At 38.3% G+C, this 53,018-nt stretch overlaps 3 protein-coding genes across 10 annotated transcripts; all 3 read left to right on the top strand.

The window, feature by feature from the left end:
• The first annotated feature begins 2,114 nt into the window (after nt 1-2,114).
• On the top strand, nt 2,115-12,155 carry LOC125280337 (gastrula zinc finger protein XlCGF57.1-like). Its single transcript, XM_048210823.1, has 2 exons — nt 2,115-2,481; nt 9,619-12,155. Exons 1-2 carry the CDS (start codon nt 2,418-2,420, stop codon nt 10,896-10,898), a joined length of 1,344 nt encoding a protein of 447 aa, XP_048066780.1. The 5' UTR covers nt 2,115-2,417; the 3' UTR covers nt 10,899-12,155.
• A 1,481-nt stretch (nt 12,156-13,636) lies between these two features.
• LOC125280355 lies at nt 13,637-42,917 on the top strand. Of its 8 annotated transcripts, XM_048210893.1 has the most exons (10): nt 37,337-37,459; nt 37,801-38,034; nt 38,317-38,379; nt 38,473-38,643; nt 38,750-39,052; nt 39,174-39,296; nt 42,026-42,076; nt 42,225-42,305; nt 42,409-42,471; nt 42,553-42,917. In XM_048210893.1, exons 2-9 carry the CDS (start codon nt 37,974-37,976, stop codon nt 42,462-42,464), a joined length of 909 nt encoding a protein of 302 aa, XP_048066850.1. In that variant the 5' UTR covers nt 37,337-37,459; nt 37,801-37,973; the 3' UTR covers nt 42,465-42,471; nt 42,553-42,917. The 8 variants fall into 8 exon arrangements, with proteins under 8 accessions (XP_048066826.1, XP_048066860.1, XP_048066806.1 ...); XM_048210903.1 differs by lacking the exons at nt 37,337-37,459; nt 37,801-38,034 and adding an exon at nt 13,640-14,020; XM_048210861.1 differs by having other exon boundaries at nt 37,320-37,459; nt 37,838-38,034; nt 38,317-38,643.
• LOC125280404 lies at nt 22,162-25,108 on the top strand. The gene is made up of 6 exons (XM_048210918.1): nt 22,162-22,764; nt 23,061-23,384; nt 23,483-23,851; nt 24,126-24,164; nt 24,264-24,344; nt 24,455-25,108. Exons 1-6 carry the CDS (start codon nt 22,704-22,706, stop codon nt 24,508-24,510), a joined length of 930 nt encoding a protein of 309 aa, XP_048066875.1. The 5' UTR covers nt 22,162-22,703; the 3' UTR covers nt 24,511-25,108.
• Nucleotides 42,918-53,018: the final 10,101 nt, after the last annotated feature.

The following is a 53,018-nucleotide window of genomic DNA, read 5'->3' as shown; positions in this document are numbered from 1 at the left end:
CGGAAGCGGCGCCGGCGATTGTGTCGTAATAAAAGTCCCGCTGCTTGTGAGGCGTGTGTTGCTCAATCACTCCAGCTCCTCGTTCAGCTCCCACAACACTCGCTCCTGCTCTGCTTCATGCTACAGTAACGTTAATAATCGCATCCATGAACATGATTTGTTCCCGAGTCCTATCCCTATTCTTTTGCACCATCCGTTGAGATGGAGACCACATGTCCCAAGATTCCTCTCTCAAACTTGGTGTCGTCAAGCTACGCCTTTGTTTTGAATAGGCTTCTAGTGACCTCTAGCGGCCAAAATTATTACATATTGTACCTTTAACTGTGGTTTATCACACCTGAGTTCAGTTTGTCTAGTCACACCCAGGCCTGATTACTGCCACACCGGTTCGCAATCAAGAAATCACTTAAATAGGACCTGCCTGACAAAGTGAAGTAGACCAAAAGATCCTCAAAAGCTACACATCATGTTGAGATCCAAAGACATTCAGGAACAAATGAGAAAGAAAGTAATTCAGAGATCTATCAGTCTGGAAAAGGTTATAAAGCCATTTCTAAAGCTTTGGGACTCCAGCAAACCACAGTGAGAGCCATTATCCACAAATGGTGAAAAAAATGGTGATGTTCTTTATTTTGAATTAAAGTGTGTTTAACGTTCCCAGGTTCCCGCCTCCTTCTTCCCGTACATACAAACTGTGTTACAGTTGGTTATTACGGAGCCCTGGACATGACATGTAGGGAAAAAAATAGTAGGCTATATCGTGCGCATGATTTACTAATTAATTCCCTCAATTTACTAAAACTTGCACATGACTTACTATTTCATTCCCTTGGTTTACTAAAACGTGCGCACAATTTACTATTCCGTTCCCTCGATTTATAAATCATGCGTGTGATTTATAAATCGAGGGAATGAAACAGTAAATTGTGCACACTATTTAGTAAATCAAGGGAACGAATTAGTAAATTGAGGGAACGAATTAGTAAATCGTGCTCACGATTTAGTAAATTGAGGGAACAAATTAGTAAATCGTGCACACTATTTATTTATTTTTCTTGCATGTCATGTGCGGGGCTCCGTAGGTTATGTACTTGCTCAAATTGATTTTGGATAATTTTAACCAAAAACGTTACAGACTGCAGCTTTAATGGAAAAAATGCAATGTGCACCCACTGCATTCCCATCCAGTAGGTGGCGGTAAGTCACATAATGTTTGTTTGCCAACCACCATTAAACCTCAGAGGAAGAAGAGTCTTCAGAGATTTGCCTTGTCCAAATACCCACACTTGCGGTCTTTGTACTTGACCATTTGTCTACTTACATGACATATTTCCTGTATTTGAATTTGTACACTTACAAAAAAAATGCAAGCGTTTACAGTTTTTTAAAAATTATTATTTTCAGTACTTTGCTTTTTAAAATACAGTTCTAAATGTCTGTTCAGTAGTCGCTAACAGAAGAGAGTTTTAAAATTGTGGTGCTTCTTTAAGTGATAAGCAGTTGCAAATGTTATACAAAATACACATAGCTACTCATCTTTATGAATAAAATGTGCAACATTTTATATTTTACTACCAAATTATATGTAATATACAATATATTTAACTTACAGTCATATGTTTTCCCTGACATTGCGCGATTTCAGGGCATGTGAGTTCCCAAACATAATGCATGACGGGATACGCTTAGCCTAGAATACCGCTCAGAAGTAGTATAGTGTGGGTGCATAAAGGGCACTGCACTTGGGCATTTTTAAGACATGGGACAGTCTTGCTCTCAAGTGGCCAAGACCGCTATTGTATATAATAGGGAGATGAGAGGGTCTGTATCTCTTAACATTGGAGAAAACGTAACGGCTAACTTAATCACGTGTGTCACCTTTCAGCCTATCGTGTAATGGCAGTGACATCAGTCGCAACATTCCCTAGTCTGCCTTCTCTTGAAAAAAATATAATTTTTATCAAGCTAAAATCTACATATAGTTCCCAAAGAAAGTATTGTTTAGTGTAAAACATGCTGAAGATTAGCAAACAGGCTGTTGATTAATTAAATGATTAGCTAATTCCCCACAAAAGCTGTTTAATCAGCATAGTGAAGCCTTTCATCCATTGACATCCATTCAAAAAACAGCCTCTGGTCTCCTTCCCCCGTGTACTGCGGGGGGCGGAGAGTTAGCTTTAGCCTTTACGCTTTTTTGGGGTTGCAGGCTTGCTTTCCAGTGGCTTTGGCTTCTCTGTGTTATGTCGTGCCACTAGCTCGAAACAGACAGTCATTATTGTACGATTAGTCTAGAAAAATACCAATTGTAAATCGGGACAGTGAATTTCTGCAATATTCTCATTCTCGTGGACGTGACTAACCTTAGAAGTTTTCAGACGAGCAGGAATATTTGGAGTTGCAGCAACTGAATCGTGAAGATGGTGTTTGTTAAAGAGGAGAGTGAGGAGGACACTGAACCAATAAAATACGAGAAACAAGCAGGTTGGTGTCTATTCTAGACTAATTTTTAATGACTGGTACATGAAGCTAACAAAGCTTTAGACACAGGTTGTCCGCGGATCCGTCATGTAAACATAACTGTCATTAAAATTTATAAGTTACACGTTTCTAATACTGCTGTTGAGGGAGCGGTGATCTGATTTTTTTTCCTCTCATGGAATGCATAGTGGATTTTTTTTTTTTTTTTTTTTCTTGCACAGTTGAAGCAAATGGTAGGCTAAAGCAAAAATTATATTTGCTATGATCTCCCAAATATGTCTATAGCCATTTATGGGTGTAAAACGGTTCAAATTGCTCACGTTTTGGTTTGTATTTTTAGGGTTACATTTCTGTATGGTTCGGTATGTTCTATGTTCAGGGAAAAAAGGACTACTGTCACATAAAAATAAAGAAACATTAGAGCAAATAACTACAATCAACAGCACAAATAAATAAAATAGAGAAAATTTTATAAACAGTGCTTTTCAGGTAGGTCTAACATTAGTTTTCAGGTACAGCAATTGAATAAATTGATGTTGGAATATAACTTAATGATTGATCCTTATAAATGTAACAAAAGCTATTCACTTAAGAGTGAGTGATTTTTTTTCTTTTTCTTTTTTCTTTTGTTGAGTAATAAACATTTATAACAGACAGCAAGAATATTGGGCTGCTGTTAATTTTAGACATAAGTTTATTACACTGATACTGAGTCTGAGTTTTGAAGAAGAGATCGCCTCAAAATTCACTGATTAAATCCTTTTTGACCATTGCCGAGCACCGTATGGCTGTGCTTTGCTGTCATTTGAATGCATTTTAAAGATCTAGCCTACACTTTTATTACTGAAATGCTGTAAAAAAAGAGCAATGTTTAATCACTACTCAAATGAGAAAGAGAAGAAAAGTACGTAAATATTTGAAATGAGACATTATGGCAGCAGAATAATGGGGGATCACACACAGTTTCTGGCAATGTCATATTAATGTCGATGACATCTAGAGTAACAATGCATCCTTCAAATCTCCGAAAAGTTTTTAGTTTTATCATATTTATATAAGATAGATATGCTAAACCGAGTCTTTCCGGAAAAAGCCGAGCTCCTGGAGGCGTGTCTGCCATCAGTGCCGTGGGCGGAGCTAAAGAGTAATGCGCGCACGCAGCTTTTGCGTAGAGATCGCATGCTAGCTGTCGTTATAAATAAAAAGGGAACAAAAACATTTGTGTTGTTTACATTATATGCACTTGCGCACCGATTGCCAACAAAACACAGACATCGGATGGAGTTTTACTCACCACCCGCGATCTGCAAGTCCAGCGACGAACTGAAATACCGGGGAACAAAAAAAACATACGTGCACAACTCCGTTGCTGCCCTAGAAAAGCAAACTTCATCCACTGTTCCCTTAACGCTTGGTTCTTTGTGAAGCTGAAAAAGGTAATCTTTCCCTCACAACCAAAAACACACTCTTTTGGTGACAGGAGCTGCGTCTCATTTCGGAGATTGCATCCACCGGAGGTCGCATTTGAAGGCTGCATACGTCATCAAGGATGTCTTATTGAAGAAAAGTAGCCGTAATAAAATTGACTGATATTCATTGTGAGGTGTAAAATACTGTAATTTCTTTCTTACGTTGTAATCTAATGGTTATTTTTCTTAAATGAGTTTGTTTCGATGATGTAAGCAGCCTTTAAAGGGTGCAGCCCCTGAATTGGGACACAGGCATTGTTGAAAAATCTCTCGGCTTCCGTATCCCGAACGAAGCGCGTTGATGGCCTTGCTCTTGCTCTGGGTGATGTGTGTGTGCAGCTTATTAGGGAGAAGTGCCTCTCTTTTGACGTCATACAGGATACACTCAAAAAAAAAAAAAAAAACTCTCCGAAACTGGAAGTAGTGTATTTGGCATAGAAATACTCTGTCATACGTCCAACCCGTGTTTTGAAACTTTAGCCATATTTAGCATGAGAATGCAATTCTAACAGTGTAAATAAGTCAGAATGCATGAAATAGCATTACACCCCCCGCTGTATTCATTTATTTATTATCGCATTTTTAAAATGACATCCATCACTTTGATATAACATAAAAGACAGAAAAACATTTTAAATATGTCTATATCTTCCTATTTTTTTTCTTATTTTTAAACAGGAGATTTAAATTAATAAATAATAATTAGGATATTATTTTTACTGTGATTAAATTAAATATAATTTTTTTTTTAATTTACAGCAGACAATCATGCAACAGACCACATGATCAGCCCATTTCCGGGTTCATAGGTTCACAAAACTCGATTGTAAATAAATCAGGTGCTATGCAAAGTGATTTTTACGTACGTCCACATGAGAAACAATTACCATCCACATGAGAAACAATTACCATCCGCATGGGGCTTAAGTCTGCTAGGATACTCAAGACGGGCATGTTGACATAATTTTGTTTGACTGAAGTGACATGCAGGTCTTGCTTTTTAAATCAATTTCATTTTTTACTACCTTTCCAAAAAAAGGTTTTAAAATTTTAGTGCTGACACCTGCAGATTTCCTGTAGACAGCCCATCAGATTGAGTGGCTATAGTTATTCATAAGAGCTATGAAATAATGTAGATGTAGACAAATATTTTCCACAAAACAATTAAAGTTGCCATGAAATCAAAATTGACAATTCTTCTTCTTTTTTTTATGGAATATTGTAGTATTTATTATAAAAAATTATCCATGCACTTCATTAGTTTTTTAAAATTCACATGCCCTCGTAATCTTTAATCAAAACCATTAATCCCCCCTCCCCCTCAAAACGACTCGTCTCTTCCTGTCACATGCTATGACTCGAGAGCAGAGCTGTCTGGAACTGCCAGCAGATCCTGTGATATAAGGGGTAAATGCTGCCTCTGGGGTAAGCTGATGCTTCACTTTATAGAGATCAATGCATTAACCACCGCTGATGTCAGTCATTGGGGTGTACAGTACCCTCAAACATGGAAAGGATGTTGTGAAAACATTACTTTTTGGATTTGGCAAAGAAATGTTTTTCATGAATGACTTGATAGAGTAAGACTGTGTGTCCACTTGAGCGGAGCAGAGCAAGCGACCAGAGCGTTTTTAAATTCATTCCTATGAAAATGAAAATTCAGATCTGCCTCCATTTTGTTAGCAATGCCCAACTTCCAGCGATTCTCGAAGGACAAAATCAAGTCATTTAAAATGCAGTTTCATTTGGATAGACTTCACAGTAGAGAAGAAAAGACAATCGCAACTTCTGTTTCATGCTGACATTAAGGGTACATTTACACAACAAGGATATTCTGTAAATGGAAAAAAAAAATGTATTTATGAAAAGTTTCACATACAGACGACAATGTCATCAAAATGATTCAATTTTGCTTAGCTAGCTACACTGTAAACTAGTGATGGGGACTCCTACTGGTCAGAATAGTGTAAATGCAGCAAAACTCAGGCCAAACATGAATTAAAAAAACAAACACTTTTTACAAACCCATTGTAAATGTTTTATTGAAAGTAAAATCTATAAAATGCAATTAACTAATCATCTAATAAGATTAAATATAGAGTGTCTGCATAATGTGTGTTCTTTTATCAATTTTCAGGGCTTATTTTCTTTATCCCATGGATAGCTCAGCTAAACAGGCCAATAATAGATAACAACTATTATACATTTTAATTATATAATGTCTAATTAAAATGTCTACAAATGTATAAAGCTGATCAGAGCTCAGGTAAAACCCATAGACATTTAGTTCACATAGTTCTCAGTGAATCATGCATGATTCATGGGTTCAGTGATCATCGCCCACCAGTGGTAAACCACTGAAGTTTCGAAACAGTTATGACGTAATGAAGCCTCATTTACTGAAATCACGTGACTTTGGACATTTGATGCACACTTGAAACCACTGATTTGAAACAAAAGACTTTCGAAACAAAAGGTTTTGAAGCTTCATGAAGCAGTAATTTGAAAGCGCTCATCACTACTGTAAAACCGAATAAGTTGGCAAAACTCAAAACATTTTAGGTGATCAGTTGCATCTAAATGTTTAAGTTAAGAAATTCAAAGTTTAAGTAAGCAGAACTGGCTGATTTTAATTTTGTACCCATACATTTTAATTGCTCCTAACCTGAAATATTTGAGTAAGATAATTCATACATTTAACTTAATTTATTTAATCTAATGTTTATAGTAGTGGAAACTTGGCTAGCTTTAAATTGGTAATTGGTAACATTATAGCAATATCCGTTCTCAAACCAAGCTCATGCTCCACTCGTCACCATGATTGTAACACCCTGTAAAAAGAAAAAAAAAACATAACAGAAACTCTTAAATTAGCTTAGCAAAACATTAAACACTACTAAATCTCCCACTTAACAATCATGCAAACAAACAAACATTATATAACACTTAATTTTAGCATTTACTTAGAAATAGAAATCCCAGCCCAGTTTGTTAAATTTAAGTTTTGTCTAAATTAAAAGAAAAAAGCTCATGAAACTTAAAACAATGAAACAATTCAGATTTCTTAAAATGTGTCAGTTTTGTGAACTCAAAAGGAGATTAAAGTTCTAAATGCTTATAAAAGTTCTTTTGGTTGAACTAATTTGTTTAATTTAAGTTCAGCCCTCTCAAACCAATTAATTTGAGCATTAATGTTGATCCTGGAGGGCCATTGTCCTGCAGAGTTTAGCTCCAACCCTGAAAAAAAAAAAAAAAAAACACTCTCCTGCCTGTAACTTTAGTAATCCTGCCAGAGATTGTATATTATAGGGAGATGAGAGGGTCTGTATCTCTTAAAATTGGACAAAGGGTAAAGGCTAACTCAATCACGTGCGGCACCTCTCAGGCTATTGACCCTTCGGCAGGAGTTTGATTGACAGGCGATCTCACCAATCATAACACAGAATCTGCCATTTTGTCCAACAAAGCAGTCAGGGGAGTTAGCAGATTTGAAAAATGGTGTGTACTGACGTCTTTCTGCGATTTAAACAACATTCTTTATGATGTTCATTCGTGTTTATTTGATGCTAAATGAACTAGTAGAAAGAGATGATCGGTTCACGAGCCGCTTGAACTGGGGCTACAGTGATCTGTCACGACACATTAAAGAGCCACAATTTTTTTTTTTATTTGTTGAAATGTCTTTAAAAATGACAAAATTAGAAATTTAAGACTTTGTTTCATATCAAAAGTAACCTGCTTTGTCTTGTCTGTCGACGCGTTGTCAGTGTCCTCTTTGCTCCGCGATGTATTTTTCACTGCGTGAGAATGATGGAGTATTTTATCCATCCTATAGAAAACAATTGTAGAATTTGTTTGCTTAAAAGCTAGAAGTGTTGTGAGGCCTTTTGGCCTATGTAACTGTAAGGGTCAAACAAGTTTACTTGGCCACTGAGCATATTTTGTTGGTAATTTTCCACCAGACAACAGGTGGCTGTGAAATTAACAAGACCATCAATAAAGGGTGTCACGTGAAGGCCTCTTGCCTCCGGGGAGTATGGACTGTTTTGATACAATGTTTCATTTGGCCAATGGGAAAAGAGTTGACCATCAATTGGCAGAAGGCCATGAGAGATTAAGGTAAAAAATGTACAGTAGTTGGCAGTTGGTCATCCTTACTAAGAAAATTCTCTTACATAAGAAACACCTGCAATTACTATGGCAGAAAGGTCGGGGAGTACATGGGAAGGAGGTGTGGAAGAAGAGCCCCCGTAGATGATATCATGGAAAATAACTGTAAGAGCAAATATTACCAGCCGATGACATTACTTTGGTGTGTTTTTTAAGAGATAAGAAAAATGTATAAAACTGTGCCCCAGCTAAGGGAGCCTCAGATGCGGAGCTGGCATCTCACTTTGTTGCTTGACAATAAAGTTAAATACTTCGACTCTGTGAGTTTTTCTGAGACCTGAAACTTCGACTCTGTGAGTTTTTCTTCAAGACCAGATCTGAAGGGACAAAGAAACATCAAATCTGCCACAACAAGAACATGATGTGTGGCAAGAGATCGGCATGGCTTGTCGGACATAGCAACAGTAACTAAAGGGGGTGGGTCTTTGCGAATGGTCAATTGTGTAATGGCAGTGACATCAGTGCCCGCCGTTTAAAACTCCTTCCCTGTGTACCGCCAGAGCCGGAGTGTTAGCATTAGCCATTACACTTTTTTGGCTAAAGGTTGCAGACTTGCCTTCCAGTGGCTTTGATCCTGCTAAACTTAGATTAGCTTCAGGTGTGTTTGATTAGGGTTGGAGCTAAACTCCGCAGGACTATGGCCCTCCAGGATCAACGTTCCCCACCCCTGCATTAGGATTTACAGTATAACCTGATCCGTGTGAATGGGGATTTTTTTCAAGATTGTTGTCTACACAAAACCTTTCAAAATTACTAAGGAAATATTTTAATAAATATAGAGGGAAATATATTTAAAGACAGCCTGAAGAAGCACGTTAATCTGTTTTTAGTGCGTCTTTGTTGTTTAAACATAAACCCTAATTAGGGTCAGAGAACCCTATTGTAATTGCTACATCTGTTATTCTTCTCCAAAATAATCAAATTTTTGAGTGCCTTAACATGCTTGAAAACTCATGAAACTTTGCACACACATCAGAAGTGGTGAACATTTATGTCTGATATGGGTTTCAGATTTAGATGTGGCAAAATGGCTCAATAGCAGCACCTAAAAAAAATCAATTATGCCCCCTACGCACTACATTTCACGTACAAGTATGATATTTGGTACACGCATGTAACAGACCAATACCTACAAAAAATTCTCTGGTACAAAATCTGAAAACCAACAGCAAGTCAGATATTTAGAATTTTCTCTGCAAAATCACACAATCATGTACTAAACATGCTACAAACATTCTAAATCATGCTGATAAAGCATGTTATTATCATAATGAAATAAGTTGTTTTAACTCAAGCATACAATGTGTTTGATAAGTGCCCTGACCTGAAGACAACTACATGCCAAAATGTATTTATAGTCATGGCGCCACCAGCTGGTATCAGAAAGTGTGGCAAATACCAATGACTGACATTGTCGTCCTATATATACTTAAATGCATATTGCCTGTTTGGTGCTCTGTCAATTGGTTTTCTTTTTTTAATGATTTTGATTTTATTTTAGGTCTGATGAAAGTCAAAGAAGAAAGACGAGATCTGAATGAAGTGGAGGAGGAACATCAGATTCAGAAAGCTCATAATGTCACCGCTGGAGAGAAATTAGTTTGTTGCTACAAAACTGAAAACAGTTACTCACAAAGCAGCGTTCAAAACACAGAAGTCAAAAAGCCTTTCACCTGTTCTCAATGTGAAAAAACTTTCAAACATAAAGGAAACCTTAAGAAACACATGTTAATTCATGCTGGAATAACGCCGTTCACCTGCTCTCAGTGTGGAAAGAGTTTTAGACAGAAATCACATCTTAATGAGCATGAGCGTATTCACTCATCAGAAAAGCCTTTCGCCTGCTCTCAGTGTGGAAAGAGTTTCAGACACAAAAGACGCCTTAAGAATCACATGATTATTCACACAGGAGTAAAGCCTTTCACCTGCTCTCAGTGTGGAAACACTTACACACACACAAGAGGCCTTAAGTATCACATGATAATTCACACAGGAGTAAAGCCTTTTACCTGCTCCCAGTGCGGAAAGTGTTTTATATATAAAGCACAACTTAATGAGCATGAGCTTGTTCACACTTCAGAAAAGCCTTTCGCCTGCTCTCAGTGTGGAAACACTTTCAGACGTAAAAGAAACCTTAACAGTCACATGCTAATTCATGCTGGAATAAAGCCTTTTGTCTGCTCCCAGTGTGGAAAGAGTTTTAGACAGAAACAACAACTTAAGCAACATTTGGTAATTCATGCTTCAGAAAAGCCTTTCAGCTGCCCTCAGTGTGGAAACACTTTCACACGTAAAGCATCCTTTAAGGATCACATGTTAAGTCATGGTAAGAAAAAGCCTTTCACTTGCTCTCAGTGTGGAAACTCTTACGCATTTAAAGAAAGCCTGAAGAAGCACATGTTAAGTCATGCTGGAATAAAGCCTTTCAGCTGCTCTCAGTGTGGAAAGAGTTTCACCCGTAAACCAGGATTTATTCATCACATGAGAATTCACACTAAAGAGATGCCTTACGCATGTCATCCGTGTGGGAAGAGTTTTAAATGGAAAACGAGTCTCAAAGCTCATCTGGACTCTCACTCTCACTCTGAACCAAAGGAATTTAACTGTGATCACTGCAGTAAGACATTTGCTTTGCCATCATTACTGAAGAGTCACCAGAAAGTTCATAAAAAAGAGGAGCCTCACATCTGTCCTGTTTGTGGAAGGAGATTTCAAAGGGTTGACTTTTTTAAAAGGCACCAGAAAACACATGAGAGTGTGAAAAACTCCAGTGCTGTGTAGGGATGGACTTTAAAGCCCCGGGTATACTTCGGCTGTCCGCGTTCATGCACCGTCCGCATGACGTCATTTTTGTCATGCGGAGGGCTCACGGCCCGGCCGCACACCCCGTCCACGTGCAGCCCAAATTTCGAGACCGCGCGGACAGTCCGTGTGCAACGGCGCATGCGCAAGCAGTATAGAAGAGTCCAGTAGGTGGCAATACGCACAGTATTGAGCACAGTGTTCAGCCGTCGATGAAAAGTGTGAAAAGACTGGTTTAAAAACAACATGCTTGAAAAAAGAGAAAAACACGACAATGGACGGCGAACTTGACCAGCGTTTGAGTGAAGAGGTTAAAAAGTACTCACATTTCTACAATTCATGTTTGAAAGAGTACAAAGACGTGTTTAGGGCGGCAAATTCATGGAGGGAGATAAGTAAAAATATGGGAACGGATACACCACTTTTCTTCTCCGATCATGCTCAGTGAATGTCCCGTTGATGATACGACTCAGTGCTGCCCTCCGATGTCTGGTAGAGCATAGAAAAAAACTGTACTGCGCATGTGTCGAACGCGGTCGTCCGCGCGCATCCGTGGTGTAGTATACTTTGAAAGTTTCGAGGATGCGACTGTACATGGAAAGTGAAGTATACCTGGGGCTTAAGGTTGTTTAACTCTTTTTTTTTTCCCCACAATTTCTGTCATCTATTTTTAGTGCTTAAAGTGTTAATTCATTCTAAAATGACATGTCTGTCATTAAATTTGGCATGAAATGAAAATTGACGCTCTTTACTTTGTTAGTGCATATTACTAGTCTTGTGGTGAACAATTAATCCGTGCAAGTTAATACACTGAAAAAAAAAAATTGTTTGTCGTGGTAATCTTAATCAAAATCTGAAAAGTTACTTCCGGTCTGGAATGGCATTCCTTCCCTCATGACGTCAGTTTGATGGCTTGGGTTGAAAATGCTTAAACCACTCCTCTGCAACTGTGTGTCTGCTATGAGTGAGAGACGGAGAGGAGGAGCGCTAAAGTAAAACTCTGCCCTCTATTCAATATTCTGTTTCACTTGGAAATACATCACAACACCGGAGAAAAGTCTTTGCAACTTCGGGTACACGCGGACTTTAAGTACTAGACACCCTCATGTCGTCCCAAACCTGTAATACCTCAATGACAGTAATTTCATTTTTGGATGAACTAACCCTTTATGATTTGTATACATAGTAAGATACAATAAGAAGAAAGTACAAAAGGAAATAAATTGTTTTGTTTAATTGATTCTTGTGATGTTATTTATTCTTGTGTGTGTTTCCACCGTAACACTTACACTATTGCACATTTACATTTACACATTTTTACTGCTGCTGCTGCTGCTAACATCAAGCCTGTTAGGTACCTTAATGGCTGTTTATTTGTTTGTTTATCTGGAAACTGTAGGAGCACCCGAGCACCGATGGTGTAAGGACCCTAATTTAATTGCTCAGCCGATTTTTCTTCTTCTCTAAAAAGAATCGTATTTGTGAGGGCCTTAACATGTTCGAAAACTCTTTGCACACACGTCAGAAGTGGTGAAAATGTACGTCTGATATGGGTTTCAGATTTAGGTGTGGCAAAATGGCTCAATAGCGCCACCTACAAAATTTCAATTAAGCTCCCTTAGCGCTACGTTTCACGTACAGGTATGAAATTTGGTAGACAGATCTAACAGCCCAATACCTACAAAAAAGCGCCACAGGAAAAAACCCAACAGGAAGTTAGATATTTTGAATTTCTCAGCAAAATCTTGGCAGACTTTGCCATTTTCAGAAATCATACTTTAATGAACCCCTCCTAGATCAACTTCATATTTGGTCAGTCTAATCCTGTGATGTTATATTGTGAAGATCTAGAGTTTTCCCTGAAGGGCGTGTCCGTGGCGGCAGAATTAAAGACTTTAAAAAGGGCAGTTTCTGTGCTGTGTAGTATTTTAAAACCAGACTGGAAAATATCTGAAATATTCACCACCAGATTTACAACAATCCCTGATTTGGCTGATTCCAACGTTAAGTTATGGATCGAACCTGAATTCAGTGCAGTTTCAGTGCAGCTTCAAAGAGCTTTAAACGATACCAGACGAGAAATAAGGTTCTTATCTAGAAAAACCATCACTCATTTTTAAAAAAAAATACAACTGTATATGCTTTATAAACAGATAATCGCCTTGTACGTGCTTCCGCTTTCCGTATTCTTCAAAAAAGCTTACGCTGTATGTCCTCCGCATTCCCTATTCTACTCACGGAAAAAAACTAAACTGGCGCCGTGTTCATTCCCTACGTACAATAGGGAATGCGTAGGACATAGCGCATAAGCTTTTTGAAGAATACAGAAAGCGGAAGCACGTACAAGGCGATCATCTGTTTATATAAAGCATATACAGTTTTATTTTTTTTGAAAATGACCGATTGTTTCGCTGAGTAAATTATCAGGAAAATTTTATTTGAAAGTGAACTAATCCTTTAACATGAGAGAGAAGAATCACCCTGATTCAGTGGAAACACAGACATGTTTAAGGATTTTATTTTTCCCTTTGCTTCCACTGTTAGATTGTGTATTGTATTCATACTCTTGTGTAACCTTTTGTCTGGCTTTAACTGAGCAAGTTGACTGGACTTGTGACGTTACGTTTTCCATAGTGTTTCAAAAAGTTGTGATCTCACTGCCCTGATAACCATGATTTAATTCGTAGTAAAACCATCGTTATTTTAGTTATATTTTTTTGTAAATGTGATGAGTTTTGGAAACATTACTCATGTTTACTCAGAACTCAGTTTAACCTCACTGAGCAATGATCATCTCTGAACCCAGTTTAGACTGATGATGGTAGTTCCTCTTCTCTCTTTTAGCAGATTTCGTCATAATTGTATTCTGCTTTGGTCTCAGCATCTCAACAGCAGAAGCAGAAGCTATTGAGGATCTGGACACTCGTGCTAGACTTTATGAGTCTCTACACATGAAGTCAAGGTGTTGCTGGATCATGTTTATGAATTTTTCCTGAGGGGCTGATGATGAGAAACAGAAGGGAAGACTGACAGAAACAAAATGTCTGATAAGTGTGATTTGTGTCTGCTGGGACTGATCATTCTCTGCTTACTTCTCACAGGTAAAGACATTTCTACATGCTTTTTAAACTCCTGTGAAAGAGTTTAATATAAATATATGTGCATAAAATGTTTAATAGAACTGGTGTGTCATGGAGTCTGTGAATGAGTTAGTTTGAACATGCTTTATTCTTCCTGACATCCATATTCTGATCTCAGAGTCACTGTCACATTTGAAAATACTGTATCGCAATGACTGACACTGAGAATGACCTGCTGTCACAGGGGTTTATGCACTTTAATTTATTAATATTTAGCATAATGATCACTCAAATAGTCAAGTCAATTCACCTTTATTTATATAGCGCTTTTTACAATGCAGATTGTGTCAAAGCAGCTTTAAATTGATAACTGGTACATAATTTTGGCTGCACAGCAGCTCTTAAAGAATAGTGTCAATGCAGGCAGATCAAAGCACTGTTGAATATCAAATTTCAAGTCAAATGTCAAGTGTCCCCAACTAAGCAAGCCAAAAGGCGACAGCGGCAAGTAACCCAAAATCTAACAGGTGACATCAGGTGGCAAATAGGTGTTAAAATGTAAAACCAGGCTTAGTCGGGAGGCCAGTCCTCGAACAGTGCTTTGTTACGATTCAGGCTGCTATCATAAGTCCGATAGGATCGCAACATTCAAAGTATTTATTTCAGTTCCATACAGTTCGTATTCATCACACCGGTATGGACGGTTTGTTGAGGAACTGTGGCACTGGCTGTCGTGTCGATGAGGCCTTCACAATGGATGATAGAGTCGACTCGATCTCTGCTGTTACTTCAGGGCTGTGTTGTGGTCGTGTCATGGCACCAGTCCTCGGTCTCACCTGGATATGGCCCGGATCCGGTTGACTTCGGTAAACCTTGGGATAAACAGAGAGACTAATATTAGCATAGATGCCATTCTTCTTCTGATGTAACAAGTACATCTGGTGTTATAGGAAGTGTTCCCGGTTCCGGCTGACCTAATTTATGCAGCCTAATAATCCTTTAACGGATTTGAAAATATAAATTGATAATGTGTTATGTGTATGCCAGGTTAAAGAGATGCGTTTTTAGTCTAGATTTAAACTGACAGAGTGTGTCTGCATCCCGAACAATGCTAGGAAGATTGTTCCAGAGTTCAGGTGCCAAATAGGAGAAGGATCTACCGCCTGCGGTTGATTTTGATATTCTAGGTATTATCAGCTGGCCTGAATTTTGAGATCGCAATAAACGTGAAGGACTATAATGTATTAAGAGCTCGCTTAGGTACTGGGGAGCTAAACCATTAGTGCTTTGTAAGTAATTAGCAAGATTTTAAAATCTATACGATGTTTAACAGGAAGCCAATGCAGTGATGACAGAACTGTGCTAATATGGTCATACTTCCTAGTTCTAGTAAGAACTCTAGCTGCTGCATTTTGTACGAGCTGTAGTTTATTTATCAAGCGGGAGGAACAACCACCCAGTAGAGCGTTACAGTAATCTAGCCTTGAGGTCATGAACGCATGAACTAACTGTTCTGCATTTGTCATTGAGAGCATATGTCATAGTTTAGATTTATTTTTAAGATGGAAGAATGTGGTTTTACAGATGCTAGAAACATGGCCTTCAAATGAAAGATTGGTATCAAAGAGCACACCCAGGTTCCTAACTGACGACGAAGACTTAACAGAGCAGCCATCAAGTGTTAGACAGTATTCTAGGTTATTACGTGAAGAAGTTTTTGGTCCAAAAAATTAGAATCTCTGTTTTTTTCTGAATTTAGTAGTAGGAAATTACTGGTCATCCAGTTTTTTATATCAGCTACACATTCTGTTAATTTAGCGAATTGGTAAGTTTCGTCAGGGCGTGAAGAAATATAGAGCTGAGTATCATCAGCGTAACAATGAAAACTAAAGCCATGCTTCCTAATGATATCTCCCAAGGGTAGCATGTACAGAGTGAAAAGCAACGGTCCTAGTACTGAGCCTTGAGGGACTCCATATTTAACTTGTGATCGATACGACATCTCATCGTTTACTACTACAAACTGATAACGGTCAGATAAGTATGATTTGAACCATGACAATGCAATTCCACTAATGCCAACATAGTTTTTGAGTCTATTTAAAAGAATATTGTGATCAATAGTGTCAAATGCATCTCTTTCAATAGCTTAGTCGGTATAGGTTCTAACATACATGTTGTTGATTTTGATGATTTAACAAGTTTAGACAATTCTTCCTCTCCTAAAGCAGAAAATGAATTGAATTTTTCCCCAGGGACACTACAATGCACTGTCTGACACAGTACTGTAGGTTGCATGGTTATCATTTTTTCTCTAATATTATCAATCTTGCAAGTAAAGCAGTTCATAAAGTCATTACTGCTGTGCTCTTTGGAAACATCAGAAGTTGAAGCTTTATTTCTTGTTAATTTAGCCACTGTATCAAATAAATACCTAGGGTTGTGCTTATTTTCTTCTAAAAGTTTTGAAATATACTGTGTTTCAGGTATGATTGGAGCAGAAGTGACTGAAGTGTTCATCAGTTCTGGAGAAAATGTCCGTCTGTCCTGTAATAATGCTCTTTCTGACTGCAACTCAACTTCATGGATCTATGGCACACATTCACCAGCAGTTGAAGTGATTTTTTTAGGGATAAAGAAGAAAAACACAGGGAGTTATGAGAGACTGAGTCTGGGGTCTGACTGCTCTCTGAACATCAAGAACGTCACAAAAGATGATTATGGATTTTACAGCTGCCGACAGTTTGTTAATGACAAACAACAAGGAAATGATGCACGTGTTTTTCTGCATGTTCTTCATGGTCAGTTGACGATTATATGATAATTTTAAAAAGTGGCAAAATCTTGATTTAAACTCTCAAGGTTATTGAAATGTTTGTGATTTATGTCTTTTGTTCAGTTTCAGTGTCTCCATCATCATCATCATCATCATCATCATCCTCACAGACTGAGATCAGTCCAGGTCGCTCTGTGACTCTCTCCTGTCAGTTGTATTCTGGATTCTCCTGTGATTATTGGGTTCGTTTTGAGAAACTTCAGCTGTCTTGGGTGAATCAGGCTGGTGTTAATCTGATGACGGACTCCAGATATCAGATATTATTCTCATCAGATCACTGTATCATCACTCTGACTACAACACTCCTGAATGAAGATGACAACAGAGAGTGGAGATGTCAGCTTACTCTCAGAAATCAACTCCAGACCTCAGTCAGATACACTGTGAAGAATTCAGGTGAGGAAACAATCTCATGAATCAGTTCTGGAAGACTCTCTGTTAGACAGGCTATATATAATTACAGATAATGCTACAGTTATCTTATGTGTTAACTCATTAAAATATGATTGTATTCTATAGGTATGAATCATCTGAATAAACATCATTTCTTAACAGCTCAAGATGATTCAACGACAGCAGTGATTCCAGTCCACATCACAAACTCTCAGGATCCTTCAACTATAAACACACCAGAAACTAAAGGTACATCATCACTGTCTTTCTCACATCAGTGCTTTGCAGTGACTTTTCTTCTGAAATCAGTCCCTATGTATGAGCTGTGCATGTAAACTTCACTCCCCTGATGTCAAGAGGTGCTCTAACAACGGACGTTAGAGGCTGGGGTCTTTAGCCTCCTTGTTAAAGGGCCTGACTCCCATGCCGGTGGACCTGGGTTTGAGTCTCGCTTAGAGCAGGCTGTTCGAACAGGAAGGGCTACACCTAGATATAATTGATTCCTTTGTGAAGACATTGTGAGATAGAGGACAGGGGATTTCAAATTGTGTGCAAAGTACCTAATTAAGTGTCAATGTGCTCAAGAAACTTTTTCATTTTGCTCAAGGAATATTAAAATTAATGTCTTGTGCAGTCTGCAATCTAATGAAACTTATAGACTAATAATGTCTGTGATTGACTGAACTCAAAGAAGAAACAGATTCATGTTACAAATGTTTACAAATGTTTTCAAACTTGCACTGTAAATAATAATGAATGGACACAAACCATTAAAGTACAAAAATGTCTCACTTTGTATTGATGATCAAGTATTTAAATACAGGGTTCATAATTTCTGTGATGTGAAGCTCAAGTATTATTTGATGATGATGTTGCATTATGTGTTGAACTGTACTAAGAGATGTGATTCACAGATCCAGCTGACACAGCATCAGAAACTGTCATCTGTGTGACTGCTAGAACATTATACAGAGGTACGACATGTTCATTTATACTGAAAGCTTTACACCATTAAAGTCAGTCAGTCTGTAAATGCTTAATCAATACTGTTCATAGTTTAATACCCTTGACTTCAGTCATGTCCAGTTTCTCTTCTTCTTCTTCCACACATGTTTCCTGCAGTGATTGTGACCATTGTTGAGATGGCAGTGTTTGCTGCTCCTACTGTGATTCTTCTTCAGATCATCTGGGCAAGAAGAGCTGGTGAGTTTGAGCTTCACACAATCTGATGATTCACACTCATCTGATCTGGAACAATCATGGTAAAAACACATATGAGAGGTCAGTCAATGCTTTTATTTTGCAGGAAAGAAGGACTCGCAGCACCCAGTGGAAAGAGCGATGCCTACAGTATTACAATAAAATACTGCTGAGTTTGAGTGAATCTGCAACAATATTTTAAATAGCAAAGACTTAAAGAAAGTTGTTCATTGTTTTATTTTCTTCCTAGGAACAAAGGAAAATAAATCACCCTGAAGAAATAGCGACACCAAGTTTAGTTTAAAATATATTTCACAGTTTAATTGATATTTGCATACAGTGTTCAAGGTCATTTTCTTATGGTTGGTATATAAACTGCTTTAAATGTAATATTAAGTATAGTAAGTATAATATAGTATAGTATAGTATGTTTCATGTAGCTCAGTGGTTAGAGCATGGCACTAGCAATGCCAAAGGTCATAGGTTCGATCCCAGGGATTGCACATACAAATGTATAGTATAATGCAATGTAAGTCGCTTTGAATAAAAGAGTCTGCCAAATGCATAAATGTGAATGTAAATGTAGTAATGGACAGATTCAGACAGGCTGTTTATAAATTCTCTCTCTGTTCTGTGTGATGGAGCAACTTTGGTGATTCTCATATCTTGTCTGTTTATTCCTGTTTTTAGCATCTTTTTTATTTATTTATTTATTTATTTATTTATTTATTTTTTATTTTGAATGATTACTATTAATTTTCTTAATAAAGCCTGTGCAATTGGATTTAATATGTCACCTTTCCTGAGATGTTTGTTACAAATATGGTGATTCCCCTTCATGAGCTTGCAATGTAATTACGTTTCATTATAGATAAACTAATAATGAAATGATTCATTCATGTTCATAATAATTCACAGAACTTTATTGTGATTAGTTCCACAATACTTCACCTTCTTTCACAGCCTTCACAGCCGGGTTACAAGAGCAAAGTTTTTTGGTTTAGGAATTATTATTAAAATGGAATTATTAAGTGCAATTATTTTTAAAATACTTATAGATATTGCCCTAAAATAATTTCACCAACTTAAAGTTTGCATATAAAGATATTTGCTCACAGAGAGTGTGTCGAAACACTGTGTGTTAAAGGGATGGTTCACCCAAAAATGAAAATTATTTTCTAAGTTTTATAATGGCAGTGAACAGGGGTGTTTTTTGAAGCATCCATCCTTCATAAATATAATCCATACAGCTCTAGGGAGTTAATAAATGCCTTTTGAACTGAAGCAATGGGTTTTTGTTCTAAAAATATCCATAATTAAATCTTTATTAACTATAATAACTAGCTTTCGGCAGATGACCGTATGCATCGATTTGCGGCAAAAGAGTGAACTTTGACCCCACGCAATGTTGCAATGATGTAATGATGAACGCAGAAGTGCAGAGTGTAGCAAGTGAGAAATGATATGATTCAAAAGTATGTATCTGTATTAGATAACAGACTCTAATAGAAAATGCATTTAAACTCTTAACAATTTGGGCGATATACAGGTGCTGGTCATATAATTAGAATATCATCAAAAAGTTGATTTATTTCAGTAATTCCATTCAAAAAGTGAAACTTGTATATTATATTTATTCATTACACAAAGACTGATATATTTCAAATGTTTATTTCTTTTAATTTTGATGATTATAACTGACAACTAAGGAAAATCCCAAATTCAGTATCTCAGAAAATTAAAATATTACTTAAGACCAATATAAAGAAAGGATTTTTAGAAATCTTGGCCAACTGAAAAGTATGAACATGAAAAGTATGAGCATGTACAGCACTCAATACTTAGTTGGGACTCCTTTTGCCTGAATTACTGCAGCAATGCGATGTGGCATGGAGTCGATCAGTCTGTGGCACTGCTCAGGTGTTATGAGAGCCCAGGTTGCTCTGATAGTGGCCTTCAGCTCTTCTGCATTGTTGGGTCTGGCATATCGCATCTTCCTCTTCACAATACCCCATAGATTTTCTATGGGGTTAAGGTTAGGCGAGTTTGCTGGCCAATTCAGAACAACGATACCATGGTCCTTAAACCAGGTACTGGTAGCTTTGACACTGTGTGCAGGTGCCAAGTCCTGTTGGAAAATGAAATCTGCATCTCCATAAAGTTGGTCAGCAGCAGGAAGCATGAAGTGCTCTAAAACTTCCTGGTATACGGCTGCGTTGACCTTGGACCTCAGAAAACACAGTGGACCAACACCAGCAGATGACATGGCACCCCAAACCATCACTGACTGTGGAAACTTTACACTGGACCTCAAGCAACGTGGATTGTGTCCCTCTCCTCTCTTCCTCCAGACTCTGGGACCCTGATTTCCAAAGGAAATGCAAAATTTACTTTCATCAGAGAACATAACTTTGGACCACTCAGCAGCAGTCCAGTCCTTTTTGTCTGTAGACGCTTCTGACGCTGTCTGTTGTTCAAGAGTGGCTTGACACAAGGAATGCGACAGCTGAAACCCATGTCTTGCATACGTCTGTGCGTAGTGGTTCTTGAAGCACTGACTCCAGCTGCAGTCCACTCTTTGTGAATCTACCCCACATTTTTGAAAGGGTTTTTGTTTCACAATCCTCTCCAGGGTGCGGTTATCTCTATTTTTTCTACCACATCTTTTCCTTCCCTTCGCCTCTCTATTAATATGCTTGGACACAGAGCTCTGTGAACAGCCAGCCTCTTTTGCAATGACCTTTTATGTCTTGCCCTCCTTGTGCAAGGTGTCAGTGGTCGTCTTTTGGACAACTGTTAAATCAGCAGTCTTCCCCATGATTGTGTAGCCTACAGAACTAGACTGAGAGACCATTTAAAGGCCTTTGCAGGTGTTTTGAGTTAATTAGCTGATTAGAGTGTGGCACCAGGTGTCTTCAATATTGAACCTTTCACAATATTCTAATTTTCTGAGATACTGAATTTGGGATTTTCCTTAGTTGTCAGTTATAATCATCAAAATTAAAAGAAATAAACAATTGAAATATATCAGTCTGTGTGTAATGAATGAATATAATATACAAGTTTCACTTTTTGAATTAGTGAAATAAATCAACTTTTTGATGATATTCTAATTATATGACCAGCACCTGTAAATGTATATGGACCAATCCTGAGGCTTAGGGACACAAGAGCAGTCCAGTCACCAATTCTGCCAAATTATACACTGGTTCTAATGTGCTAGTTCATGGAATCAAAATGGGCTGAATCCCAGTAGCTGGTATGGTAAGGGGAAATCATATAATTAAGCAATTAATTAAGTAATGATTGTGCATTAGTGATGAACACCTGCTGTTAACAAGAAGAATCACTGAAGAAAAGAGAAACACAAGAATTACAACTGACTTCAGTCACAGCCTTATTAATTGCTTAATTATCTCATTAACTTTAACTTTGCTTCAGTGTTACTATAACACTATTTAGAGAGGGACCATATGTACTCTGATGATGAGATTTTACTGTGCAGTGAGGATGATTTTGTTGTCCTCTCTCTTCTTAAAAAGAGAAAAGAAAGAGGAAATATTGCGTCCATCCAATCCTGAGACTGCACAGAGAGGAAGGAGAGTTCCACCTCTTTATAAAGAATTATCCTGAGCGATTCAAAGTTTATTTCAGGATGTCCGTGGCTCAGTTTGATGCTTTGCTAGTGATACTGAAGCCACATATTAAAAAGAAGACCAACAATATATATGTATTCCACACTTTGTCATACAGTGATTTGTGCTGTGAGATGAAGTAGATCAGAGCGCTGGAGAATCACATGAAATGAACCCTCTACTGAATCAATATCAGGAGGCCGGAAGGAGTAACATGTCAGAGGAGAATCAGCCTGATTCAGTGGAAACAGACATATTTAAGACAATATATGAAATATTTTGCTTCCCCTTTGTTAGGCTGTGCATTGTATTCATACTCTTGCATAACCTTTGCAAGAGTAGGACTGATAGGACTGTGCTTTTATTGTGACATTACATGTTTTCCTTAGTGATCTCACAGTTGAGTTTTGGAAACGTTACTCAGTTTAGACTGATGATGGTAGTTCCTCTTCTCTCTTTTAGTGGATTTCTTCATTATTGAATTCTGTGTTGGTCTCAGTATCTCAACTGCAGAAGCTGTTGAGGATCTGGACACTCATGCTAGACTTTATGAATCTCTACACATGAAGTCAAGGTGTTGCTGAACCATTTTTGCTGAGAGGCTGAGAATATTAAACAAGGGAAGACTGACAGAAACAAAATGTCTGAAAAGTGTGATTTGTGTCTGCTGGGACTGATCATTCTCTCTTCACTTCTCACAGGTAAAGATATTTCTACATGCTCTTTAATCTAGTGGGAAAGAGTTAAATATAAATATGCATTCATAAAAATGTTTTAATAGAGCTTATGTGTCATGGAGTCTGTGAATGAGTTAGTTTGAACATGCTTTATTCTTCCTGACATTCATGTTCTCAGATTAACTGTCACATCTGCAAATACTGTTTTACTCCTGAATGACTGATGTTTGACATTGAGAATGTCCTGCTGTCAGAGGGGTTTGTCTACTTTTATTTATTAATATAGATCATAATAATCACTCAAATATACTGTGTTTCAGGTACCAGTGGAGTAAATGAGACTGTGTTCATCAGTTCTGGTGAAAATGTCCGTCTGCCCTGTAATAATGCTCTTTCTCTTTCTGACTGCAACTCAACTACATGGATCTATGGCACATCCAGGCATTCAGAGGCAGCTGAACTGATTAAACTAGGGATAAAGAAGAAAAACACAGGGAGTTATGAGAGACTGAGCCTGGGGTCGGACTGCTCTCTGAACATCAAGAACGTCACAAAAGAAGATTATGGATTTTACAGCTGCCGACAATTTGTGAATGACAAACAACAAGGAACTGATGCACGTGTTTTTCTGCATGTTCTTCATGGTCAGTTTACGATTATATTATCATTTTAAAAAGTGGAATTTTTATTTATTTAAACTCTCATGATTATTGAAGCGTTTGTGTTTGTGTCTTGTGTTCAGTTTCAGTCTCTTCATCTTCATCTTCATCTTCATCATCATCCTCATCATCTTCATCATCATTATTCTCATCGTCATCATCACAGACTGAGATCAGTCCAGGCCGCTCTGTGACTCTCTCCTGTCAGTTGTATTCATATACTGGATTCTCCTGTGATCATTTGGTTCGTTTTGAGAAACTTCAGCTGTCATGGGTGAATCAGACAGGTGTTGATCTGACGACGGACTCCAGATATCAGATATCATCAGATCACTGTATCATCAGTCTGACTACAACACTCCTGAATGAAGATGACAACAGAGAGTGGAGATGTCAGCTTACTCACAGAAATCAACTCCAGACCTCAGTCAGATACACTGTCAAGTATTCAGGTGAGGAAACAATCTCTGGAAGACTCTCTGTTAGACACGCTATATATAATGATAGATAACGCTAGAGTTATCTTGTATCTAAAGGTACATCATCACTGTCTTTCTCACATCGGTGCTTTGCAGTGACTTTTCTTCTGAAATCAGTCCCTAGACATAATTGATTCCTCTGTGAAGACATTATGAGATGGAGTACAGGGGATCAAGAACTTTGTGCAAACTGACTCTAATTAAATTTGTCAGTGTGCTAAAGATTTATTTTTTCTTTTTGCTCAAGAAACTGTCATCTCTGTGACTGCTAGAACATTATTCAGAGGTACGTAAATGCTTAATCAATAACTGTTCATAGTTTAATCCCCTTGACTTCAGTCATGTCCAGTTTCTCTTCTTCTTCTTCCACACGTGTTTCCTGCAGTGATTGTGATCATTGTTGAGATGGCAGTGTTTGCTGCTCCTACTGTGATTCTTCTTCAGATCATCTGTGCAAGAAGAGCTGGTGAGTTTGAGCTTCACACAATCTGATGATTCACACTCATCTGATCTGGATCAATCTGCAATCATGGTAAAAACACATATGAGAGGTCAGTGAACGGTTTTATTTTGCAGGGAGGAAGGACTCGGAGCACCCAGAGGAAATAGAGATGCCTACAATATTACAATAAAATACTACTGAGTTTGAGTGAATCTGCAACAATATTTAAAATAGCAAAGACTTAAAGAAAGTTGTTCATTGTTTTATTTTCTTCCCAGAAAACATAGGAAAAGAAATCACCCTGAAGAAACAGCAACACCAAGTTTAGTTTAAACTATTTTGTACAATTTAATTGATATTTGCATGCAGTGTTTAAGGTCATTTTCTTATGGTTGGTATATAAACTGCTTTAAATGTTATATTAAATACAGTAATGGACAGATTCAGACAGGCTGTTTTTAAAACCTCTCTCTGTTCTGTGTGATGAAGCTACTTTGGTGATTCTCGTATCTTTTATGTTCATTCCTGTTTTTAGCTTTATTTATTTATTTATTTATTTATTTTGCATGATTGCTACTAACTTTCTTAGTAAAACCTCTGCATACTGCCCTACTTAAAGTTTGAATATAAAGATATTTGCTCACAACTGTCGACACACTGTGGGCCTTATTTTAAAAGATTAGTTAGTAATTAGTAATTAAAATTTCCTGATAATTTACTCACCCCCATGTCATCCAAGATGTTCATGTCTTTCTTTCTTCGGTCGAAAAGAAATTAAGGTGAAAACATTCCAGGATTTTTCTCCATATAGTGGACTTCAATTGGCACCAAACAGTTGAAGGTCAAAATTACAGTTTCAGTGCAGCTTCAAAACGTTCTACATGATCCCAGACGAGGAATAAGGGTCTTATCTAGTGAAACCATCACTCATTTTCTAAAAAAAATTAAAAACTATACATTTTTACCACAAATGCTCATCTTGAACTAGCTCTCTTCTTCTTCTTCTTCTTCTTCTTCTTCTCTATTAGAATTCCAGCAGTGTAGACACTGCTAAGTGTATTACTGCCCTCCACTGGTCAAAGTTTGAACTAATTGTTATATACTTGCACTAGCATATTGTATATGACAATTTAGTTCAAACTTTGTCCAAATCCACTTTTGCAAGTATAACAATGGGGAAAAAATGGTCGGCGCACCAGGTGCATGGTCTAAAAGGGTTGTACCTAGTCTCTTAATGAGTCATGGGTGTGTTTTGGGCGTTACGTGCAATAAACCAATCAGAGTGTCATCTCTTATTCTCTTTAAAAGCCAGTGCGCTTGCACCATGGTGGATTTGCTATTTACATGGTGGAATATAGACACCCTCAACCTGACGAGTCATGTGTGTATTGCCACGTTTGGTCAAATAATTAAATAACAAAAAATACTGCACCATTGACTTTAGACCAGGATTCAGCTGGTTTTCAGTTGCCTCAGAATCGCTTGCACCAGGTGTATGATAGGGCCCTGTGTGTTAAAGGGATAGTTCATCCAAAAATGAAAATTGTTGTCTGACGGAAGTGTAGTGGGAAGAGTAATTTATATTTTTATAATATGATGGGTTGATAATCGTTTTCCCTCACTTTTTGTGTGATATTTAAAACAGCCAGCATCAGTGAAAATAACTACATGTGCGGTTCTCTTTTAAGAAGCACTTCTGAGAATAACAAAGGAAGTGAGGCACAGGTGCAAACGTGTTTGTCTACAGAGCTCAGAGTTCAATAGGGCATCTGCTAAGTTTCCCTTTCTCTCTTTTTTTGAAGTTCTCTCACTTTTTATTCTTCTGATCCTTATATGGTAACATGTTTTATGATTGGTTTAAGACAGCCCGCACTAGGTGAGGGAGTTCTTCTCTGTATCTGCATTGAACAACTTTCTTGCAAGAATAAAATCAACAAAGACATTTCCTGACTGTTCGTTTCATTACATTCTCACCATTAAAGGAATAACATTGCTTCAGAATGCTTCAAAAGTACCTTAAAAGTGGAGTCATTATCTAATACAGTAAATATATGATGCTGTAACTGCAACACTGACACACAGTCTCTTGTAATATGCTTGATGTCATGTTTATACATTTCTTTGTAGCAGCAAATCTTAGTCCCTTAAAAGCAGATTCTCCTTCAGTCATTATCTAAATATGAATCATTTTACTGATTTAGAAGCAGCCCTTTGTTTGAAAAATTAATGTGTGCCAAAAATAATGTACAAGTTTAATATATAAAATTAGTGACCATAATAAAGGAGAAGAATTAAAAGACTTGTGAAATTATAGTAATGTGCTCACATACTACATATTAACTTAATTTTATAGAAATTTAGTTTTATTTTATAGAAAGTTTAGTTGAGATAAATGTTAAAAACTGTACACTTTGTTTGATTTATTTAAAACTTGGTTTAAATCAGTTTATTAAACAGGCTGAATTTATGCAGTGCATGTGGTCAAACTAACATGAGTAATGATTACAAACCTCAAAACATCACTGTAATACAGACTCAACTAAGTGACTCAATGGTGATTAAGGAAGTCTGTATGATGATGATATGCTATTATGATGATACACCATTATCATAGTCATTTTTCATAGTCACTTTCTTCTTTTATTTGTTCACTTGCTGTATACAGTGTCAACGTCTTGCAAGAAGCTTTTTTTTTTTTTTTTTTTTTTTACAAATCTACCTGTTAAACATTTTTAGAGCTTGACATAAATAAAAATTGTATTCATTATAGAAGTCTTTGTGACTTTGTAAGAATTTATTAGTTTATAGTTTAGTTTATAAGTTTTTTTTACAGATATAAAAATCACACTTTTAAAATTCCCTTGGAAAATCTAAATTATGTAATCAGATTCCAATAATCAAGTACTTGTAATTCAAATATATTACACTTTTATATTAAGCTTGTAATCAGACTACAGACACCAGTCAAGGTTTTTCACCTTGGCAGAACACTTCCAACAGGAGGATGTTCAAACCTTCAAAACTGGTCAGCTGATTTATCTAAAAGATTTGTGAGATTGTTAACTTGTAGAGCCATCTTCTGTTTTATCAGCACAAGGAAGACACAAGTGTAATAAAATAAATGTTATTAGCAAAAAGATAAACTAACACAACTATTAAATGAATACCATAAATGATAAAGGAATAAAGTGCGTAAGATGCACAAAATACAAGTGATTTAAGTTGGGTGTGGTTATGGAGGAGTTACGCTATGCCTGGTTCAGACTACACGATTTTAGCATGTTTTTGCCACAATCTGCTTGACGTATGTTGTCGTGTGGATTTGTAAATGACGGGCCGGCCATAAACTGGGACCTGGAATGTGCTTTTCCCTACAATATAAATATAAGAAAGAAAAACATACAGGGACATTTTTGCCCTAATATCCTGAAATGTAGGGGCTTATAAATTTGTAATAGGCTTCATTACTTTTAGTCAGTTGTTGGTCTGCATCATGAAGTGCAGGTCAGAGCAGGTGCATTAAATGCATTAATCATAATCACTTCAAATTAATGTGTAAAATTTACAGCCCTAATTGATATATACAGCACACCACATCTTACTGCCATCGTCTTCCAGACTAAAGGAATGATGTATACATGTATGGTTAACACTGATTGGTCAACACAGTTGTCAGCAGGAAGCTCCTTTCACCAATGAGAAACCCAGTAAGGGATTGGAATGTGAGGAGCTCCTCGTCACCTGTCCACTTCTTAAAATAAAAGACTGGAAATAGTGACATGTTGGGGTGGATCGTATAGGAATATGAAGCCAGAATCTACTCTGCAGACCATCTCAGCACCTCAAGACTTTGAGAGGGATTTTTCACAGAGACGACAGAATCTACAACACAGACAGCGAGCATGTGAGGAAAATGTGTTAAAGTCATTCAGACCTGAGAGATTTTGTGTGCTTTTTTATGTTTGTTTCGATGTTTTGACTGATAACTGTACTGAATACCTCATATTATTAAAATATACTGGAACATATACTGATAAATACTTTACATGGAGCATACGAGCCACGTGTGATATTTTAAATCTATATATAAGTGTTAATATGGATAAATATGAATACAGTTTGGCACTGGAAACAGTTGCTTTGTGATGCTTTTTATTTTAAAGGTTTTATGATCATTGTTAGTTCATATATACATACAAACCTCTGACATGTTAATGATCCAATTACTTTACTGAGATTAATGTTATCATAAAATCCAACTATATATAGATTCATATGGACAATTTTTTTTTTTTTTTTTTTTTTTAGTTTAGCTGTAGTGATTGAAGATGAATTAGTCATTAGTGTTTGTTTTTGTATTATTTGTTTTATACATGTAATATTGTGAGAAATAACAGTATTGTCTTTCAGTAGCTGTTTTATAGTCTTAGCATATATCCTGATTTAAATAATGTGTGTCTAACAGCAAACACATTAGCTAAAACTCTATTTCATGTCAATAGTTCCTGTTTTCACCTCATTTATTATGCTGATGTCTTCAGATCTGCTGTAAACTGACACTTAAAGCTCATTTCATTGCTGTCAACAGACTGAGGGTATTTGTTGGTTACAAATATGTCCATTTATTTCTGTGTCTATGCTTTTAACTCTTTTTCTTACCATTATTTATATTTGGAAGAATCTACATTATTTATATTCATCTTATCAAGATGTCAATATAAAAACAAACTTCGCAACTGATATATTTTTGATTTTGGCAGATCAGCTTCTCCCACTGCAATTCATCATCAATGAAGATCCTCCCACATCACTCGCATCATCAGTGAAGCTCCTCCCATTGTACTCACATCATCAATGAAGCCCCTCCCATATCAAGCCCATCATCAGTGAAGCTCCTCCCATTGTACTCGCATCATCAGTGAACTCTGCAGAATTAAACACACTGAAGATACTGAAGAACAAAGAGGTTGGGGTTTATTCTTCATTCAGTCACTAAAATGAAAAGCACAAGCACAAGTCTCTAGTTCATTTTTAATTAAGTCAATTGTAGTTCTAGTAGTGCCAAAGCAATGGTGTGCCAGAGGTGCTCATACACCCAAATCCATCACTTGCACAGCTCTTCATAGCGATTATATGGCATATATAAATATTATGCACAGTATGGTCAGGCTTCTCCCATGCTTTCTCTCTCTCTCGCACATACATTAGCCTACCTTTCAGAAGTGCATGTCAGGCTTTAAAATTCATTATTCAAGATCATTTGTTTTCATGTCCACATTGTCCACATGTCAAATTTTTCAGTGTACATCAGGGTGTTTTGCATGTAGACCAATACCTCTCTAAGAGTGGCTTTCTGTGTTTGCCCTGTTATGTGGTAGGGGGTGCTATTACGCATCTTCTGAAAGATTACTGAATATCCTGTTCCCTTTTGATACTTCACTCATACTGAATATGGGGAAAGACTCATTTTTCTCTGATTATTGAAGCCTTTTTCAATAACACAGTGTAACTGCATGGCCATTGGTTCGAGCAGTGAAACTTTTTTGAAACAATGATGGAGCGAGCTCACTGAAAGAGTGAGCTCAATGCTCACTTATGCTCAGCTGAACATGACATGCTCTCTAATATTTGTGATTATGCTGGACCTCTGTGCATGTCACTTGCTGGCTCTGCTCCCGCTAGCAGCGTTCATTGAGGAAGAGCAGTCTCACTTCTGACACCGCTCAGCTGAATATAAAATGACGCTCTCCCCTGACTCATGATTCATCTGAAAGAGAATTTTTCTGTGGTGTTTGCTGAGTTTGTCAGCGCGTCGCTTGACGGTTTCACCCCACAAGCCGCGTTTATTGAGAACGAGCGCTCTCACTATGAGGGTGCGAGAGCATATCTTTCCAGCATTTGTTTTAAAATGCAGAGCCTCTCAGCGTGTCACTTGCTGGCCATGACTAGCTCCCCTACAGCTATCAGGTGAGACTCATGGAATATTTTTCTTCTAATGACATTGTTTCACTGAAGTTTGTGGTAAATGCTGAATTCCAAGTGCGTTGCTTGCTGGCACTGCCCCGCAAGCCGCCTCCATGGAAGATGGACGCTCTCACACGAGTGGCTTACCAATATACAGTCCTTCTCCTTGGGCTGTCCCTAGCTCTGCGCACTTTTATGAAGTATATGGACTTTTGTATGGACTCTTTCCCCTCTGAAGCAGATGTGAATCCGCGTTTTTAATTACCTTGACAACTGGCTCATATTGGCCCAGTCTCAGGATAAGCTAGCATACAACAGATCTGTGCTCCTCAGCTACTTGAAGTGTCTGGGACTCAGGGTCAATTTCACCAAGAGCTCACTTCTCCCCAGCCAACATATATTGTTCCTGGGAGCTGTTTTCGACAGTCTCACCAGTGCGCACTCTTGCCATTCAGCAGCTCATGGTTTCTATCAGGACCAGAGCCCATTTCCTCTGAAGTGTTTTGATGGCTTGCTCCTCCCCAGTTCTATAGCTTGGCACCCTACGAATGTGGCCTCTGCAGCACTGGCTGAAACTTCGGGTTCCACCTCACGCTTGGCGGCACTGCCGCTTCCATGCCAGGGAGAATCAGGCCTGTTTAACAGCCCTGAACCCCTGGAGAGACCCTCAGTGGTTCGACCATGGGTTCCCCTAGGGGCGGTATCCAGAAGGGATACTACCTCGGAGCAATGTCCCCTCAGACAATTGGACGCTCCACTCCCAGACGGATCTCAAAAATTGGGAGATCTTCGGGAATGCAGAGGCGACCTCTTCGCCTCAGAAGACAACTTTCACTGCCCAGTCTTCTTTTTGAAGGACAAGGATGCGCTGGCCCACGACTGGCCCAGCCTCCTCCTCTATGCTTTCCCCCCGATTGCTCTGATCCCTCAGGCCATCAGACATGTCAGGGAAGACCATAAGTCCTCAGAGCTGTTCAGGCTGTCAACGACAGGCCCCGTGGCCAATTCCCCTGAGATGGGACCTCCTCTCTCAGGCAAACAGGACAATTTGGCACCCCCAGCCTGAGCTGTGGGCTTTGCTCCTCTGGGCCCTCGATGGGAGCATGTCGACTTCCCCAAGGATATACTGAATACCATTTCTCTGGCTAGAGCTCCATCTTCTAGATGCCTCTACACCCAAAAATGGTCGGTCTTCGCCGCCTGGTGTGCGGCCCGGAACGAAGACCCATTTGAGTGCGGCTGCTGCGGGCAGCTGACCTTCGGTCCCTCTCGTTTAAGATCGCTCTGGTTCTAGCATTGGTCAAGCATGAAGGCGATACGAATTTGTGCGTCGAATTTGGGTTTAATGACTTGAAGGTTATGCAGAAACCCAGGCATGGCTACATATCTAAGTGCTCTCAACTTCATTCAGAGCACTGGTAATCACCCTCTCAGCACTACCTCTCTCAGGGGACGAGCGCGAGTTGGACTTACTCTGCCCTGTTAGGGCTTTAAGGACATACATCAAGCGTTCCGCGCCCTTCAGCAGAACCCAGCTCTTTGCATGCCCGGGTTCTTTCAGCATGATTTGATGGCCTCTACGTAGCCCGTCAGTCGTGCTGTTATTTCATAGGAGCCAGCTCACTCTTAAGCATGTGTAACTATGGGGGATGTGACGGCTTATCCTTACTTATCCCCTAGGCCCCTTCGGTGCCTAAGATAGTTTCAGTTGTTCCCTGCCATGGCACGGCGTGATTTTATTCATTCCCCATATGTGGTATGAGTGAAAGGAACATACTCGGTTATGAACCTCGACTTGCTGAGATACGGGAATGAGTACTGCGTTTGTTGCCGTGCCATGGAGCTGCATGACTCAGTGTTGTCGCTTCAGTCGATTGACCTGATTTGCTATGGAAAAATGCTCTCTTGTATAGCCAAATGCTCCACCCATTTCGGCGGGCTCTGGTGCGCTGCATCGCCATAGGCTTGCGCAGCTCTACCATGCCATCATTGGTTCAAAAAAGTTTCACTGCTCGAACCATTGGCCATGCAGTTACACTGTGTTATTGAAAAAGGCTTCAGTAATCAAAGAAAAAGGGGTTTTTCCCCATACTCAGTACTCGTTCCCATATATCAGGGAACCAAGGTTAAGTTTGTAACCGAGCACATTTAAAACACAGGTGACGATGAAGCAGAAACAACCATTAACATATGAAATTGTATGCATGTAAGATTATTTTAATCTCTGTTTATTGTCCCTAGTCATGCCTCATTCTCAAGTTTGTCTTTTTCACTCATTGAATGCATAGGCCTATGGGAAAAGACCCATGAACATGAAGCCAATCCGTTCACAAAACCTTCTCCCAATCTTGCTTCAGTACATGGCTTTTATACATGTTCAAGGGGTAGTGTAGCAACTGTCCAATGAGACTATACTTTCATGATATAGGAATGTGGTACATGTAGAAAAACAAGTCTAAATATGGTCAACTTCTGGTCAAGTACCCCTGCCTTCCTGAGGATCCAAGAAGACCCTTTCCATACTTGCAATACAAAAGTCAGGGACCATTTCTTTGCAGCTTTCCAAGAAACACACACACATATACATTGTGTACATTAAAACCAGATGTGTGATGAAACAATAACAACTCTTCTCCGTTTTACCTTTGCAGCCTTAAAGACCAGGAGAGAGAAAACAGGGAGAAACAGGGAAAGAAAAGTCAGGCTGATAAGATATCTTACAATGCATATTTAAAACAATGTGTCATCAACATAAAAGCATATGAATCAAAACTGCCAAACATTAGTGAATGAAATGTTGATGTAGCTTTTTGTAGCGTGTTGATGGACTTTATCTTCATCATTTATGTCTTGATCATCACTGTGAATCAAATCCAGACATAGTCATGGACATAGAAAATGATCAAAAATGCTGAAAGTGGCTGGCAACTTTTTTCAAATACACTGGAAGGGAAAGAGTTAAGATTTCAATAAAATAGAATAAAATATCAATCTAAATGTTGGTGTCAAAATTATGGCATTATTGTGTATTTTTATAATATTGACATTAAGTGAAAGTGACATGAAGCCAAGTAACCCATACTGTCCTTTGCATTTTAACCCATTCAAGTCAGAGCACAAACATTAGGTAATAAATTAGATAATTGTATCATTGATCAAATATATTTAATAGTTCTCAGTGAAGAAACATGGGATTTGTGTCTATAATGTTTTAAAATAATAATTGGACATGTACCTCATTAATGGAGATTTTCAGGGACAGATCATTTTAAAAAGGCATCAAAATGATCATAATATTTTATAGCAGATGTCTACTTTCTGCTATTAGATCAGGGCTTACTTTTATGTCCTTTGACTTCATATTTCTCTCTTTGAAATGTTTTTAAATTATGTTTTGAAATTAAACTAAACTGTTTTCTTTCATTTCAGACCTGATGGAGGAGAGCGAGGAGAGTGAAGAACTGAGTGAAGTGGAGGAGAAACATCATGACAAACCTGGAGAAAAACCTTTGAGTTGCTCAAAGAATAAAAATAAATTTTTAAAGGAAAGAGCAGCCAAGAAATCTACAACCTGCACTCAGTGTGGAAAGAGTTTCACAACCAAACATGATCTTGAGCGTCACATGAGAGTTCACACCGGAAATAAGCCGTTCACATGTGATCAGTGTGGGAAGAGCTTCACCAAAAACCTTAAAAGCCACATGAGGATCCACACTGGAGAGAAACCGTTCACATGTGATCAATGTGGCAAAACATTTATTGGGTCATCAGAGCTGAAGGCACACTTGACAGTTTATACGAAGGAGAAACCATTTTCATGTTCTGTGTGTGGAAAGAGTTTTTCACAGCTGGGAAGTTTAAAAGCACATCAGAAAATACACACTGGTGTGAGAGAGTACATGTGCTTTGAGTGTGAGAAGACTTTTATTACAGCGGGCCAATTAAAACTGCACCAGAGAAATCACACTGGAGAAAAACCTTACAAGTGTTCACACTGTGACGCGAGATTCAATCGGTCATCATCTCTGAAAATACATGAGAGGATTCACAGTGAAGAAAAGCCGCACACGTGTGATCAGTGTGGAAAGAGTTTCACTATTAAATGTAACCTGAAGAAACACATGAAGATTCATGCAGTGGAGAAACAACAACACTGTAGTCTGAAATCACAAGTCTCTTCTATGTGACTTAGACACAGTCAAATCATCCTGTAGCCCAAGACTAGTCGCCCACTGAAGCTAAGCAGGGCTGAGTCTGGTTAGGAATAAATGGGAAACTCCTGGGAAAACTGCGCTGCTGGAAGAGGTGTTAGTGAGGACAGCAGGCTCCTTACGCCCCAGTATAGTGTAACAAGCTCCATCCTTTGAGTGGATGTTAAACGGAGATCCTGACTCTCTGTGGTCATCAAAAATCCCATGGCATTTCTTGTAAAGAGTAGGGGTGTCGAATTCCCTCCATTGGCCCTTATCAATCATGGCCTCCCAATAATCCCCATGGTTCTCAAGCTCTAAATTTCATCACCAGGATAGTACCTGTGTCATCTGATTTAACCTTTGCCGTGCAGGTTGCACGTGTGCACTCATTGTGTTTTGCACTACTCAGTTGTTCCACGAGGTGGCAGCACTGGCCTGGGCCGTTGTTTCACAATAGAAAACAAAACTAAAGAGACAACAGATGCCCACATTAACCCTAAGGAAACAAGAATGTGTGGAAACTGGTCCAGCTGTTGTTCTGCAGACCAACACGGCTTTATATCTTTGTAATAAAGTCTATCTTCTGGCATCAAAACACCAAGACTTTCACAGTGGTGACAGAAGCCACAATGCATGCTATTAAATGGACTTTAATTTGAAAGGCTACACGTTCCACTGAACACGTATGCTAGATTATTCTCGTTGCACCACACTGTCAGCCTCTGTACCCCCTCTCTGTAGGCACACCCATTGCCTCTGGTGATCAACTCCACCATAGTAATGTCATCTGCGAATTTGATAAGGGTGTTAATGTTATAAAATGGTATATAAAGAGTAAAGAAATGGGCTCAGCACCAAAGGTGTAAAGAGTACCTGAAAGCCATACTTGAGTAAAAGTATTGATACCTTACATCGAAAATGACTCCACTACAAGTTACAAGTAACCAATTCCAATAAGTCTTAAAGTATCTGATTTTAACAGTCCTTAAGTATTTTACTCATGCTGAATGTAGGCTCAGAGATGCACTAGTCCTGAGAGACTGCCAGTTAAAATAAGAAACAATTGATTTGTAAGATGAGAAATCAAGTTTATTTTCTAAAATCAAAATAAAACTGAACACCTCAATATTGAGGTGTAGGTTCAATACAGAAACAAGTAAAAACTACATTTACTTGCTCAAAAATGTAGTCAAGTAGAGAGTAAAATTTGCCAATATCTTTGCAAAACAATACAAAACGGAGTCTTGAAGCAGTGAGGATGATTTTGTTGTCCACTCTTCTTAAAAAAGAGAAAAAGAAGTTCCACCTCCTTATCAAGGAGCTGCGGGATTATCCAGAGCAATTCAAAGTTTACTTCAGGATGCCAGTGGCTGAGGTTGATGCCTTGCTAGCGATACTGCCACGTATTACCACATATTAAAAGACCACCAATATATATATTTATTCTGCACTTCGTTTGTCATAGAGTCACTGACATCCTTCTTCACTAGAGAACAAAAGAAAGCATACAAAACTATGGAGGCATAGGACTTTTTTGTCAGTGGTTGCATATGGAAGTTGTATTAACTTTTGACAAAGTGGTCACTGCACACACTGGCATTATCCGACTCGGCTCCTCCCATCTTCAGACTCAGGATTACTGCGTTTTTTCAGTCAGTTTCTTGCATTTTTCCCCCAACAATGAACAATAAATTTTGGTACATGATAAAAGCTCCTTGTGTTTTCTCGGTTTGATCGATTAGTGCAACCATAAACGTTGCAAAACAAAGGCATTTTATAGTGCTTCCCTTTGTAGAAAATCACTTCCTGCCCTCCATCTGAATTTTGTGCCATCCTGTGACGTCATGTGCAAACAACTTATTCTGCTGCATAGCATTACCTGAAATCTGATCTTGTTTTCCCACATGGAAAGAACCTATATGTGGATATATGCGCATATATGAAACCTATATGCAGTGTATATGCACGTATATGCTGCATATATGCGTATGTATGCCACATATAGGCAAAATTGAGGTGCATATGTGCATATACAGGAAATATAGGTCTCCTGTATTGCTTCTTCATATCCACATATAAGCCCTATACATACAAGATATGTCTTCTATATAGCTAATGGCAGGATCTGGTCATTTTGTAGCTCATATCTCATTTTTGACTGTCATACATGATGCCTAGCTCATATTTTCTATTATCAAGGCAAAAACTAAGAATTAACGAAAAAAATTATGCAAGAACTTATGTATGTGCGAATGTAGCAGTTATGTATTTAGACAATTATTTTGTGATTCCACTTGCCATGACCATATTTGGGGTTTCCTGCCGCCATGCTGACTTGGGGTGTTGACGCACTTTGCTGCTTCCCAGTCTGCATGAGACATCACAGCGGTAGGTCGCACAAAGTTTTTGCGGTGATTCAATTAAGGCCATGTTTCATGTAACAGCTGAATTCACATGATATATTTGTATGATTGTAATCCAAAACCCCTCTGTGATGTACATTCAGATGTTTCGTTGATTATTTTTCTTTACTTAAGTTACTTTTAATATCTCTCTTTCTCAGCGTTGTGCGTTGCTGCCGCATGCTGTTTGTATGCTGCACAAGTCCTCATATATTGCCATTTGTGTTATACAGAATAAAGTGAGGACCTGATGGCAAGATTTTTCGCAGTCTGTCTTTGATTACCCACATGGAAAAAACCTATATAAACATATATGTTTCAATATAGGTTTGATATAGGTTTTTAATATATGTGACATATATAAAATTGGCCGTTTTCCTATATTATGTGTACATATATGTGTGCATATATGTACATATATGTACATATAATATAGGAAAACGGCCAATTTTATATATGTCACATATATGTAAAACCTATATCAAAACCTATATTGAAACATATATGTTTATATAGGTTTTTTCCATGTGGGTTGGGTCTCTTGAACATTGATGTGTGTTCACAACTGCCTATCGAAGGGGTAAGCATGTTTTTGTTTTATTTTTTAAAATCATTTAGCAGGTGTCAAAGTCTTTCATTCTCCAATTGTGTCTGAAAACCGATCTAGTTTGGCAGTTTCCTGCTGCTTTCCAGGAAACTCCAACCGTTTGCCTTAACCTGGTGCTTAGTAAGCAGGGTTTGTGGACTGTGCTTTTATTGTGACATTACATGTTTTATATAGTGTTTTCAGAACTGTGATCTCACAGTTGAGTTTTGGAAACATTACTCATGTTTACTCAGAACTCAGTTTAACCAAATTGAGCAGTGATCATCTCTGAACCCAGTTTAGACTGATGATGGTAGTTTCTCTTCTCTCTTTAGCGGATTTCTTCATTATTGAATTCTGTGTTGGTCTCAGCAAAATGCAGAAGCTGTTGAGGATCTGGACGCTCATGCTAGACTTTATGAGTCTCTACACATGAAGTCAAGGTGTTGCTGAACCATTTTTTCCTGAGGGGCTAATATTAAACAAGGGAGACTGACAGAAACAAAAAATGTCTGATAAGTGTGATTTGTGTCTGCTGGGACTGATCATTCTCTGCTTACTTCTCACAGGTAAACACATTCTGCATGCTCTTTAATCTAGTGGGAAAGAGTTAAATATAAATATACATTCATAAAAATGTTTAATAGAGCTGGTGTGTCATGGAGTCTGTGAATGAGTTAGTTTGAACATGCTTTATTCTTCCTGACATTCATGTTCTCAGAGTCACTGTCACGTTTGCAAATACTGTTTCGCAATCACTGACACTGAGGATGTCCTGCTGTCACAGGGGTTTATGAACTTTCATTTATTAATATAGATCATAATGATCACTCAGATATACTGTGTTTCAGGTACCAGTGGAGTGGATGATGCTCATGTGTTCATCAGTTCTGGTGAAAATGTCCGTCTGCCCTGTAATAATGCTCTTTCTCTTTCTGACTGCAACTCAACTACATGGATCTATAGCAGATTCAGACATTCAGCAGCAGCTGAACTTATTTTTTCAGGGATAAAGAATAAAGTCACAGAGAGTCATGAGAGACTGAGTCTGGGGTCTGACTGCTCTCTGAACATCACAAATGTCCCAAAAGAAGATTCTGGATCTTACAGTTGCCGACAATATGTGAATGACAAACAACAAGGAACTGATGCACGTGTTTATCTCCATGTTCTTCATGGTAATTTTATGACTATATGATCATTTTAAAAAGTGGCAAATTCTTGGTTTAAAGTCTTATGATTATTGAAGCATGATTTGTGTCTTGTGATTTATGTCTTGTTCAGTTTCCTCATCATCATCCTCACAGACTGAGATCAGACCAGGCCGCTCTGTGACTCTCTCCTGTCAGTTATATGCTAGATTATCCTGTGATGATTTGGTCCATTCTGAGGGACTTCAGCTGTTGTGGGTGAATCAGGCTGGTGTTGATCTGAAGACAGACTCCAGATATCAGATATCATCAGATCACTGTATCATCACTCTGACTACAACACTCCTGAATGAAGATGACAACAGAGAGTGGAGATGTCAGCTTACTCTCAGAAATCAAGTCAAGACCTCAGCCAGATACACTGTCAAGTATTCAGGTGAGAAAAGAATCTCATGAATAAGTTCTGGAAGACTCTCCGTTAGACACACTATATATAATGATAGATAATGCTAGAGTTATCTTGTGTATTAAATTATTAATATGATTGTAATCTACAGGTATGAATCATCTGAATAAACATAATTTTTTAACAGCTCAAGATGATTCAACGACAGCAGTGATTCCAGTCCAGATCACAAACTCTCAGGATTCTTCAACTATAAACACACCAGAAACTAAAGGTACATCATCACTGTCTTTCTCACATCAGTGCTTTGCAGTGACTTTACTTTTAAAATCAGTCCCTAGACATAATTGATTCCTCTGTGAAGACATTATGAGATGGAGTACAGGGGATCAAGAACTATGTAGAAAAAGTAACTCTAATTAAATTTGTCAATGTGCTAAAGATTTTTTTTTTTTTGCTCAAAAAATATTCAAATGAATGTCCAGTACAGTCTGCGTTCTAATGAAACTTCTATAATAATATCTGCAGTTCACTGTGATTGACTGAACTCAAAGAAGAAAGAGCTTCATGTGATTAAATGTTTACAGATGTTTTCAAACCTGCACTGTAACCTGCATTTTTCTCCATATAGTGGACTTCACTCAAATGTTTCAGTGCAGCTTCAATGGCTGTACATGATCCCAGATGAGGAATAAGAGTCTTATCTATAGAAATTATTTTAATTTAAGTAACTTTTACTGACATGCAACCCGAATTCTGGGTTAGGACACTTTTTAAATTTGAATAGAAATAAAAATAAAAGATGTTCAAATCACATGAGCAAATATTGTATTCACAAAAGAACATAGATAACATAACAAATGTTTAAACTGAGAAATTTTACACTTGTATCCACTAAATGATCTCATTTAAATTTTGATGCCTGCTACAGGTCTCAAAATAGTTGGCACGGGGGCAACAAATGGCTAAAAAAGCAAGAAATTTTGAAAAGATTCACCTGGGAGAACATCTAGCAACTTATTAAGTTAACTAAAATCAGGTCTGTAACATGATTAGTTATAAAAGGGATGTCTTAAGCCCAGGATTCACTGCACGATTTTTGGCTGTCCCAGACGAAAGATTGTCATTGTGAAACAATCGTGGCGATTTCTGTTATCGTGGCTCTTAATCAGTGGTCCTTTTTTGTATAGTGAGAGAGGTTCAAAGATGGCCGTTTTCCTGGTCTTGTGACCAAAGATAGCCTACGATAATTTTCTGTAAGTGTCAGAAATTCAGCATGATCAACACACGGTGTGTTTGCTGCAACAACCTACGTCTACTGACCAGCCAATAAAAATTTGACATGAAATCAACGCGACATGGCGCTAAAACTTAAAACTGCTTACCTCAAGCTCTTTTCCCTTCTTATTTCGCCGTTTCATTTTTTTCAGCCTATATAAAAACTACAACTGCCAAAGTATGATTCAGCAAGGCCTTTTGTTTACCACTAGCGCATGCTGATGATGTTGTATTCTTCTATAGAAACTTGCATCGAAGCCTACGAGTCAATAGGTGTCATTATTGTACAGTCTACATGCATGTCGTACCCAAGTTTAATAGATCCATGTTGCATAGTGCGATAAAGTAATGATCTTATAGGATTGCTAAAATTGTGCATTGTATCCAGGGCTTTAGAGAGGCAGAGTCTCTCAGAAGTAAAGATGGGCAATCTGTGAAAGAGTGTCAATGTTCCTCAATGTCAAATTGCAAAGGCTTTGCAAATCTCATCATCTACAGTGCATAACATCATCAAAAGATTCAGAGAAACTGGAGAAATCTCTGTGCATAAGGGACAAGGCTGAAGATATTTATTGGATGCCTGTGGTCTTCGGGCCCTCAGACGACACTGCATCACTCATCGGCATGATTGTGTCAATGACATTACTAAATGGGCCCAGGAATACTTCCTGATACCATTGTCAGTAAACACAATCCGCTGTGCCATCTGCAGATGCCAACTAAAGCTCTATCATGCAAAAAGGCCATATGTGAACATGGTCTAAAAGCGCTGTCATGCCCTGAAATTTGACCTTGATGTTGAAATATGGGGTGCATAAGTGCAAACGGTATGGGCAGCTTGCATGTTTTGGAAGGCAATATGAATGCTGAAAGGTATATAAAGGTTTAAGTGCAACATATGCTCCCCTCCAGACGATGTCTACTTCAGGGAAGGCCTAGTTATATCTTAAAATATGTCACCGTCATTGGTTTGTCTCAAAATGCACACCAGTAAGGTTAAGAGTACCTTTAAAAAAGTTACTTAAATATCCTAATTGAACTAAAGGCTGATTTATACTTCTGCGTCAGACCTATGCCGGAGTCTCTGCGCCGTAGGCTATGCGTCTGTTTCCATTTATACTTCTGCATTGTTGTTCACATCGATGTGCATGCAGACCACTAGGAGGCAGTGTCCGTGGTCATGTTGAGTATCAAAGCATAAGCCGAAGAAGAAGCAGCTCGTCATGTAACGAGAAGCTTACAAATAGAAACTGCAGAAAAGTGGCAAATAGGTAACGACTTTTGTTGCAGTTTGACTGTATGTGTCCCCTGAAACAGAGCGTTTGTTCATTCCTATGGAAGTTGAAAACACTCGCTCTTCTCCAATTGCTCCATGTTAGTTTTTTGACCTGAGGGAGGGGTTCTAGCAGACCAATCACAGTGCTTGTGGTCTGCGTTGAATTGACACGTTGTTACATTTTTGAAGAGGTGCACGTAAGGGTACGTTGTAGGCTATGCGCGGTACACACAGCCTACGCCGTAGCTACAGCGTACCCTCGACGCAGAAGTATAAATCCCTATCCCTAAGCTAGGCCCTGTCTGTGAAACCAGGCCTTAAAGTACAAAAATGTATTGATTGATGATCAAATACAGGGTCCAGCACATATTCATAATTTCTGTGATTTGAAGCTCAAGTATTATTTGATGCATTATGTGTTGAACTGAACTAACAGATGTGATCCACAGATCTAGCATCAGAAACTGAAGTCAGTGTGACTGCTGGATCATTATACAGAGGTACGACACATTCATTTATACTGACAGCTTTACACCATTAAAGTCAGTCAGTCTGTAAATGCTTGTGAATAATTATTCATAGTTTGATACCCTTGACTTCAGTCATGTCCAGTTTCTCTTCTTCTTCTTCCACACGTGTTTCCTGCAGTGATTGTGATCATTGTTGAGATGGCAGTGTTTGCTGCTGCTACTGTGATTCTTCTTCAGATCATCTGTGCAAGAAGAGCTGGTGAGTTTGAGCTTCACACAATCTGATGATTCACACTCATCTGATCTGGAACAATCATGGTAAAAACACATACGAGAGGTCAGTGAACGGTTTTATTTTGCAGGGAGGAAGGACTCGCAGCACCCAGAGGAAATAGAGATGCCTACAATATTACAATAAAATACTGGTGAGTTTGAGTGAATCTGCAACAATATTTAAAATAGCAAAGACTTGCAGAAAATTGTTCATTGTTTTATTTTCTTCCCAGAAAACATAGGAAAAGAAATCACCCTGAAGAAATAGCGACACCATAAAGTTCAGATTTAAACGTTTTTTTTGCAATTTAATGGATATTTGCATACAGTGTTCAAGGTCATTTTCTTATGGTTGGTATATAAACTGCTTTAAATGTAATATTAAATACAGTAATTGACAGATTCAGACACGCTGTTTATAAAATCCTTTCTCTTCTCTGTGTGATGGAGCAACTTTGGTGATTCACATATCTTGTTTGTATATTCCTGTTTTTAGCATCTTTTCTTTTAATTTTGCATGATTGTTACTATTTTTTTTATACTAAAACCTCTGCATACTGCCCTACTTAAAGTTTGAAAATAAAGATATTTGCTCACATCAGAGAGTGTGTCGGCACACTATTTTAATGATCTAAGCACATGGTCTGAAGCACATGGTGCAGGTGCAATTAGGGCATGTCCAAATCCACTTTTGAAAGTCTAACAATGGGAAAAAATGGTCGGCGCACAAGGTGCATGGTATAAAAGGGTTGTCCCTAGTCTTTTAATGAGTCGTGGGTGTGTTTTGGGTGTAACGTGCAATTAAACCAATTGGAGTGGCAGCTCTTATTCTCTTTAAAAGTCAGATGCACTTGCCCACAATGGATTTGCTATTTACATGGTGGAATATAGACACCCTCCACCTGAGGAGTCAGTTTAAATACATGTGTGTATTGCCACGATTGGTCAAATAAATATCAAAAAAATACTGCGCCACTGATTTTAGCTCAGATTTCAGTTGGTTTTCAGTTGCCTCAGAATAGCAACACACAAACAATGTGCCTGAACACACCTCGTTTTCAGACCAGCACGTCCATGGGTGAACAGATGGGATTGTCTACAGAGCTTGGAGTTCAATAGGTGTTACAACACAGAAGGAACAGAGACGGACTTGAACAGTTAGATGAGCTTTGTTGAAAACCAGTATGAGCAGTGGCAGAAGTGCAGGTGAGTAAGCAGTGTAGTAGAATGGTATCTTGAGATGAATGGATGATAACTGAGTCTTTTGTGGTTGACAAGTACTGGGAACCTTGGAGCTGGAAACACTGGAGATACTGGAGACGCTGGAGGTAGGGAGCACTCACACGGAGAGGAGAGAACACACGAGGAGATTCTTGGAAGCAGGTAAGTAGATCGTGGGGAGTCCTTAAGGTAAGCATACAGGTAATGTTAATGCAAACGAGACCGGACATCGAGTGGTGTGTGTGAGTGCTCTATATGCAGACAGTGATGAGGTGCTGATGAGGTGCAGGTGCCGGTGATCAGTATTCTGGTGATTGGGTGCGCTGTGATTGGTGAGCGGTGGAGCCTGACGTGTCTGTGACAAATAGGGCATCTGCAAAGTTTCTTTTTTTTTCTCTCTTTTTTAATTCTTCTGATCCTTATATGGTAATATGTTTTATGATTGGCTTAATCCCCCCACCCCCCAATGAACTATGCCTTTAATACAATATAACATGCTCTCTAAATATATGTTGCTGTAACTGCAACACTGACACACAGTCTCTTGTAATATGCTTGATGTCATGTTTATAAATTTTTTTCTAGCAGCAAAGAAAGTCCCTTAAAAGCAGATTCTCCTTCAGTAATTATCTAAATATTAATCATTTTACTGATTTAGAAGCAGCCCTTTGTTTGAAAAATGAATGTGTGCCAAACATTATACAAATTTAATACATAAAATTGACCACAATAAAGGATACAATTTAAAAGACTTGTGGAAATTATAGTAATGTGCTCACAAACTACCCATTAACTTAATTTTATAGAAATTAATGTTAAAGGTCCCGTTCTTCGTGATCCCATGTTTCAAACTTTAGTTAGTGTGTAATGTTGTTGTTAGAGTATAAATAAAATCAGTAAAATTTTAAAGCTCAAAGTTCAATGCCAAGCGAGATATTTTATTTAACAGAAGTCGCCTACATCGAACGGCCAGTTTGGACTACATCCCTCTACTTCCTTCTTTAATGACGTCACTAAAACAGTTTTTTGACTAACCTCCGCCCACAGGAATACACAAAAAAGGGGGCGTGGTCTTGTTGCGCTCCCACGGAGAAGAGCAAGAGTTGCGTTTGTAGAGTGTGTTTGTCGCCATGTCGTCGAAACGCTGTTATTTTCATCCCGCAGTCCAATCACCTTTGTTTGGCCTTCCCAGGGACGCTGTACTTAGAGATCAATGGTTACAATTTATGTTTAACTCGGTTCCCGAAAATTATAATTGTGGTATCCTTACTGCAATAGTTAATGTTGGACTGCAGTGCACATAATGGCCACAAGAGGGGACTATGTTTATGTATATGGCTGTTTTCCGTATGAGGTACTCTTCTGAGTGAGTGCTAACGTTGTACATTTTCTGTCGCTGCTTGTGGAGATTAAAGAGTTCAGTCTCTCGGGAATTATTGTCTTTTGTGTTCATTCGGCACGACACCACAATAATCCACATGTAAAACTATGTGCAGCACACGTTATGGTAAGAGGCGTGACCTTTCCGGGCAAGGAGCGCTAAGCTGCTGTCGAATCACAACACAGGAACCGCTGGCACAATCAGAACTCGTTACATATTTCTGAAGGAGGGACTTCATAGAACAAGGAAGTCATCAGCCCGTTTTTATGACAGTGGAAACAGCGGTATACAGATAAGTAAATAATGTGAAAAATACTGTTTTTTTTTTTACACGCGAAACATGAACACATGTTATATTGCACACTATAAACACAATCAAAGCTTCAAAAAACCACGAAAAACGGGACCTTTAAAAACTGTCAAACTGTTTGTTTGATTTATTTAAAACTTGGTTTAAAGCAGTTTATTAAAAAGGCTGAATTTATGCCATTGTTAACTGAAAAGATAGTTGAATGTCATGCAGCAGTTCATTTACAGAAAGAAAAGGAAGTGACATCAGAATGATTTAGAAACCACAGCCATCATCAATCTAAATTGGGATCAGAGATGATCACTGCCTGATGTGGTCAAACTAACAAGAGAAACATGAGTAATGTTTACAAACCTCAAAACATCACTGTAAAATATCACTGTAAAACAGACTCAACTAAGTTTGACTTAAAGGCGATTATGGAATAGTCCAGTGTTTCTCAACCAGGGGTCCATAGACCCCTAGTGGTCCTTGACATAATGCCAGGGATTCCTATATCACGTATCTGAATATGAGTTTTTGTATATTTTGACATTTGACATGAATAATATGTATAATATGTTATGACTAAATATAGGACAAGTCAACTAATGTAATAGTAAATTATACTTTATTGCATTTGGTTGTCACAAAGAAATAAATGATACCAATAAGCAAATTTTTATTCTGGGGTCCTTGAGGATGGTTCCAAATATGACGGGGGTCCATTACTCAAAAAAGGTTGAGATTAACTGGAATAGTTAATCCAACAAAAACATAAAATAAATAAAAATAAACAACCAAGAGCGAAAAAATTATCATCTTAACAGTTCAGTATATGTTATCAACTGTAGTCTGCCTCGACCCAGATTCCACTCCAAAGTATATTTTAGAATGAGCTCATCCCCAAAATGGCTTAATTATCATAGAGAAGAAGAAAGTCAGCTGGTATAGTGTTTATGTACCATTTGGTTGATCAAATGCTGAGCAAATGGTCATCAATTGTATAATAGGAATGGGTGTGGGACACAGAGAACCATCTCAGACAATGAGGTGTCAGTCCTTCTCGTCAAACAATTTGGCATGACTGGAGAGTTTAGTGGGACTTCATCAGGCTCCATGACAGATGGTAACAGGCCTTGAACTCGTCTTGTGAACAGCTCCCCAAGAATAGCCGGTCTTAAAAGTGCATCGCTATAGAATCGCCAGACTCAAAGCATCAGCATGAATAAGCGAGCGTCTTTCCACTTCACACGGTAACCACCATTATCCTTCACTCTCCACCTTTCTCACAAACCAAGCCATCATACATTGGTAACGTCTCCTTTCATCTCACAGGTGAAATAGACCTCGCTCCAATTTCCATTTCCGCTGTTAATTGACCCTCTGCTGGGAGTTTGATTGACAAGCGATCTAACCAATCAGAACGCCAAATCCACCATTTTGTCCGACAAAGCAGTCAGGAGTTAGAAGATTAACCTTGGTGGACTTAAACTTGAAAAATGGTGTGTACAGACGTCTTTCCGTGTTTGAAACAACACTCCTTCTGATGTTCCTTCATGTTTATTTGATGCTCTAAATTAACTAGTAAGAAGAGATGATCGGTTCACGAGCCTCTTGAGCTGAGGCGCTACAGCGATCTGTCACGACACATTAAAGAGCCACAAAACATTTTTTATGGTTCGAATTTATTAAAAATTTACACCATTTGAAAGCTGGGGATTTTTTTGTTTAATATCATAAGTAACCTGCTTTGTCTTGTCTGTCGACGTGTTGTCAGTGTCCTCTTTGCTCCGCGATGTATTTTTCACTGCGTGTGGCGTGACAGCGCCATGACTTGTCGGACAAAGCAACAGTAACTAAGGGGGGCATGTCTTTGCGAAGGGGCAATTGACACTTCACTCTTTCTGTTAAAAGTGAAAGCAAACATTGCCATAGAGTTTAGTACACTGTCTCAGTATGATGATGATTGCTACATGCATGTATATTTATGTATTTGCCTGCCCTCTAGGGGCAGGAAAAGCGTGATTTACCTTTTAAAGGACTCTCATTCAGTCACACTCATTGTCTGGTCTTGTTAGCATCATACCTGAATGCTCACCTCAAGGATTCTGTTGGAATACTTACCCATCTCATCGTTTGTCTCCTGTGTGCATCGTCATTGTGTGTGAAGTCCAGCACGACTTTTTGTGTTTGGAAACCTGAATTCTACCTCTGTTTCTCCATCTGCAAATCAAAGGACAGTATTACCTTTCCATTTATCTCTATTCACCTGAAGACTTGCCATTTACTCACCTGCATTGCTGTTGTGAAAATAAATCCCTTACTTTTATACATCCTGTCTCTGCCCTTCTGTGATTGCAACACTTTTATTTGTTCTCTTTGTTGTATAGTGTCCATGCGTCTCTAAAACAGCAGTCATGAGTCTTATGTGTGCCATATGGTCATTCAAAAATCTGATGTTCAATCATTCAAAATTAATGAAAATTGGTCAGCTGATTTATCTGAAAGACTGGTGAGATTAACTTGTAGAGCCTCTTCTGTTTTATCAGCACAAGGAAGACACAAGTGTAAAAATGTTATTAGCAAAAAGATGAACTAACACAACTACTAAATGAATACCATAAAGGAATAAAGTGTGCAAGATGCATAAAATACAAGTGATTTAAGTTGGGTGTGGTTATGGAGGAGTTACGCTATGCCTGGTTCAGACTACACGATTTTAGCATGTTTTTGCTACATGCTACTTGACGTAGGTTGTCGTGTGGATTTGTAAATAAGCTGGGACCTGGAATGTGCTGTTCCCTACAATATAAATAGAAGACAAAAAAAAAAAAAAAAAAAAAAAAAACATACTGGGGCATTTTTGCCCTAATGTCTTGAAATGTAGGGGCTTATAACTTTTTAATAGGCTTCATTACTTTTAGTCAGTTGTTGGTCTGCATTATGAAGTGCAGGTCAGAGCAGGTGCATTAAATGTGTTAATCATAAATTATAGCACCAAATGTGTAAAATTGACAGCCCAAATTGATATATACACATCTATGATATATACAGCACACCATGTCTTACTGCCATCTTCTTCCAGACTAAAGGAATGATGTATATGTATGGTTAATACTGATTGGTCAACACAGGGATTGGAATGTGAGAAGCTCCTCGTCACCTGTCCACTTCTTAAAATAAAAGACTGGAAATAGTGACATGTTGGGGTGGATCGTATAGGAATATGAAGCCAGAATCTACAGTTGCTCTGCAGACCATCTCGGCACCTCAAGACTTTGAGAGGGATTTTTCACAGAGGCGACAGAATCTACAACACAGACAGCGAGCATGTGAGGAAAATGTGTTGAAGTCATTCAGACCTGAGTGATTTTGTGTGCTTTTGTATGTTAGTTTGTATGATTGTTTCGATGTTTTGACTGATAACTGTTACTGAATACCTCACATTATTAAAATATGCTGGAACATACTGTATACTGCTAAATACTTTACATTGAACATATGAGCCACGTGTGATATTTTAAATCTATACATAAGTGTTAATATAGATAAATATGAATATAGTTTGACAATGGAAACAGTTGCTTTGTGATGCTTTTTATTTTTAAAGGTTTTATGATCATTGTTGGTTCATGTACATACAAAACTAATATTTTAATGATCTAATTACTATATTGAGATTAATGTTAGCATAAAATCCAATTATATTTAGATTCACATGGACAAATAATGCTGCTGTAGTTTTTTTTAGTTTAGCTGTAGTGGTTGAAAATGAATTAGTCATTAGTGTTTGTTTCTGTATTATTTGTTTTATACATGTAATATTGTGAGAAATAACAGTATTGTCTTTCAGTAGCTGTTTTATAGTGTTTTAGCATATATTCTGATTTAAATAATGTGTTTCTAACAGCAAACACATTAGCTAAAACTCTATTTCATGTCAATAGTTTCTGTTTTCACCTCATTTATTATGCTTATATCTTCAGATCTGCTGTAAATTGACTCTTAAAGCTCATTTCATTGCTGTCAGCAGACTGAGGGGATTTGTTGTTTACAAATATGTACATTTATTTCTGTGTCTATGCTTTTAACTTTCTTTATCATTATTTATATTTGGAAGAATTTACATTATTTATATTCATCTTATCAAGATGTCATTATAAAAACAAACTTCGTAACTCAGGTCCGTAGCCAGCCTATTGAAAGGGGGGGGGGTATTTTTTTCAAAAAGTGGACCTTTTTGCAGTTTTTCTCCTCCTTTTGTATTTAATTATGAGGTTCAAATACTTCATTTTGGTGACCTTTTATGCACTAATTTGTGCTGGATTAGCTTGTCTGCTGGTATCCTAACGAGCACACTTTTTGATGCACCTAAAATATTTACTGCATTGTTGTCAAATTGCTTCCTCATGTACCATTTTTAATTGTTTTTTAATTTTTATGCAATATATATATATATATACACACACACACACACACATACAGATAGATAGATATGGATGTAATAGATATGTACAAGATAAAATGCCAAGATCGGTAGTTATTTATTTTTTTTAATAGAACAACGAGACACAATACATTTAATCGCGTTTTTGCTCCCATTTATTTTCACACATTGATCACACAGTGCATACAAAGTTTAGTCCCAAAGAGCGCACAACTGGAGAAATACACGATTATCTTTGATTTCGTTAGATAGAAAAGAAGCAGGGCCGTACGCAGGGTTTTATATTTACCGAGGTCACAAAATGTATTATGCTAGGGGGGTTCGGGGGCATGCCCCTCCGAGAAAATTTTGATTTCCTTGGTGTACATGCATTTTAAGACGTTTTAAGGCCAACAAATTGGATAACAATAGCTTTAAAACCATGTCAACAAATACATACATGCATTGCACAGTTTTGAGGCAGCTTTAATCGCATGTTTGATAATTTCATGACTTCATTTACAACAGAATAAGGACGGTGCATGCCCGTAGTTTCTTTAGCGCTTTAGTTAAGCTATAATAAAGTAATATGTAGCGCGTGCCGGCGCATTTGCTCGAGCAATTCTTGGGTTCACGATTCGAGCACAGTAGGCTATAGCCTAACGGCTGATTGGAGTTTTACTGACATAGCCTGACAACATCTCATCTGACCGCAGTTCACCGTTGTTCAGCTGAAGCTACCTTTTTCGCGCTCGTTTGATTTGCGGCTGGCGCTGAGGCGAAGGTGGAATGCGCATCTGAAAAGTGTCCCGTTTGTTGTGGTCGTAAAGAGACAGTTCTATATAAACGCAGCGTTTTACTTTGCAATGTTTTAAAAAATATTTTTATTTTTTATGCTCTGTTGGTGGTTTGTGGAGTCGCATCACCTGAGGGGGATTAGACAAATGCTGAATTATGCCTCGTTTCCACTGAGCAGTACGGTTCGGTTCGGTACAGTTCGGTACGGTTCGGAACGGTACACCCTGATCAGGCTTGCGTTTCCACCGCCAACAGTACCCTTACTTGATAGGCGTGGTGTAGCTGGAAAGTAGCATTCGACGTCACTTGATAGGCGTGGTGTATGCCGGAACGTAGCGATCGACAAAATTCTCGCGCGAAGAAGAAAGCTACATAGCGAACAACAATGGAGGAAATAGCGCAGATTTTGTTCTTGCTTCTTGGCATGTGGCTGTTTGTCACAAGAAGGAGACATGGTTTGTTTGAGCAAAGGTTGAAGGCTGCGAGGAAAAACACAGCCGAAAAATACAGGAAAATCAGGGAAATGTTATGGAGCTGGGACGAGACGGACAACCTAGCAAGTCAAGAAAAGGCCAGACAAAAACGACGGCACATGAGGGTAAGCTAAGCTAAGCTAACTTAGTTATGTCCTGTGTTACAATGTTATTCGTCTGACATGTGCTAACGTATCTTTTTATGAATTAAGGAACCCTACAGTCTACTTAAAAAGCACTTTGCACTATCTTGACATCATAAATCCCTCACATGAAGTCTGCATGCTACATATATTATTTCAAGCAATGCTAGTTGTGGGTTTTGACATTGTATGTAATGTTATTGTCTGTAATTGCTAAAATATATAACTGCCTGTAATTGCTAAATTCTGTCTGTAGACTAGTTAACTTATTGTTTCTTTGTGCTTCAATAACACCAAATTGGCCTGTTTTGTGGAGTATATTGGATATTTTATGAAATTTTATCTTCTATTTTGTCGAAGGTAACACTTTCAATGTTGTAATTTCCTGTAGACTTTATGTGGTAGTGTTTCAGCCACCTGGTAGTTTATTTATTTAAATTTTATTTAAAGGACCTGAACACACCCTCCTTCACTGCTACAGTGTGTATGACTGTGTGTTATGTTTGCTATGTGTTTTCAGATGATCAATCTGTTGCAAAATCGGCGCGGCAGACCAACCATTTGGACTTTCAACCGATCAGATGAATGGTGGGATGTGATTGTTCCAGGATTCACACCAACACAGTGGGTGCACAACTTCAGGATGTCTGAAGAAACATTTCTGTGCCTTTGTACCAAGTTGTGTCCAGCAATGGAAAAACAGGATACAAACTTCAGAGTGTGCATTCCCCTGAAGAAAAGAGTTGCCATCGCACTATGGAAGCTGGCAACCAACAGCGACTACAGAAGCATTGGCCATCTTTTTGGTGTCAGCAAAACAACAGTGTGTCGGTGTGTGCAGGAATTCTGTGAGGCCGCCTGCACTTTGTTAGTTCCAGAACAGATTTGTTTCCCTGACCAGCAGAAGCTTAAAGAAATGGCAGCCTACTTTGAGAATCGATGGGGACTTCCGCTGTGTGTTGGTGCCATTGATGGGTGTCACATACCCATTATTGCCCCAAAGGAGTACCACTGCGATTACTTCAACAGAAAAGGCTGGCATTCCATCATCCTGCAAGGAGTTGTAGATGGAAAAGGATTGTTTTGGAGTGTATATGCAGGAATGGCTGGGAGTTTGCATGATGCTCGTGTCCTGAGACTGTCCACATTGTGGTAGTTAGTGGAGCGTGGATGCCTTTACCCAGCTTGCACCAGGAACATCAGTGGCGTGAATGCTGGCTATTATGTGCTGGGAGACTCTGCCTATCCTTTGCAGAATTGGCTCCTAAAACCATTTCCTGACAATGGCCGACTGACAGCAGAACAATTGACCTACAACAAGAAAGTCTGCAGGGCTCGGGTGGTGGTAGAAAATGCTTTTGGGAGGCTTAAGGGCAGGTGGCGGTGCCTTATGAAGAGGAATGACAGTGATGTTGAACTGGTGAAATCCATGGTGTTGACCTGTTGTGCTCTGCACAATCTTTGTGAAAGTCATGGAGAGGATTACCAACATGAATGGGATACACCTGTAGCAGCAGAGCCTGTGGTGGCACTGGCACAGGATGCAGAAGAGGAGGGCAGAGATGTACGAGAGGGTCTGATGCGGTATTTGAACAGTTAATTTTTTTATTTTTTTTTGGTAGCAAAGGCACAGTGTAAATGCTAGGTTATGTTTTGTTCAAATGCTAGGTTATGTTTTGTTCAAATGCTAGGTTATGTTTTGTTCAAATGCTAGGTTATGTTTTGTTTTTGTAATGGACACAAATAAATCATTTTTACTTTTACCCTGCTAATTCAGATTTTGCTTGCACTACGTTACTTTAAAAATCATATTTGAGTATGGAGTAAAATCTTTGAAGATCAGCTATTGTAAATGTAAAGTAACATTAACAACTATTGTAAGAAAATATTGTATATTCAAGGTAAAGCATAATCTCCCAAATGGTGATTATCAAGACAGCAAACAAAAGGTCCATACACTCTGGC

The sequence above is a fragment of the Megalobrama amblycephala genome, linkage group LG1 (assembly GCF_018812025.1).
Source record: "Megalobrama amblycephala isolate DHTTF-2021 linkage group LG1, ASM1881202v1, whole genome shotgun sequence".
NCBI classification, from domain to species: domain Eukaryota; kingdom Metazoa; phylum Chordata; class Actinopteri; order Cypriniformes; family Xenocyprididae; genus Megalobrama; species Megalobrama amblycephala.
The sequence above is the reverse complement of the archived record's forward strand: the minus strand, read 5'-3'. Positions and strand labels throughout refer to the sequence as shown.

Coding starts and splice junctions, on each gene's coding strand:
- LOC125280337 (XM_048210823.1), top strand. CDS start 2,418: ATGGTGTTTGTTAAAGAGGAGAGTGAGGAGGACACTGAACCAATAAAA. Junction 2,482..9,618: donor AAAATACGAGAAACAAGCAG/GTTGGTGTCTAT, acceptor ATTTTATTTTAG/GTCTGATGAAAGTCAAAGAA.
- LOC125280355 (XM_048210849.1), top strand. CDS start 13,960: ATGTCTGATAAGTGTGATTTGTGTCTGCTGGGACTGATCATTCTCTGC. Junction 17,232..17,354: donor ATACACTGTGAAGAATTCAG/GTGAGGAAACAA, acceptor TGTATTCTATAG/GTATGAATCATCTGAATAAA. Junction 17,478..18,142: donor AAACACACCAGAAACTAAAG/GTACATCATCAC, acceptor TGTGATTCACAG/ATCCAGCTGACACAGCATCA.
- LOC125280404 (XM_048210918.1), top strand. CDS start 22,704: ATGTCTGAAAAGTGTGATTTGTGTCTGCTGGGACTGATCATTCTCTCT. Junction 23,852..24,125: donor ATACACTGTCAAGTATTCAG/GTGAGGAAACAA, acceptor TTTTTGCTCAAG/AAACTGTCATCTCTGTGACT. Junction 24,345..24,454: donor CATCTGTGCAAGAAGAGCTG/GTGAGTTTGAGC, acceptor TTTATTTTGCAG/GGAGGAAGGACTCGGAGCAC.